Source organism: Aptenodytes patagonicus, chromosome 6 (genome assembly GCF_965638725.1).
Source record: "Aptenodytes patagonicus chromosome 6, bAptPat1.pri.cur, whole genome shotgun sequence".
NCBI lineage: Eukaryota > Metazoa > Chordata > Aves > Sphenisciformes > Spheniscidae > Aptenodytes > Aptenodytes patagonicus.
In genome coordinates this window covers 12,609,245-12,674,176 of record NC_134954.1, presented here as the reverse complement: position 1 = coordinate 12,674,176, position 64,932 = coordinate 12,609,245, and the positions used below count along the sequence as shown (strand labels likewise).

Below are 64,932 nucleotides of genomic sequence, written 5' to 3'. Positions count from 1 at the left end.
AGGCCCCAGCAAAGGGAAATGGGAGGTCCGGGAACTGCCCCAAGTTGATCCGTGCCGCTCCACACTTCGTGTCTGGAGCAGCTTTCTCTTGGGTTCTCCCGGAGCCACCAGTACGTGGGGATGGCCAGAGCCAGAGCCATGCTCCCTCTTTGTGTCAGCTGGTCCTACAGACGTGGTCTTCTCCTGACCAAACATCTGTTCTGCTGCTGTCCCAAGGCTCTTCTCTCCCCTGGCACAATGCCCTGCAGTACACGCCGATGCCCCTGTGCATGCCCTGGCTCCTCTCCCAGCCCTCTGATCTGCACGGTTTGCATGTGCCAGCCAGATGCCGTTGCAGTGCTGCCATCGCTGCCACATCCCGGACCCCCTCTCCCTCTTTTTTACCCCCTCCGCCCAAGAAACACCCATGCCGGGCTGGCAGCTGTTTTCCACCCTCCTGCCGTGCTCACTGGGTGGATGGCATCTGCTCACCCTTGGGTGGGGGCAGGAGTAGGGCAGGGCAAGGCAGGAGCGGGAGATCAGAGTGAAGGATAAAGCTGGGCCTATTTTTATACTGCAAAGTAATTACCAGAGCTTTCCAATCCTTAATCTGCCGAGAGCACCCCGGTGCGATTGGATCCCTCCCCAAGCCTGGCAACAATTCTCCCATCACACGTCTCCTGCGTCAAAGCCCCGTAAACTCCCACACTTGGGCTCACACTGGGATACATGTGCTGCAGAGCTGCCGGCACGTCTGCTCCCCCGCCCCCAGCAGCCCCTGGCCCAGGAACGGGGATGGGGACCCTATTTGGGACCCTGGTTTGCAACTGGGAGGGGGGATCTCACTGCTGACCCAAGTGAGGTGGGATGCAGCCTTGCACCCTTGGTCACCTTGCTCAGCTGCCTTGGGCATCTCTGTCCCTGCCCCTTGGCTGGAGCCGGTGGGTAGATTTGGGTCCCAACCCTGTGAGCACACAAATCCACGTTTTCCCCTACAACTGCCTCCTGGGGGTTTTTGGCCAAGGTTAGTGGCCCACACGGCACCCTCCAGCATTCATCCAGCTCGGCTTCCCGCCGGCGTGGCCCGGGCCCGCGGGGCCCCTCTCCTGGTGGCACACAGGGCGGCTCTGGCCGGCGGTGCCAAGTCTCGGCTGGCACCTTTTTCAGCCTTTCCCCCGCCCTGTTGCCGTGCCAGGGGGTTGCTGAAGAACCTGTTCCATAGCTCCCGCCACGGAGGAGGAAATGACGGGTGCTGTTTGCAGCAGCACCTTGCATCCCGGGGCTGGGGGACTGCTTTGCCTCTGCCTGCGTGCAGCCGGCTCCAGGGTGGAGCACAGGAGCTCGTCAGCCCGGGGATGGAGGTGAGGGCTTGAGATGGCTCTTGCCTCCCTCCACCCACCCTGACCCTGGTGCCCACCAGCTCCCCGGCACCTTATGCCAAAGCTGGACTGGGGTGTTCAGCCCTGCGCCATGGTGGGGGCCTTTTTGTGCCACAATTCCCCCATTCGGGACCCCATGGAGTTCACAATACCCTTGTCAAATATTTGGGAGTATCCCTTGCTCCATCCAGCTGCCTGCATGGCAGCAGGCACAAAGTAAACTTGGCGGCGTGCCAGATGCGGTGTCCCCAGAATGCTGCTGTTCCACAGCAGAACCCAATTCCTGGGGTTGTGGAGAGTGAGCCACCTTCAGGGCATCCCCGGGTGACCCCACCAGTGTCCCTTCTCCCTGCCTGGCAGGGACCCAGCGGGCTGGGAAGCCACCCCAGCTGCTGCCCTGCCAGAGCCAATGGCCATAAAAGGCCCTGAAATGGAGGAGGCGGACGGGGGGCCGGGCTGCTTCTTGAGCCTGAGCGGGATCATCTGGTCTGCCCACACGGGCCAGGCTTGCCAGGACGTGGGAATGGGGGGCTGGAGGGAGGAGAGCGGCCCCAGCAGCCTGGAGCGGAGTCAGGGGGCTGGGGCACACTGTGCTCCCATCCGCCTTCCCCTGCTTCCTTGAGGGACATGTTTGGGCCATGCCCTGAGACACCGGGGATCTGCATCACCTCCCACGGGGGGCTCGGGGGGCGGGGGTGATAAAACTTCCTTTTCATCAGGCACCTGAGCTGTGGGTGGCAGGGGCTGGGGGGGGCCGAGGGGCACGCAGCGGGCTCCTCTGCCGGCCCCCCTCCGCCTCTCCCGAAACAATGGCCACCCTTTGTTGGGGTTTTACGCGCCTGGCCCCCTTCCCCGCGGCCCAGCTGGTGACATTTTACCACCTCCACATTCACATGGGAATTCAAAGGGCACAGATGCACCGTGAAACCACAAAGCGCTGCCTCCCCCCGCTCCCCCTCCCCAGCGCCTCAGCATCCCCAGGGAGGCAGGGCCGGGATGCATGCACAGGGAACCTCCCTCTGGGACTATTTCAAGGGTGACCTGCCAGCCCTTGGGGCTCCCTCCACCTTCCTGCCCTTCCCCTGCCATCAGCCCTCCCATCCCTTTGGGATCCTCTTGGGGTCCTTTCCCCCATCCCTGGCCCAAGGAGGCTTGGCACGTTGGACACCCACTGATGGGAAATGAAGGGAGGCAGTGTGGGCACCATTTCCAGGCTGGTGACGCTTGACCTTTTGGAGATGGAGCCATGTGGGTGGTACCCACCTCTGCCCCGCCAGTGGCCAGCTGCCAGAGCAATGCCAGGCAGGCTGGCAGTGCCAGCCCCGGCATCGCCCCAGGCTCCTGGGTGTAGCCGGTCTGTGGGATGCACGGTGGCCTCCATCCCTTCAGAGAGGTCCCAGCATGCAGGCGTCCGACTCCTGCCCCTTCCCTCCCGCTCCCAGACCTCGGGGGGGTTTCCCTCCAGGACCTGGGCGAGCAGCCCAGCTCCTCCTGACTGGTCATCGCCTCCGCAGGGCCCTTGGGAAAACAGCCTGTAAACAGACAGCCGGAGAGCGTGAGTCACAGTGACCGAGAGGGAAATAAATGCATGAAGGGAATTTTCAGTGTGCGTTGGGTCATGGGGACGAGTCCAGCCTCTCCCAGCGATAGTGAGTGCCTCACATGTAGGTGCTGTCCTGTGGAGCCAGCCGTTCCAGGAAGGGGTCGTTATCCCACTGACAGGACTGTGTCCAGGCAAGCTGCAAAATGGAGATCCAGCTCTCTTCCCCCACCAGAAGCATCCCCTGATCCTTGCCACTTTCATCCCAAGGGATGAGCAGTCACCGTCGCAGAGGTGGCTGCGTTTCAGCGCGCAGCACCCTGCCTGTACAGCCGTGCAGATAGTTTCCCCGCTGAAAGTCACCCCGCCATGGTTATTTTTGGCTGGCAGCAGGGCCAGAGGAGCTGGCTTTCTCCCAGCCGCTGCAGCGCACCCCATTTGGGATTACGTCTTGCATGGTGGGTAGCGCTTGGGTGAACAGGCTGCGTTCAGCATCCCTTCTCCCTGCTGCCAAATACCTGCCAGCTTCCTCTCCTGTGTGTAAAGCAAGAGTGCTTATCTAGTGGCTGATCCCACTGGGGACACCAGTGATGCTGGGGATTAACTTCTGCAAAGGCCTCCGGTGACACAGGTCACTGCTATGAGCATAGCCTTACCATCCCAGTTTGGGGACTAGTAGCCCAAGGCGGTGAGAGGTTTATCCAGCGTCCAAAAAATCTGCTCTTTTCCCGGGCCTCACTTGAGGCTGGAGGGACATCCAGGGCTTGGAGACATGCGAAAGGGTGTGCAGGGCCTGGGAGTGCGTTTGGCAGGGTGAGGGGTGCCCACATTAGGTGGGGGGAACGATGCTTGTTACGGGGGATGAAGGGTGCACACATGTTTGCCTGGGGGGGGGCACGCTACCTGCTTCGTCCAGGACATGCTTTCACCCAGCTGCACCCTGAGGAGCACCCAGCCAAAGCCTTTTCGTGCTTCTCCCTCAGGAGCTGCCGAGGTGGTGTCCCCCACAGTGCATCAACCCCCGTCCCCCTCCCCAGCAGGGCAGGGGCAGCTGTGTTGGGGTTAGTGCCCCCCGCCCGGGCCGGGTTGGGGTGCGGCTGAGTGGTGCTGGGGGTTTGGGGGGGGGGATGCACTGCCCCTTTTAACCCCCCCAAACCCCCTTGAGGGCCGGATGGGGCTCATTTCCTTATCCGACGCCCCTGCGGTTGGCTGCAGCGGGGCCCCGCGGCTGACGTCACTAAGATATGCTGATTTATGCGCGTTAACCCTTTTCCCGCGGGGGTCGGGGGCTCCCGGGGAGGCGGCGGCTGCGGGGCGGGGGGAGCCCGCCGCTGCCCCCGACCCGCTCCGGCCTGGGGTCCCCCCGCGAACGGCCCCCGCTTCCCGCCCTGCCCCGCGGGTTGCCGTGGGAACCGGACCGGGCTTCTGATGTCACCGGGACGGTTGCTACGCGACCGGTCCGTTCGCTCGTCCCCGCGTGAGGTCACTGTCACCGTGGCGACGGGCCGGTGCGGCGGGGGGGGGGGGGGGGATGCGGGGCCTCCCGCGGGGCCGGGGGGTGGTCGGGGCCGGGCGGGGAGGTGTGCGGCGGGAGGGCGGTCCCCGGGGCCGGAGCGGGGAGCCGCTGCCGCCCCCCCCCCCCGGCATGGACCGCGGTGCTTCCCTCATCCCGGGCGGGGGGCAGGCACCGGCGGGGGGGCTGTGTGTGTCCTCCCGGGGGAACAGCAAAAGCTTCGCATTAAAACAGTGCAAAAAGGAAAATAAAGCTTTTTTTGGCTCGGCCTGAGTTGTTATTTTTAGAAATCCTGGCGGAAAAGCTGCCTGCGTCGGCAACGTCCTCTCATTCAACGGGGAACTGCATTTCCCGTGGAAACGGGCAGCGGTGGGGCTGGGCTCCGTGAAGAGTGGGGCATGGGTGGGCCGGGGTGGGCTGGGGACGATGGGGCCTGTCAGGGCGGCATCGGCCACGCACCGGTGCTAAAGCAGCAGTCCAGTTTCCGCTCCAGTCCCAGTCCCCGTGGCTGCTGGGAGGCTGCGGGTTTTACATTTCCCGCAGCTCACATTCCTGCTGGACACGATTTATTCCTAAGCCCTGACATTTGCTTCGTGGAAAGCGATGGAGCTGCTCCTTCCCAGGCACAAATCCCTGCTCCCCTCCTGCCGCTGGCTTTGGGACTGTGGTTGGGCCAGGCAGGGTCACAGCTGGGTGGCTTTGCTCCACAGGGCTGGCAGCGGCGGACCCGTGAGCATGCCCGCTCACTGCCCCTTTTCCCTGGGGACATGCCCTGCCCCTCCGCCACACCATCCCTGAAGCTGCCTGCTCCAGCGCTGCTGGCCATCCTGCTGGCCATGAAGCCATGGGGATTAGCAGGGTCCTCCGGCCAGGGATTTAGTCTAAGCTACTTTGTGAGAGCCACGCAGGGCGGGCAGCGGCCAGCTTGGTTGTATGGAGGGAGATGGGGAAAGCTGGGATATGCGGCCTGAGCCCTCCTTAAGGATGCTGAGTGGGAAAGGGGTTGCCCGGGGTTAATAGCTCAGCATCTCTTGGTGGAACCCTGGGTTCAGCCAGACTGGGTGTCCCCCAGTGTCTTCCTTCGCTCCAGCAAGCCCCCAGCCTCCACGTCATTTCCAAAGCCTTTTAGAGACCTTTGAGCCAAATCTCCGTCCTGCATAGGCGGGACAGACAGTGGGAGGGACGGGGAAAGGTCAGACCCTGCTCACAGGGTGCTGCCAGTCGAGATGTAGGACAAGAGCCGGCAGATGGAGGCAGGCAGACGGAAGAGCGCGAGGCTGCTCCGAGACGCTGTTTGCTGTGACGGGATCTTGGCTTGCTACTGGTTAAACAGCTGCTGAGCTTATTGGGGCTGGGGGGGCTGCAGGGCTCCTGGGGGAGGAAGGGGATGGAGATGGGGACAGGGATGGGGAGCTTGGGTGACTCCCCAGCATGGGGGGCAGCTGGGGAGGGAGCAGGGAAGGGCTTGTCTGCTAAAATCGTGGAGATGAGGGGTCTGGCTGGAGCTGTGGCTGGGGGATGGAGCAGGGGATGGAGGGGGCTCGCAGCCTCATCTGGGGCACATGCCTGTCCTGCAGATGGCACGGGGAGTGCTGCCTGCATCGCTGCTCTGTTGGACCCCCTGGACCACTGCAGAGACCAACAAGGAAAACTCCCTGCGGAGCCTACGCAAACTGCAGCAGGTGAAGCTGTGAGCAGCAGAAAGCCCCCATCCTGCTGAAGCACATGGACAAAGGGGGAGCTCCTTCAGAGGGACCCCAAAACTGCTCTGGGCTCCCTGAAGTCCCCTCTAGAGGCCTCAGCCTCTACTAATGCACATTGCCTTATGGGGAGAGGCTCAGGGGAAAATCTGGCTGCAGTGAGGGGAGAGGAAGGACCCCATATCCTGTGGGAAGAGTTCAGCAGGTGAAGGAGCAGGGGGATCCTGGCCCACAGTCACCGGTCCAGGGCATAGAGCTGCGCTGGGGATGGAGGAGAGCCTGGCTGCCTGCTGAGAGGTTTGGGGTCTAATCCTGCTGGTGCTGAGCCCATGCAGGATCAGCTGGGACCCTTGCATAGCATGTGGTTTAACCGAGGTGATTTGTAGGGATGCCATTATCGCAGTCATTCCACTCCTAAGCCCTCTGTGGTGGCCTTCCAGCCTGGCCCTTCTCCTCGCCCAGGCTACCGTGGGATGGGACAGGATGGTCGAAGCCCTCATCTGCCAGACCCCAAGCAACGGATCCCGGTCCCTGCTGAGCAACCCCCACGTGCCCTGCCAGCTGCTCGAGGACAGGGCAGGATCCGTCCCGCTGCCCCCCACTCCCTTGCATCTGCCTCCCCCACCGGCTGCCTCCCTCCTTCCCATGGGAGGGGGCTCTGCTTTGTCTGGTAGGGTGGGGAGGTGGGAGGCTCTGCCCCTGCTGCCGTGAGGTGTGTGCCAGGCAGGGTGGCTCTGTGCACACTTGAGCCAGGTGAGGTTTGTAGAGAGAAGTGGCAGCAGAGGAGACCAGGGGATGGAGCAGAGAAACAAGGACCAGGTTTTAGACACTTCCCTCCTTTTTTATACCTGGAGCAGAAGCAGGAGCATCCAAAGCTGGAGGGATGCTGCGAGGAGCTGCTGGCAGGGAGCTGTTGCACAGCCCTTACCCTAAACCCCCTCCACAAGTGGGGCACTGCCAAAAAAGCCGTCGTCTCTCCAAGGCATGGGGTCACACAGCCCTGAGGCCCGGGGACAGGGTCCTGCCACGCCACCCTGGCTGGGGACACCACTCCGGGTCTGGTGCCATCGTGTGGACACACGACACTTCCACAAACCCCTCATCCCCATCCCTGCACTCCACAGCCTTCCCCGGCCGGAGGGACGAGGCTTGGCAATGCTGCTTTCCCAGGCTATCCCGAACACCAAGGGGGTTTTATGTACCCCTCCCACCGCCCCATGTCCCCCAAAACCTTGCCCACTGCCTGCCTTTCCCCCTCAGCCACCGGTGCTGTGCCTTCCCTCCCCACACCATCACCCCCACTGTTGTACCCCACCTGGTCTGGCCACCCCCAAGCTGTGACTGCATTAAGGAGTCAAGCTCCTGCTGATCTGGTGAGGAACCGCCCCCAAGTCCCCTGGGCAAGGGAAAGGGGGACAATAAATGACCACAAGTGGCCAGACATGGAAGGATGTGATGGGGCTGGGGGGATCTGCTCTGCCCCCCCCCCCCCCGCCCTGAGAGAGGCTCTCCCCTGCATGCCAACCTTCTCCCCCACATTTCGGACCCCTTCTCCACCTGTTTTACGCCTCTTCTTCCCCATTTTCCACCAAACCCCACACACCCCTCCATGGACAAGCCCAGACCTGCTCCAGGCCCCCCTTTTCCCGGGGGGTCACCGTGCCAGCGTGTTCCCAGAGTGCCCCCATCACCGGCTGCACCCATGCCCAGCCATGCGGGCGTTGCTACCCTGGTCCCTGGGGGCTGCAATGAGCAGGCACAGCGCGACCCCCCCCCCCCCCCCCCAGCCCACCACGGCGGTGCAGCGGGGATGCAGGCAAATGCCTGCCCTGCCCGGGAGCGTCACACCAGCGGGGACAGCTGGTGGCCGGTGGTGGCCCGTGGCCGTGGGACATGCCGGAGCTCCCACGAGTTTCCACCAGAGGGAGCCAAAATGCCACGAATCGTGGCCACGGCACGGTCGCGGCTGCCCATCATCGCGGCGTCGGGGCTCCGGGCCACGCCGCAACCCTAGGAGGCAAAACGGGGACTGTCACACCTCCATGTGGCTTGCAAAGCCAACCTGTCAGGAAAAGCCCTTCCAGCTGCCACACACCCCAGGGAGAAAACCCGCATGTCTGTCCCTCCGTTGGCCAGCGAGGGGGCTCGCAGCCCCTGTCCTGGGGGGGCCATACCCCGCTGCCAGCACTCTCCCCCAGCCCAGCTGCCTGTTTGGTGAATTTGAGGCCGGTTGTGTCTGGAAACAGCAACTGCAGCAGCAAAGAGAGGGTTCCCTACGCCGTGGGGTAGCCCCGAATCGCCTCTCTGACAATTGGGTTTCACCCAGTTCAAGTCATCGCCCAGCACCATGTCCAAACCCAGAGTGGGGATGAAGAAACTCTGCTCTGATCACTTTATAGTGGATGTGATTAGTCTAAATTAATGCACCAGAAAGGGAGGATTTGAAATGATGCTCCTGGTGCTCTTGGGAAGGCAGCTCATGACATCTCATCAGAAGCTCTTTCCCATTCACACCTCACTGTCCCCCGGGTTTGGGTATTGTCGGACACGTTATTGGTGGGAAAAGGGAGCGGGATGGAAATAACCTGCCAGACGGGGACAGGAGGTGGGTGGAGGAAGAATCGGAGAAGAAAAATCACAGGCAATGCTGCATGGTGCCGGAGGAAAATCTCTCCCATTTGGCCAGCATTTGCTCGTTTATTTAAAGCCTGTCATTAGCAGCAGCCACGTGTGATGGGATTCACACCAGTCCTGAGTGAAACAGGTGCCGTGTTTTGGCCATGTGTCTAATCCACCAAAGTCCTCTCCATATTCCTACTTTCCACTGAAAACTGCTGCTTTCTGCAGCAGCTGGGAGAGCCCGGGGTCCCCAGCTGGGGGGTCCCAGCCACTCTCCTGTACGTGGGAGATTTTTGGCACATCAGAAGCTGGGGCTGAGTGCAGGGGGGTGCCATGGTGTTGGCAAGAAGGAGAGAGGCCGTGGGCTGGGGAAAAGCATGGGGTAAATGGGATCTGGGCCAAATCCAGGCAGGCAGCACCAGGCTGCTGCTCAGCACTGATGCCAGAGCAGCCTGGCACAGCCGGGGAGAGGAAATCCCAGCCAGCTCCAGCATTTAATCCTGTCTTCCTGGTGGAGTGGCTGGAAATGCCCAGCTCCTGGGGGCTTTGGGGCACGGGAAGCCACCAGAGGCCAAGATGCTTCTGGGAGGCCACCAAGCCTGGCTGGGAGCTGCAGGGCCAGCAGGAGGGAAACCATTTTAGGGGCTGCGTTTGTGCCCCAGACCCTTCCTACCGGTCCCAGCGATGCTGGAAGCGGTGTGTGCATGCCCCAAGCGTTGTGGTGGGCCAGCTGGGATGGGGAAAGATGCCTGCCTGTCTGGGAAACACCTCTAGGAGGGAAAAGAGGAGAAAATAGGAATTTCCTTAGAACCACAGCAGCAGGTGGGGACACAGAGCGAAACTGAGGCACGGGAGAGTGGACTGATTGGATGGGGTGGGACAAGACAGTTGAAGCATGTGTGCCGAATATATGGATGCACAACTGTCCCCAACCCCCTCCTCTAGAGCTGCTGATGAGGGCGGCATTAGGCTGGCGGCTGGTGAGTAGAGGGTTAACCCAGCCCATCCCTTCACCTAGGTGCTGTCCAGCCTGGCCCAGCTGCGGGTGCTTCCCAGGGCTATAAAGGGACTGAGTGTGTGTGCTGGTTTTGGCTGGGGTAGAGTTAATTGTCTCCATAGTAGCTAGTATGGGGCTCTGTTCTGGATTTGTGCTGGAAACAGTGCTGATAACACAGGGATGTTTTCGTTACTGCTGAGCAGTGCTGACACAGGGTCAAGGCCTGTTCTGCCTCTCACCCCACCCCACCAGCGAGCAGGCTGGGGGGGCACAAGAAGCTGGGAGGGGACACAGCCGGGACAGCTGACCCCAACTGACCAAAGGGATATTCCACGCCATATGACGCCATGCTCAGCATATAAAGCTGAGGGAAGAAGAAGGAAGGGGGGGACGTTCGGAGTGATGGCGTTTGTCTTCCCAAGTAACTGTTACGTGTGATGGAGCCCTGCTTTCCTGGAGATGGCTGCCGATGGGAAGTAGGGAATGAATTCCTTGTTTTGCTTTGCTTGTGTGCGCGGCTTTTGCTTTACCTACTAAACTGTTTTTATCTCAACCCACGAATTTTCTCACTTTTACTCTTCTGATTCTCTACCCCATCCCACTGGGGGGAATGAGCGAGCGGCTGTGTGGGGCTTAGTTGTCGGCTGGGATTAAACCGTGACAGGGTGGGGGGGCTGGCTCCCTGGCTGGGCTGGGGAGAGGCTTCAGGAAGGGCTAATAGGGCAGAAGGGGATGCTGCTGCCTCTAGGATTGGAAAGGGGGTGGCAGCGGGACCGTGCTGGGGTCGGGGCAGAAGTGGGGGTGCGTGCAGTCACCCTGGAGCCTGTTCCCTAGTTTGGGAGCATGTTGTACTGGACAGCACTGGGAGTTTTCCTGCAGTGAGGCGGTGCCAGCCTGATGGCTTTCACCCACTGACCACCATCCTGCCGGAGAGGGGAACTGGACCAGTTGGATCTGCCGTGCTTGTGAGATGTGGGTTTGGGGTTATCCTCAGTGCTTGCAGGTGGGATGTTTAATTATTCATTCCCATTTCTTTCTGAGTGTGGAAATCAGGCTGAGAGTCTCTCATCTCTCTCCCTCCACTTAGAGAGTATTATCATCCCTAATCTTCTTCCGTCCCCTGGGTGTCCCTAAGGTCTCAACTAATGGCAGGGTGACTCTGGTGTCTTGCTGTGGTCCCCCAGCATGGGTGTCATCTGGACCTGCCATCCTGCACGTGTCCACTTAACCTGTTAGTGCCCGTGTCCCCACCTCTGGCTTCACTCCATCACTGTACATGTCACACCATAATTAAGCTGATGTGACTTGGCCCTGTGGCTTCTCATTCAGCCCATCCTGTGCCACACTGAGTGGGTGGGTTTGCCAGCATCCCGGGGTATGGTTACTATGTGTTTTATGGTGATGGTAGACACAGGCTGGATCTTCGCCCTGTGCCCCATCCTGTATGAATGCAGTGAAGGAGGGGCTGGTGAGGGTTGCAGTGGCAGGGAGGAGGAGGTGGGTGGTGGGGTTGTGGCTTTGGGCTGAGGGAGGTATGTTGCAGCACTGATGGGTTTGGTGGGGTGGGCAAGCCATGGAAAGCAGTGCTGGCCAAAGGCAATTTCATCTCAGAGGTATAATCAGCTGGCCTGAGACGTGGTGAGCTGTCACCCTTGGGGGCCATCGACAGAGGCAACTCCTGCCTGCCCACCTTGGTGACCTCCGCTCACTGCTGGAGGGGGTGAGGTGATGCCAACAGCCCTGGGAAGCACAGGTGAGCCCTCTGCAAAGCCCAGGCCATAGTATTTCTCCATTTCTGCTTCTCGCCCATCCTGGTGTGATATATCTGATCCATCCCAGAGCAGAAATCGGATTTCCTGGATGCTTCAGTCTCTCTGGCCTCTGTGATGGTCCCTTCTCCCTGAACCAAGGGGACAGTCAGGCAGGTTATACAAGGAGCTGGGAGCTCGCCCTGGAGCTCTCCTTGTATCCAGCTCCAATTTGCTGGCAGCAAAACACTGTAAGTTTCTGAAGGGGCTGGATCCGCCATCCTCCCCGGTGGAGCCCGAGCACCCCCCGCTCTCTAGTATGGCAGTACTGCTGGCAGCCATCTCACAAATTGAGGTGCTGTTTACTGCCTGTGCTCAGACATGAACCCTGCCAGCTCCCCCAATTTGCTAGATTTCTTCTTCTCAGCGGGCAAGAGTATTTCAGGCTGTTTTCTCACATTTGTGTGGTTTTTGTCCTCCCGGGGGCTCAGGCCACTTTCATTCATGCTAAAGTTGCTGCCTTGGCATCCCTGAGAGCTCGTGGTGTGCCTTGAGTTTTGATTCCCTCTAGATAAAGCACAAACGTTCTGCTGGAAAAAATGAAAGTGTGTGCATGTGCCCCAATTTTGAGTTGAATTTATCTTTTGGATGCAGAGCAAGCCTGGAAAAGTTCAGCCCTGAAGTTTATCAATGCCTGGAAAGTGAGGCTTAGAGTAAAAACCTGTCCCAGGACCTGGAGCAGAGCCTGGTACTTCTTGCATAGCGAAGATGCAGGGAGAGCATCTTGTCCCCTGCCTGGCAGTCAGGCTCTGCGGCCGTGTGAAAAGGCCTTTGAATGTGGCATGTGGGACAGGCAGGTCTGTGTGGAGGATTGGCAGCACCCTTGGCTGCCAGCCAGGTAGGGAGGTGCTGGGGCCTCACCGGGCACCCCGAGCCGAGCTCTGCTGGGAGATCCCCCCCCTTTACCATCAGCACCAGGGCCCATACTTGGTTGAAATGCTGTGTCTGGGACTGCTGTGACATTTCAGGTGACAAGGTGACCATCAAGTCAGCGTGACCCTCTCCAAAGCTTTCTCACCTCTCCCACCTACCCCATGCAACTTTTCCTGTGCCTTGCAAGAGGATGCTGCAGATATGGAGAGGGCTCCCTGCTCTTCTCCCCAAAGCAGCCACCCTCTTACCCTCTGCCCTTTTTTCTCCCAGTGAACCAGTAAAGGTGCCAGCAACTAGTGTAAGATACTCCCACTACAGACCCCCATGATGAGTTTCCCTCTTTCTAGCATACATCTCTCTTTGCTGCCACGTTTGTGTTTCGTTGGGATGTTATTGTAGCTGGTTGGGTTTTTTTTATGGCTGGAGGGTTTGATCTTGACTCAGAGAGTGAGTCACTATGTGGCAAATGGGATCCCATCACAGAGACGTTATTTCCTTGCCTGGTGTCCTTCGCAAACAAGGTTTTGCAGGGCTCGAGCAGCTGCTTTTCCTTCTAACTGAAAACCTCTTCCCAGTCCTGTTTAAAGGCTTATGAATCGGGTGCTGAGAGCAATGTGCAGGCAGGGAATGTATATCTACCATGGGCAGGGTAGGAGAGCTAATAAAAGTCATGGCAATCAATCCTGGGAGACCTAGTGGGCACCTTAAATCAACTTGCAAATGCAAAGTGGATCTGAACCAAAGCATAGGGAGAGAGGCTGTCCCCGTGCTGTGCCATGTAGCTATCTATCTCTGCTAACTTGCAAAGGAGGAGGTTTGGAAGGGAATAGAGACTATAAAGTGACTCCTTGATGCTTGGGAAGATGCCCTGGATCTGTGCTCCATTTAAACGTGCTCCAGAGAAGGTCTTGCTGTAGCTGAGGTGATCCCAAGCTCATTATGGGTTGGCCAGGATATTTTCAGCTGGTGAAACGCTCCTTTGGGTGTCCCCTGGCTTGGCTGCATTGCTGGGTGAAGGCAGGGCTGGTTTGGCCAGGCGTCAAGCCCCTCCTGCCCACCGAGCGTGTCGCAGCCTTTGCCATGGCTTTGCTTTCAGCCAGAATGAGGGATTTCCATCATGGCTTGTTTGCTGCTCCTTGGGCCCACAGAGCACTCTGCCACAGCCTTGGGACCCGCTGTGGGCTGTCTCTCACCCTCCCCAAGCTCGCATTTTCCAGGTTAAGGAAAATGTGGCAGTAGCTGTGCCCTGAGCATGGGGCTGGGTGATGTGAGACCTCCCTGCTTGCAGCTGCACCTCTCCTCCCCAGGGATGCTGGAAAGGGCTACAAAATGCCATGTCCATTGCTGTTTCTGGTGCCAGCATCTGCTCTGCCACCTCTGCCGACCCCGCACGGAGCCACAGGGCGGTGTCAGACAGGAGCTGAAGGAGGTGGTGAGGGGGAGGCAGGAAAACGGCGTGTTATTAGCAAAGCCTTGGCCAACAGACACATCTGCAGCTCAGGAAGAAATAACCTGATGCTTTTTTGATCTTGAGTGATTCATCCTGGCCTCAGTAGAAAAACATGGTCTCCAGCCTCATGCTGGATGGGGGACACAGCGTTGGGGCTGTGTGGGTTCTCATTGGGATGCCCTGGCTGCAGCGAGCCCTCATCCTGCTCCATCACTGCACGGGGGGGCAGGGCCAAGGCAGCACCCCCAGGCAACTTGGCCTGATGAGGACCTGCAAAAGCCCAGTGCTCCTGCCAGGTGAAAAAGCATTTCAAGTCTGTGCTGGCCTTGATTAGCAAAATTACGGTTGCCATGGAGCCCAAATACCTGCTCGGAGAGTGCCTGCCTTCCCCGTCCCCCCGGCAGACCTGGGGGACACATGCTGTGGAGCAGAGGCAAATTTTGCCGTTCCTTAGAAAGCTGATTGCTTTTATCCCAGTGAACATTGAAATGGTCCTTTTTTTCCCCTTCTTCCTCCTTTCAGCCCAGTTTAGGGTGGAGGAGAAATGCCCCTTCCCAGCAATTTCTAGGTGCAGCGGTTGCTGCAGGGAGAAACCCTGGGCTGTGAGCAGGGTACCCAGGGTACCAGCCCTGCATCCCACAGGGGCACAGTTAGCTGTCCCAGGGGAGCAAGGGCTCTTTGCTGGCTCCTTTGCCAGGTGCCTGCACCCTGGAAAGGGTGCTGGCAAGTTATGACCAGCTCAGAAAAAGGGACTTGGCGATCTAGAAAGAGCTGCCACTACTGGGAGAGGTTAAGAAGTCACTTGCTTGGGCTGTGCGAGAGGGGATGAGGAGGTAACAATGCTGAGATGAGATTTTGGGAGTGGGTACAGCTTTTACACAGTGGAAAAAGGCCTCTGGAGAGTTAGTGACTGGAAATGCACAGGGTGGCGATGGCCAAAAAATTACTAGAGGAGGGTGTCCCACACCAGACAAGGATATGTGGGTGGAGTCTGCTGGGTAAATGACAGCAGCGCTGCTTTGGAAAGGCCACGCCACTGACCTGCATTCACCCCCAGCTCTGTTACTGCAAAATTACCCAGATCCGGCTCTGTTTGGTGCCCTGTGGGTCTGAGTGGTCCTTCCTGGCCTTGGGGACTGAAACGAGCATCCTCCTGCTCTGTGAGATGCGCCCTCCGGACACATCACCTCCAGGTGACCAAAGAGGGGCACCTTTGAGTAGGCAGCTCCCAGCAAGGAGAGAAGCCCCTTTTACATCCCCATGGCCAAGATATTTGCTTGTTCTCCAAGGGGAGAGGGTTAATTCTTGTCCCAAAGCTTCATAACCCCATTCTGTCCATGCTGGCTATCCCTGCCCAGGAGGATTTGCTGCAGCAATACCCTGCGAACGGGCTGCTCATCCGCTTGCTTGAGTGGCAGTGAGGGATGCACACCGGGAGCTCTCGCCTGCTGCAGGATGGCACGGAGGGGACAAGCGACTGTCCATGCCTCAGTTTCCCTCTCAGATGCAGTGTCACTCTGTGGCTTGGTGGTTTTTTGTGCTCAGGACCAGAGGTCCTGTTAATTAAAACTGCAAAGCAGGGGAAGAAACGGGGGGATGGAGCACAGACAGCTCTGTAAAAAAGCTGTGTTGGTCTGCCCTGCAATTACCGTGAGTGATGCGCCCTTGAAAAGAGCCGGGAGTGGATGCAGTTGGTTATTAGGGCTGCAGGTCTCAAGCTTCAAAGCTGCTGTTTGTCTTCTCTTTCAGCCTCTTAATTCTCCTGGCAATGCTGCAGGGCCAGCCTCGCTGAACCTCTGTGTGCCAGCCTTAACCCGCCTGTGGAGGGACCCAGCTATTGTCAGGGACAACCTCCGCACTGGCCGGCTTGCTAGGAGAGATGGGTGCACGGCAGGGAGCTGGAGGAAGACCGGGGGGAGGAAGATTGGAGAGATCCCTTGGGCTGGGGTTACACAGGGAGCCTCGTGGGTGCCCCTGGCTTGCCTACTTGCTGCTGAAATTTCCAGCCCAGCCCAGAGATGCTCTGGCCATGGAGACGGCCGGGCTGTGGCTGACAGGTTGTGGCGAGGAGCGGGTTTTGGTGTGCTGCTGGCCATCCCCCCTGCTGCCTCCCCGGGCAGGGTTAATTTAATAAAGTACCTGATAAGGGGAATAGGCTGAAGGATCATGCTCCCATGTGAAGTTCAATCCCTTTAAGCAGTGGGGGAGTGGTAGTGGAAGTGGGGTTGCCACCTCCTGGTTATTTGGTTTATCAGAAAATTGAAAACCAGAATGGATCACTCTGCAGCACTGTCAGGCCTGCGGGAACTCGGGGGAGGAGGGTAGCAAGAAGCAGAGATGCCGAGGGAAAGAAGTGATGTGCAGTCCCTGAGAGCTACCAGCTCTTTCCAAAGAGATATGACAGCATGTAGGGTGGGAGCAGCTGTTGAGGCCCGTTATGGGGGATGCTCTGGCAGGCTGATGCGAATGGTGGAGAAAAAGGGGAGGCAAAGGCAGAAGGACCCCCGGTCCAGCGGTTCTGGTGTCCCAGCAAAACGGGGGCTGGGGGAGCTGGACGATGGGCAAGAGGGACAGAGAGGTCTGTTGCCACCTGGAAGCCAGGATCTGGGAACTTGGGGGGGGATGGATGGACCCATGGTTCAGCTCTGAGTGAACCAAGCTCTGTCTGGTCCTTGCTCCTTGCAGACCATCCTTACCACGTGCCTGTTTTCTTCAGCTATGAAAGGAGACTTGCGGGAAACAGATGTTGAAGTTTGGGAAGAGCTCAGCAGCATCTGCATTGCTTTGCTCCAACCCAAGCAACCTCCAAACATCCCAGTCCCAGCAGACATCCCCTCATCCCCATGGGGGTGCAGGACAAATGAGCTGTGGGGGTCCCTGCAGGGACAAGAACACAGGTGCAGAGCTCAGGGAGCTCCCCAGGGGCTGCCCTGCAGCAAAGCCTGGGCAGGGGTGAGGAACGGGACAGGGGTGGGCAGCATCGTGGCTGCATGCAGGGAACAGCTTCTGCCTCAAGGATGGGGGAGATGGCCGTGCCACACCGCACAGAGCCTGGGGAGCAGCTGGGACTGTGCTGGGAGCCGGTTGCGTGTGTGTGTGCTCAGAGGGCGGCCAGAAAACAGGGGGAGGCAGATGAAGGATGGAAGGGAGAGAGGAAGGATGGAGAACGAGAGAGAGAGGTATTTCCAGGAATGCTTCATCCCCTGATGCAATCTCTCAAGTGGGCTTTTGCTCAGGCTCCTGGCACCTCAGTGGTACAGCACAACCTGCCTCTGCACCGGCACAGATCCCTCCCCTGCCTCGGGCATCCCCCGGGGGAAAAGTATCCTGCGCTCTATCCGGAGGCAGGGACAGAAATCTGTGCCCATCAGCTACCATTTCTGGCTCTGCCACCCAGGAGCTGTGGTCTGTGATGTGCCAGCTCCCAGGCACCATCACCCACCCCAGCATCTGCCAAGCCAGCCCCGCTGACCCCCTGCCAGCATCACCCGGCTGCTGTCCCTGTGTCCTGTCCCTGCCGTCACCAGCCCTGTGACATAAACCCCTGGGTTTTAGTGTATCTCCATCCCCAGAGGGGATGAGGATTCTTTGCCTTCGTCACTCCTGTAGGAGCGAGCAGCACCTCTTCTCCCTCCCAGTTTCAGACACTGTTTCCAGCTCAGCTCGTTGTTTTTTTCCCTTGCGTAATCTCTTGTTTACACCCATTTACCCTCCAGCCCTTTGGCTTCAGTAGCTCCTCTCCTCTGCTGCGAGAGATGATGTCCTGAGGAAAGTCACGTCTCAGGGCAGCCCTGGACCCTTCCTGCCCTCTGCATATTTACTCTGCCAGCTCCCCTCCGTTTCCAGACCCTGGGAGCAGAGGCAGGGCCAGCTTAGGGCCACCAAGCCAGCCCAGAGCTTTGCTGGTCTTGTTCTATCATCCCTCGCCTGATCTGAAATTTCTTTGAGCATTAAGCTCTGCTACAGACCCGGACATGCAGCCCTTCGGGGCTGGCGCCGGCATGCAGTGCCACAGCGATGGCTCCGTTGGCATCCCTGTGGCCTTCCTCCCCACCATCATCGTCACCCGTCGGGGACAGAGCCGGGCACAGATCCATCGCTCCAGCACAGCGGGCCGCAGGCCAAGGAGGCTGTGGGCTGATTTTGCCTTTGCTGCCAGCCAATGCAGAGGGGCAGGGTGTGCAGAGGCCAGGCCAGGCACTCTCAAGGCTTTCAGGATCTTTGTGTCATATTAAAATGGAGAGGAAAAATGTCCCCAGGGCTTTGGGGGATCAGTTCTCACTGTGTGCGTCACCCCCTTGGGCTGGTCCGAGCACACTGAACCCACCTGCCACCCCCTTCCCCCCCCGGGTGCTGTCCCTTGCTGCTCTTCTTTGGCTTTATTTTACCAGCCAGTAGGGAAATGGGGTGCTGCGTCCCCCCAGCATGCAACTGGCACTCCGCAGCCCAAAGGTGCTCTGGAGCAGTGTGCCAGGCTGTGCCTGGTGGTCCTGGGGACATTTGCGCCCACCCACGTGCTGCCAACCATCTCTGGTTGCAACCAGGCTCTATTTGCTTCCCTCTGCAACAGCAGCAAGGCAGAGCGGTCCTGCGGGCACCAAGCCTCCCGGGAAGGAGGGCACCAGTGAGAACTTGGTGCCTCAGTTTCCCCCTTGGTCTGTGGGAGGGAAGAGGGGTGAGCGGTGCTGCTCCCATCTGCTGTGTGCTCTGGCATCAGGAGGGGGATTTGGGGGTGCAGGACCCCAGGGGCAGTGTCCTGGTGCTGGAGGCCACCGGATCCAGGCAGCTCTTCACGGTCTGGCTGCAGGTGCCAGGCTCAGTGGCGCAGTGAGCTGGGCTGGGGCTCAGCCCGGGTGGGAGCGGGGGGCACAGGGCCGGAGGCAGGTCTCTCCCGGCAGGTCTCTCCGGCCTCCTTCTCCAAGATTGCTGTCCCACCTGCTCGAACCCAGCCCTGCTGGAGGCTCTTCCAGCTCCATCCCGCCTGGCTCAGCCAAACACCTCTGTGCACAGTGAGGATGGTGCTGGGACAGGCTAAATCGAGGAGGGTCCCCGGGATGCCAGAGCCCTTCAAGGTGTCATCCCCGGGAGGGGACCGGGTCCCCTTGGGCCCTGCCACCCTCGGAGGGGATGAAGGGACCGATGCGTGTACCTGTGTCCACGGGTGCCTGCCCGTCCCGCGGGGTGGCAGTGCCCTCTGCCGTCCCACGGGGCGGCAGAGCGATGCTCAGCCGCCTCCCCTCCTTACTCCGACCCCCTCCCCGCCAGGCACAGCCCCCCCCCCGGTGTCACCCTCTTACCCCGACCCCCACCTCCCGCCGCCTCCTCCCCACCTCCGGGGGGCCGGGGCGGGCTGGAGAGCCCGGTCGTGGCGGAGCCGGGGAACCCCCGCCCCGCTCCGCAGCCGTCAGCCCTTCTTCTCCGCAGGCAGGAGCGGGAGGCAGCGGCGGAGCCCAGCGCGATGCCGCCGGCGGCGGAGCCCAGCGCGGGGCCGGGGCGGGCCGGGGCGGTGAGGAGGGGCCGCCGGCGGGATGCGGGCTCGGGGGCGGGAGCGGGCGCCCGTGGGCTCCGCCGGCTCCAGGCTGGGCTCGGACCGGTAAAGCACGCGTTGGAGGAGAGAGGAGCCGCGGGTGGAGCGGCGACACGCAGTCCTGCCACGCGTCCGTGGGGCGCAGGAACGCGTGAGTGTGTGTGTGTGTGTGTGTGTGCGCGCGCCCGTCTGTGCGTGCGTGCATGTGCGTGCATGCATGTGTGTGTGCATGCATATATGTGTGCATATATGTGCATGCATGCATGTGTGTGTGCATGCATATATGTGTGCATATATGTGCGTGCATGCATGTGTGCGTGCATGTGTATGTGCATGCGTGTGCATGTCTGCGTGCATGCATGTGTATGTGCATGTGTGCATGCATGCGCGTGTGTGTGCATGGGTCTGCGCGCGGCTACAGAGCAGGAGTGTTGCCCTGCGACCGGGGGGTTATCAGCAGGATGGGGTGCCAGCGCAGAGGACAGGCAGGAGTGCAGACAGAGAGACAGAGAGACCCCGGGCGCAGGGAGGGAGCAGACCCCGGCACGGAGTGAGGGGTGACGCTGCGAGCGCAGCAACTTCCTCGCGCTGAAGTGTGACGGGAGCCGGCTGGAGCCACCTGCTCCATGGGGGAGTGATCTGGGTGACCCAGGGGTTGCATATCTGGAAGCGGGGAGACCCCAGGAAGCTGCTGAGTCTGTCTGTATCTCCCCCACATGAACCTGGACAACTGGGCGCTGCACGGGCTCCCGCGCTTGTCAGTGTTAGGACGGCAGCAGGGCTGATCGATGCCTTACTCACCACAGAGGCCACGCAAATGGCAAATCTCTGCGTTGCGAAGGCTGCTGGTGGGGCTGGAGACTGCCATGCCGCCCTCCCCCAGGACTCTCTTAGAGTCAATGGAGTTTATTACTTTAACGTATTTCCTCTCGCTCTCTTTCTAAAGAGCATCTTTTCGGCAGTGCTGCTTTGCAAACGAGGAACCAGTCCGTGGCAGGGGCAGGGTCTCAGCACCGGGCTTTGCTTGTCCAGCGGTGGGAGAGGAAGGCCCGGGCACCCCCCTGGCTTGCCCACCAGCCTCTCCACAGACGGAGGACGAGAGGGAGAAGGCGGCTTCTCTGAGCTGAGCTCTGAGGGGAGAGCAGCGGCAGGATTTCATTAGCCTGCCTCTTAAGGCAGTGAAGTCTCCATCCCCTCCCACGCTCCCTCCCCAGTCCGACCCCATCCAGCGCAGGGGTGGTGGGACCTCAGCCTTCATCTGGAGCTTCCCAACAAGCTGTAAGTCCTTCTTGGGTTGGAAAATCAATTTTCCCTCTGGCTGTTCTATGGTCACGCCGTCAGCCCCTCTGCATGGCCAGTAGAGTTGGAGCCAGGATCGATTTTTGGGGTTGGCTTTGGGGCTGTATCCTGCTCTGCTTTGGGAGCAGGGAGAGGGGGCAGCCCTGCTGACATCCCCCCAATGACAGGGCAAAGGGGCCAAGGTGGGCTGGGGAGCTGTGAGGGTTGTTTGTGGATGGGAAATGGGGCAAGGAGCGCTTGGGAACCCTGGAGGGAGGTTGGGGGTAGATTTTTGGGTGGTTTCCCAAAGGAAAGGCTGTGGCTGGGGCAGGATGGGTGTGAGGGTGCAGAGCCATGGTGATCAGCAGCATTCTGGCACCCTGACACCAATGGGGAGAGGGGCAGAGGGAGCAGGGGCAGCAGAGGGGTTGGGAAAGCATCCCGCAAACCTCCCTGTCTCTCTGCAGACATGAATCCCTACGTCAACTGCTCTAGCCCTGAGTTCTCCCTGCCCCAGCGAGACTTTCCTGTGGAGCCCATCAGCCCTGATCTCTGCAACAGGACTCACCCAGAGACCTTGTTCGACCCCAAGGATGCCAACCTGACAGAGGAGCAGCTGCGGGATAAGTACTTGGGACCTCGACGGTCCAGCTTCTTTGTCCCTGTCTGTGTCATCTACCTGCTGATCTTCGTGGTGGGGGCTGTAGGCAACATGCTCACCTGCATCGTCATCCTCCGGCACCGGTTCATGAGGACGCCCACCAACTACTACCTGTTCAGCCTGGCTGTCTCTGACCTGCTGGTGCTGCTGCTGGGGATGCCGCTGGAGCTGTACGACATGTGGAGCAACTACCCCTTCCTGCTAGGTGCCAGCGGCTGCTATTTCAAGACGCTGCTCTTCGAGGCCGTCTGCTTCGCCTCCATCCTCAACGTTACGGCCCTGAGCGTGGAGCGCTACATCGCTGTGGTGCATCCACTCAAGGCCAAGTACGTGGTGACCAGGAATCATGCCAAGAGGGTCATCGTCACCATCTGGGTCTTGTCAGTCGTCTGTTCCATCCCCAACACCAGCCTCCATGGGCTGCAGCCTCTCTATGTGCCTGGCCGAGGGCGGGTGCCTGATTCGGAGATCTGCACCCTGGTGAAGCCGCGCTTGACCTACAACCTCATCATCCAGATCACCACCATCGTCTTCTTCTTCCTGCCCATGGGGACCATCAGTGTCCTCTACCTGCTCATCGGCCTGCAGCTCAAGAAAGAAAAGATGCTGGAGGCCTTGGGAGCCAAGTCCAGCGGCGGCCGCAACTGCCACAAAGCCCAGGGGCAGAAGAAAGTCAAGAGGAGGCAGGTCACGAAGATGCTGTGTGAGTCCGATGCTGGGGAGTCCCATGCTGGGGATGGGCAGGGCCAGGGAGTATCTCCCAAGGCTGTGTTGGAACGGTGCTGGGGGGAAACAGAGGCATGGCCAGTCCAGAGCTGCTGGGTCATCCTACAGGAAGGCTGCAGGGCTGGCTCATGGGGTGTCAGGGCAACGGCAGATCTGGTGACTCCAGTCCAGCGGTGGGGATTGCTCGTGCCAGCTCCCTCCTGGCCGCGAGACCTCCCCTCCTCCAGAAAAGTGCTGGGTGAGAAAGTGAAGGGAGGTGGGATGGGGGAACCTGCCCCCCAGCCCAGACCTCATGTGCTGGTGGTGGTGGGATTTCCCAGAGAGGGACCAGTTCCTACCCAGCCCTGCAGCCTCTGCGACCGGCCTGGGGCAATGATGCATTGACCCAAGGCTGGACTTGAGCATCCCTCTGTCCCACCGCTCTGTGCCCTTGCTCAGCTCCCCATCCCCGCAGCTTCTGGCCCCCTTCCCAGCAGCAGGAGCTGGCTGCCCTTGGGTAGCCGTCACTCCCCGGCACGTTGACCTCCGCGTGCTCCCAGACCCATGACGGCACAGCGATGGCGAGTTGCCCAGCACAGTCCATCGGCAGGGCCAGGGCTGCTTCTCTGCCACGTCCCAGACAAGTGGTAACTGCTCTCCAGCTTCCCCCGGCACCGAGGCTGGGAGGGGGGACAAAGGGGGACTTGTCCCCACATGCCATAGGGATGCAGCATGGCACAGGTATGGCATCATGTGGGTATGCATCAGCAGAGCTGGGTTATAAAAAGAAATCGATGGAGCACAAGGAGAGGGCGCAAATAGCTCTTGCTCCTTGGACTTGGCCGTGCCCCATGGGTTACCCGGTTAGTGGGGAGCGCTTTTGCTTTGCTGGCAGAGGTGGTGGGGTGCCCGGGGGCTGGATGCCTGCAGAAGCATCCCCCAGCCATGCTGTGGGGTTGCAGCGGGGCCGGCTGCCTGCCGATGGGGAGCTGAGACACGTGGCATAGCAGCGCCTGGAGCAGCCCTGGCAGGAGGTGGAGGGAGATCCTGCCCAGATGTCCAGCACCTCCACGACAGGTCAACAAGGCATTGGGAGGCCCTTCCCCTCTCGCCCTTCCTCTCTCCCGTGCTTTTTTGGGTGTTCTTTGCTATGGCCAAAGCCGAAACAGGGCAGTGCTTGGCCAGGGACTGGAGGTCCCCAGAGGGGTGAGCCCCATCCCCCCAGTAACACCAGCTCCTCGGCTCCCCACAGTTGTGCTGGTGGTGGTGTTCGGGATCTGCTGGGCCCCCTTCCACACCGACCGCCTTGTCTGGAGCTTCATCTCCACCTGGACCAGCCACATGCTCCACATGTTCCAGTACGTCCACATCATCTCGGGTGTCTTCTTCTACCTGAGCTCGGCCGCCAACCCCATCCTCTACAACCTGATGTCCACCCGCTTCCGGGAGATGTTCAAGGAGGTGATGTGCCGCCCCAGCCACCGCCCACCACGGTCACGGAAATACTCACCCAGCGTCACCCGCGCCACCACCCGCAGCACCGAGTGCGAGCCCATGCCCAGCGCCAACGGGCTGCCCCTCTCCGACGCTGAGGAGTACGAGCTGGAGGAGGTGGAGGGGGGCCAGGCCACCACGCATGCAATGTCCCTCTGCTGATGAGCAGGAGGACGCGGGGGGACCAGGACCAGCTTTCCCCACCACCAGCATCCATCTGACTGTGGCACCCATCCCACAGTGGGGAGCAGGGCAGGAGCAATGGAGGGGTCCCCACCTCTCTGTGCCATCCCGCTGGGATGCGAAGGCTGGTTTTCTCGACAGCACTGCTCTGGGGACACAGCGGCAGTGGCCATGCTGTGCCCTGCATGTGTTGCACCCACTGTGCTCAGCGCCGGGGCTGGCCAAGGCCAGGGCACCCCTCACAGTGCGGGGACGGCTGGCTTCTATGTCAGGGATATGCCAGCAATCCCCAAAAACATCTCATCCCTCCCGGCCCAGCGGGGTAAGCCCGCGGGTGCAGGTGTCAGGGGGATCAGGCACCCCAGGCTGTTTCAGGACACCATGCTGAATGGGTGCCCCGAGAGGTGCCTGCACCCGGGCTGAGACCCACTGGGGCGGGAGAGGTTTGCACGGGATGGAGTGGGGAAAAAAAGGCCTGTGGGTGCCTTCTCCCTTGAGACCTCCCCAGGGCCCTCTGGCACATCATCACCTGCCCCTGATTTTCTTGCACATCCCTTTGGTGGTGCCAGCCAGTGTCTGGCTGCAGGGTACCAGTAAGGCTCCTTGCTCCCAGCCTTCCTCCCACCCCAGCCCCCCGAGGGCCAGGGAAGGAGCATGGCTGCTCCCTCCAGAGCCGGAGCCTGCCGGAGCCTGCAGGGGGAAATACAGGACAATGGGAGCCCCAGGCTGCCTGCAGCGCTGAGGCGCAGCTCTGCACCTTCCCCGTGCCCCACAAACATGCCCCACTCTCGCCCCTCCAACGCGCATCTGGCAGGTGCCACCCTCCTCTTCCTCAGCCCGCCATGGACCCCTGCACCCCCGCAGAATGGGGGGAGCCCTCCTCCATGCCTGCCCTGCATGGGCCGAGCCTCATTGAGAATGAAAAAAGGCCGTTGGCCTGATTTGTGCCCTGGTTGTGTCCCCCCCCAGGACCCAGCTCTGCTCCCAGCACAGGACTGAACCCGGGCCATCCTCCTGGGGGGTGACGGGCAGGCCACGTGCCAGGGTGATGGGCACCAGGGGTGCCCCACCAGCTCTGCCTGCAGGCTCTGCTGCCACAGCGGGTCTGTGCAGCCGGGTGAGCTCAGGGCACGTCACGGCAGGGAAGGCGTGAGCGGGATGCACGCACCCTTCCCGGTCTCCAGGATGCTCGGGCCGAGCTGGGGCTGGGGCCATTGCAGAGGGGGAGCTGCCTCTGGAGCGGTGGCGATCAATCTGTCCCCAGACACGCGGCTTGGGAAATGTCATGAAAATGCCAGGGAGCGCGGGCTGGCTGGTTGCGCTCCCCCAGGCTGGAAGGACCCATCGATTTACTGTCTGAGATCGATGCCGCTGACTTCCTGGCGTACGCCAGGTCCTCCCGCAGGATGAAATATCAAGGCTCCGAAATGCCACCTGATGGGCTGTCCGAGCAGCTTGAGCTCTTGCCTCGCACAACTTCCCCAGCCCCAGCTCCCCACCGGCCACCCGGGGAGGCTCCCCTGGCTTGGCGTCCCGTGGCCGTGCCTCTGGGCAGTGTGGATGTGCCAGGGGGGCTCGCCTGGGGACCCGAGCAGAAATACCAGAGGAGTAAGCCCCAGGCAGAGCGCTGGCAGAGGCATCACTGCCTGCTGCTGCTCTGCTTCCAGCCCCTCCTAAGCATATCACACGGGGCCATGGCCAGGCCAGTGACCAAGAACAGTCAGGATTTAGGGCTTGCAAACTCCCTCCTGGTCCTATCGACCCTGTCCCTGGCTCGCGGACAGTGTGGCCGGCTCCCCCCCCACTCCCCATCCCCACAGCAGGGTCTGCTGTGGGCAAAGCCCTTCCTCGGCCCTTGTGGGGTCCTGCTGTGTGCTGCTGAGTGAGGGTGGGCGTGGGGCTGCAGTAACTTTGCGCTTCAGGGTCCTGCCGGCTGCTCGCAGCCTCTCTCCAGAGGATGTCAGCGTGGCCAAGGGCATCGAGATCCATCTATTTCCTTCCCTTGCTGGCTCCCATTGCTGATGGTCCTGGCAGGGGACAGCACCCTGGCAGCCATGCAGGGTCCCTCGTCACTGCTGCGCAGGTGGACATGACTGATGCCTTCTTGATGGCCGTTATTGCTCCATCTCACTTCACCCGGCTGCTTCCCCAGCCGCAAATCTCCAGGGAATGGCTTTTTAATAGGTGGTCAATAGCATTTTATTATGCAGTGACAGCCGCCTGCGTGGAGCTTTGGGGTCCCTCGTGCTGTGAGTTGGGAGGATGCATCCCCCTGCTCGTGAGCAGCCAGGCTGTGCAAGGATACAGCTGCGGTCGCTGCAGCTCGAGCTCCTTGTTCAGTGCCAGAGGACAGTGTGTGTCACCCTGGGGTTTTTTGGGGAGTCCTGGGGCTCAGCACAGCTGGAGTGGAGTTCAGAGCAGCCAGAAAGATGAGGGCACTGGCTTTGTCTTCATCCAGCCTTGTGTCCCCAGCTGCCCTGCTGTCCCCTGATCTGGGACTCCCCGTCCTTCTCGGCTACCGCAAATTCCCCTCTGAGATGCAGGAGGGGAATGTGCTGCTGAGGCCCCAGCATGTTGGGCGGCGATGCTGGGGGCTGCCCTACCGCTTGCCCCCAACGCACAGCTGGGCCAGGGATCACCCTGAAAAGCATCCCGAAGGCTTGCCAAAGCCGCAGCTGCAGCACAGCCGGTGGCATCTCCTGGGTGGAGATGTGTGGGCAAACCTTGCTCCCCTGGCCAGGGTTTTGTGACGGCGTGTGGAGACCCCAAGTCTCTGGGTACCGCATGCCAGCTGGGCTCACGAGAGATGCTGCAATCAAAGGCTCCCGGGCAAGTCCTTTAATCCCATAATTAGTTTTAGTAAAAGCTACAGTCAGGGCATGAAACCTAATAAAAAAGGAACTGATCTCTCGGGGCAGAACAGTTTTGTGGAGAGGGTTTTACACCTCTCCATCACCGGGAAGGCAGTGGCTGCCAGCTCCTGCCTGCCTCAGGCTCGTTGCAGCCCCCAGGAACAGGCTGCAGAGCCTGTTTGCTCAAAGGACAATGCTCCCCATTGCCCTGCACGCTTGGGGTCAGCCTGGTCCATTGCCACCTTTGCGGTATAAATTAGAGGGATTAATCCTGCCGGGGAGGTGGTATAGAAGCAAAGAGCCCTGCAGGGGGGGAGGCAGCAGAAGCCAGGGACAGGGCAAGTTGCTCCCACTGCTCCCACCCGTGTAACTGGCCGGGGGGATCGACTGGCGCTTCAGGATGGCTGTGGGGGAAGGAGGATCCCAAAACACTGCCTGGGAGTTCTCACCAAATAAATGATCCTTTCAGGACGCAAGGGGACAGAGCAGAGGAACACTGGGGGCCGGGAGCTGGCGGGAGTGCGTGGATGCTGTTGCTCTGGGTCTTCACTCAGAGCTGGGGGAAGCATCTCTCTGTCCCTGCAATACAGAGCACGTGGCCAGGTCAGGCTCCACGCCACCATCTCCTCTTCAAGTGCTTTGTTTCCAAAGAGCCATTCCCCAAAAGTTGTCCATCTGTCCTCCCAGATTTACAGCAGCATCTGTCCAATGTCCAGTTCCTGCCGAACCACCCGCTCCCTACCGAATCCTCCTGCCCCCCCGTGCCCACTCAGCACCCCCACGGTGAGCACCCATCCCTCCTCCATCACCTCCGGCCCCGTTCCCAGGAGACTCCCTCTCTCCCAGCAGCTTGTGGAGCTGTTTTCCCCCCGTGCTGCCGCGCGCCCTGAGTGACACAGTATCTCTGGAGCTTCCAATAAAAAGATTTATCACCGTAGCTTTGGGGATTAAAAAGCAATCCATCTACGAGGCTGCCCCAGCCTTGTAAGGCTTTTTTTTTGTGCTGTGGCTGTTTGCAACAGGCATGGGGTGGGTTTTTTTTTCCCTTAGGGAGTCAAACTCAAGTTTTACAGTGATTGCCTTGTATATTTGGAGCCATGATAGATGGCTCCAGAGAGTGCCAGCGGATTTTTTGCCGTCCCTCTTCAATAAGCCAAGGGAAGGGTTGTTTTTCGGTTCCTTCACACAGCCACGATATGGGGAAAACTCATACAGCAAATTTAGCAAAGCCCTTGCATGCCTGGGAGTGAGTGGTCCTTGTCTGGGGCCGGGCAGTGGGGTGGATTTGGGCTGCCTGGCCATGGATGCAGCACGGCAGCCTTTCCCACCAAGATCCCAGCCTTTGTGAGGGGAGCAGGGAAGCAGGAAAATGTAAATGCCAGGAAACTTCAGGGATGTGCTGGGTTTGAGCTCTGCACTGATTTAGGCTGCTTTTTGAACCATATTTCAATTATTCCTCTTACTCCAGGATAGTGGTGGCGGTGAAAAGCTAACACCTAGTGCCTACAGACTGGTGATGGGCAGCATAGAGGCAGGAAGGAGGACAAACAGACAGGCGAGGGAAATATAATACATGTAGGGTTTGATTCTGCTCCTCAGGGACACCTGTGGGCTCATTTTTTAGCCCCATGCTGAAGGCAGCCCATCTTCCCGCCCGGCTCCTTCGTGGCTTCCCAAAGAGCCAGGACTCACCTAGGAACCAGCTTTCCAGGCAGATGTGTGCTGCAGGGAGGCTTGGAAGAGGTGGCGTGGGAAGCACAGCCCACCGCGAGGGCCCTGGATGGAGGAGCTCAGCCGTGGCTCCGGATGCTCAGGCTGACTCACAGCCATGTTGTGGTGCGACTGTCATCTGCTCTGGGGATGGTTTTCTCCATGTCACAGCAAACTCAACAGCCCTGGAGGGGCCGGGCCACATGCAGGGAAAGGATGGGCTCCCCGGTCCCCACCTCGCCCCCCTTAGGGCACACAGGGAGGGGACACACTAAGGCTAGATGGGCACAGGGCATCACCCAAGAAATGAAGGTCTGTATGTTATTTAAGGACACCCCCCCTTGCCTGAAATCCCACCGTCCTCAACGGCAGGGTGATGGGAAGGACAGAGGTACGATGCACAGTGCCCTTCCCCACAGCCTAGCAGCAACATGCAGGGACAATTTCAGGGGCAAAGTGGCCCATTAAAGCCACCGGACACCTTCACAAGCATCACCTGGGGCAGGGTTAAAACCCCACCGCAACGCGTTAGAAGAGACAGACTGGTTAGCCCACGCCTTCTCCTGTCGCGACGTGTTGTTACTAAAGATGACGGAATTGATGTCAGAGGAGCCTGCGTGATGCTTAATTTGGTTCATGGGGACACTTTGGTTAAGAAATGAAAGTGATGCGCAATTAGCACGGCAGTAAGTGGATTAAAGCTGGCTGGATGGCAGAGCTCCCGGGGCAAGTGGGGACTGCTAACAACTGGATGCGATTGTTGGCGGGGCTGGGGGGATCAGGCTCAGCCCAAGGCCCCCACATTGTCCCTGAGCATCGTCCCCGAGCAGGTCCCCAGGGCTGGGGCCGTGCAAGTGGTGGACCCCGAGACTGACCTGGAGGACAACAATCTGCAAAGGGCTTCCCCATAGCCCACAAAAGCCGTGCTTGGGGTCCCCAGCACCCCAGCACACATGTCCCAGGTGTCTGCCCTGGTCCCTTGCATAAATGGGGATGAAGGGACACTGGCTTTCCGGTCCTCATTGGCGTGAAACAAATTCCAGCATGAAGAGGAAGGCTGGGATGCCCTGACTGGAAAAAGCTAACTTTTACCTAGTTTTATATGTATTTAGGACCAGTGAAACATGAGCACAAGTTCCCAAGGGTGGTGGTGGAATCCCTTGAGGGGAAATGCACCCCCACAGATCGGGTGCTTTTCTAAAAGGTCAGCTCCTCTTCAAATGCGGTTTTGAGAGTATTTACTTCTGCTGAGGAGCCGGTCTGCGTTACAGTCAGGAACGGAAGGACAGCCCTCACTCCCCCACTCCACTGTGCCTGGACGGCATCTTCCCCTCCTTCTCGGCACCCAAAGCACACAGCGGTACCTGGGCTACTACCTCCAAAATGAATTTGCAATGAAAACAAGTAAAAACCCAAGACGTGGATGTGCGCTCAGGGCTAGACCCCAGCTGTCCCTGCTGTAACATTATTATAGCAGCAGACTTTCATTACAGGGTTTTATCGCTCTTTGTGCTTATCATGGCAGCCAGGGTGAGTTTGCCTTCTCAGTTCGGGACTATTTAATATGACACATTGGAGAAAGCTGTCCGAGAGGCATCTGGACGCCAAACACATCTCTCTTGTTATCTTTCCTGAGCAGGTAGAGCAACTGTCTCACATTAATGACCATCTCACGTTAACGATGCTGAGACCAAGTGCGAGACATCCCCTCCCGCCCCCAGAGCTCACATCATGCACGGGATGGTCCCAGCTGGCCCTGGGGCTAAAAGCCAGGCCAAAAGCTCTATTTCACACAGGAATAAACCTGGGGCTGCCAGAAGGGAAGGACACAGGTCCCCAGTGGGTTTTTGGCAGACAGGGTGGAGTGGCTTTCCCAAGCAAGCCCCTCTCCATGCCCTGGCAGGCAGGTGCCTGCAGGCACAGGAGCTGCCAACAGGCAGCAGAAAACAAAGACACAGAAATAAATCTGGTTTTCCTCAGCTCCTGTGCCTGACCTCTGCAGGGATGTCTGATAAAAACCCTTTGCTGCCTGACACTTGCCCACACAGGCTCAGAAAGAAGCTCAGCAGCACTGCCCTCCTTCATCCCCCAGCCAGGTCCCGGCTGGGGGATGCTCCTGAGAGAGGGAAATCCCTGGGGGGCTGCAGGTTTATAGCAAGTGGTGGACAAGGTCCTGCTTTCCTCAGGGCAGACTTTTGGCTTGTTGGTCCAAGTTGCTTTCAGGCAACTTCCACCCCAAAAAGCATCCCTACAGGTTGCCTGTCTCTCTTGGCAGGGCCAGACCCCACAACCCATCAGTCTCCACATGTCCTCTCCAATGGCAGTGGCCTCAGCACACACGTGGATGTCCCCTCCCCAGCCAGACCCCACTGTGGCAGGCACCCACTTTTCAGTGTCCTGCTTGCAGGGAGAAATGTAAGCCCTGACCCCATTTCTCCCTTCCTGGCATCTCCCACTGCCCCCACTACTGCAGCCCTCAGATTACCACTAGCCCAAAGCACTCTTCCCCACACACACCAACCCCTCCAGCACTTGGCTTGGTTTAATTCCTTTTAATTTCTCATCCCATGCTCAGAACAGCTGGGACCAATTCGCTGCTGCTGTCACCAGAAAGAAATCAAGTTAATGACAAGAAAGTCATTATAATTTAGGAGACTCATCAAGCCTCACTGCTGTATTAATGAGGAACAGGGGAGGGTATTACTGCTGCCTGCCCTACTCTTCTCTCCCACACCTACAGCTCCTAGTCATCCCAGAAGCCTGTTAGCAATCCTAAACTCAAGCTGCCTTTTTCCAGGTACTGCCTTGTATTTGCATCATGGTCTGGGCCTCTCTGTTTAAGAGCTCTTTGCTCTTCCCGGTGTCTTCAAGTGATTTCTGTTCTGGTTAAAAGACGATCCACATCTCTCTCTCACTCTTCAGTTGTCCAAACTAATCCTGGCCCCAGCTCCAAACCTCTCTGCCGGGGCTGATTTAAACAACCGCCTTGCACAGATGGAAAAGCAAATGGTTCGAGATGGGTTTCATTCCTATTTTTCTGCAGCAATCCCAGCTCACAGGTGGTGAGTCCATCTGGCAGGAGCCTGCAACACAACAGCAGCAAGTGCCACGCAAAAGCATCATCTGCGTGAGCCGGGAGCCCCGGCAAGATGAGGGCTGGGTGAGGACTTCTTCAGCCCCCTGCCATGGAAGAAGGGAGATAGATGAGAGTGATTTCTACTGATTGTGTGGTGGGTGGCTGAATTAAATATACAGCAGCAAAAAGCTAAAAGAAAGAAAACACAGTAAATGGTGATAATGGGACTGAAAAGCACCCGTTTGCACCCAGTCAGGGTGGCTGAGTGTGGCAATTGAACTGTTTAAAGGTTTTTCCTCCCGGAAGGAGGATTGTGGCTCTCTGCTGATCGTCCCTGTGCAGATGTAACTGGGAGATGTAACGGAGTTTAGCCCTATTCCAGAAGCCATGGGTTGCAGTAGGAAATCACCGATCCTTGGAGCTGAGATTGGTCTGACAGGTCATATCTGCGAGCACCTCCTCCCTTGCTGGGAGCACCAGCCTTGGAGCGGTCTCTGTGTCTGCTTGCTGTTCCTCCCAGCTCCTGGCCTGCTCCCTTGCCCCAAAAGTTTAACATCCTCCCGGCGCAACAGCTCCAGAGTTGAACAGGGCCTTTGGCCAACGCCTGTGCAATCTTATTCTGCATGTGTGGGTTGGGAGAGGCTGGGGTCAGCGGTCAGACACCCTGTGTGTGGCTCATGGTTTTCCCCCAAAATCTTCTAGAAACAGGTTTGGGGATCTCCAGCCCCATTCAGGGGGTCCCAACACCCGGCTTTTTTGTGCCAGTGACAATTTTAGTCACAAAGCCTGACTGTGCTCGAGCCAGGATTTGGGAGAACAATTTAAAACAATAGGGAAGACCAAGCCAAGCAATCTGGTATCCTTTCAATTTAGCACTCCGGAGGGAGCCGGAGCATCTCCAAGCGCAAGCTGCAGGGAGACGTGGTCCCACCACAGCCCCGCTCTGCCAAGGGGCTTGCTTCAGCCTCATCCCCTCCTTGCTGGTGAGGACGGGTCCTCTCCTGTGCCGCAGCACCAGTGGGTGTGAATTCACAGGTCACCCCAGGGTAACTGGTTTTGGCAGCTGGGATGCTCGTGGGTGTGATGTGGCCAACGGGCACTTGCTGGCATATTCAGGACCTTCTGGTCTAATTTTCCCTCATCCAAGAGGCTGCTCTGTGCCCAGTGCCAGCCCTGCAAAAACAGGCTCATCCCCCAAGAGGAGGATATAATTTTTTTTCCAGAAAACAGCTGGGCACTTTGCCGAGAGCCACCATGTTGCTGCTGTCCCCTCTGACCCCCCCGGTTTGCTGCCTTTGCTCCAGCCTCAGCAGTGGCAGGAGGAGGATCTCCTTTCCACAGGTGAGAGCAAGGGCAGAAGCAGAGGTAGAAAAACAGATCCTGATTTCGTGCAAATACCCCCTTGGGTCCAAGGCACCAGGGGGAAAAGAGAGAGAACTGAGTACGAGTGAGCAAAGTGGGACTCTCCCTGCTTGGTGCATTTTTGCACCCTCCAGTCCTTTAGTGCTAAATGTACCTTTTAATACCTAGAGGGTGAAGGTTTAGGCTATGCAGCACTGCAGAAATCCTGCACTAATGACAGTGCAAGCACAGCTTCGTGCTCTTTTAGACCCATTAAGGTTTGCCTTTAGCTAGTTTTCCAGCAAAGCTGGTGTCCAGGGCAGGGACCTGGATGCACTCGTCTCCCCTGCCTTTGCCAGGGGTGGGAGCAGCTCTCAGCCCCCCGCGCTTGGCCCATCTGCAGGATCATTTCATTAGCCCCAACGCGGTTTTTGGCCAAGGCTTTGCCAGAAGGTGGATGGTGAGACCAGGCTCCGTGTTAACCCCTGTGCTGCTGCTGCCCCGGTGTGTGGGAGGGCTCGGGCCAGTCCTGTACAGAAACCGCCTGTCTCCTCTCTGTGCACAGGCAACCTTCACCCACAACATGATGGAGCTGCTTGAAAACTGAAGGCCAAGGAAAACCCATTTAAATATAGAAACCTGGCACTGCTGTGGCTGGAGACGTTTGGCCTTTCCCTGAAATTTCCCCTTTCCCTTCTGGACCTTTCTCCCAGAGCGATCTCCTTTCGCAGATGGGTTTGCCCCCTCCCAGGCTGTGGCTCATCCGTCGGGGGTGTTCTGTCGCCTTCAAGGTCTGGGTGATGCTAGCCCCTTGGCCAGAAGCGCCTTGTGTGGAAGAGCTCAGTTTCCCCAGGAGTGATGCCCTGAGCCAGGGTGAGGACGTGGGCACAGGGCGAGCCCCAGCGAGGCAGCAGGACCGGTTCGGGTGCTCCTCAGCTGAAAGGTGCAGGGTGATGCCACCCACCTTGCAGAAGCCCCAACTGATTTCAGCAAGTTTAGGCACGAGGCTACGAGGCTCACAGCTCGGAGGGTGCTGGGTTTGGCACCCATAGTGGTGATGATTCATTCTGCTCCCGAAAAAGGGCACAGAGCGAGCACCGCTCCACGGCACAGACTGCCCACCGCTGCACGGGCACATCCTGAAGCCTCAGAGCAAAGGGGTGCGGAGACCCAGCAACAGCATTGCGCTTTCCTTACCGTCCCAGCCTCCTCAGGAAACACGTTTCACTCCTAATATCCCAACAAACCCTTAGCAAGGCTTTTATACATGCATACGTACCACCGTAGGTGTGTATTTAGGCTAACCTTGGTCTCAGAAAGGTTTTTCTAGAGGAAATGTGGCAGCTCACCCAGTCAGGGCTGCCTTACCTGGCAAGGTGGGAGACTGGGAGCACCAGGCACTCCTCCTCCCCTGACTCAGTGTCCCCCTTTAGCCATTCCCAAAGAGCTGGAGGTACCTTCTTCCTTGTCCCTGGAGGCTGTAGGAAAGCATCTTCCCTTCTCTTTCTTTCCAGCCTTATTTTTTTTTCAAGACTCTTTACACTTAAAGAGTCTGGATTTCAAGCCGTGAATCAAATCTTAGGGAGAAATGTAACTTCGTGAAGCTAAATCAGGCAATAAACAGTGCTCGGAAGTTACTTATCCTGCTCAGAATAACTGTAAAAAACCCCTCTTTTTCCAAGGAACAGGGTACCCAGGGAGTCCATTCTCCTGGGCAAGGCAGAAAGTGCCAACTACTTGTAAATTATATTAATGGACCTTTTATTGGGCAGATGCTACATTATTGGACTATGGCATGGGGCAGAGAAAGTAATGAAGGCAAATAGTGCAGAGCCACCCGAGAAACAAATCAAATAAGAGTTTGACAGCATGATCTGCACTTGCATTTGCTCAGAGAAAATGGCAAGTGCTTTTGGTCTTCATGCTGGAGGCCAGCAAGAGCTGTGCTGTCTCCCCTTATCCTTGGGCAGGGGGTTGCTGACATGGATTTGAGAACTTAGATGGAAATTGTGCCTCTGGTGGCTTTTTAGGCCATGTCTACTCTGTCCCTTGAAGTGGCTACAGGTGAGCTGCTGGGTTAACCCAGTGTGCTGTGGCTGGAGAGGCGATGCCTTGCTCAATGGGAGGTGGGAAAAACTCAGCAGAGGATGGCCTTCAGAAGGGTGCCCTCTCCCCATGCTGCTGCGGGTCCTTCCTTCCTCCACCTTCTGTAAATGGGCCTTATCCAGCCTGCCTGGCCATGGGACATGGGACTCCTGCCACATGCTGGGCTTTGAAGTCCCTGCAGGTGGGGTGCTGTGCAGCCCCCATAGCAATCTCCACTGGGTGAGACCCCTCGGGGAGCACACGGTACCCACCAGCACGCCACGCTCTGAGGGTCAACACCGCCTTTCCCAGCAAGCAAATTGCCCTCTCTGGCTTGGAGCAGCGCTCGCTCGGCCACGTTTTGATGCAGTTAATCCCAGGCAGTGTGCAGGCTCTGCCCTGTGCTCCACATCATCTGCATAATACATATGCTAAAGCAGCCAGCTAATTATTGGAAATACAGAGCCTGGCAGGAGGTGGGCAGACCCTGCTCATGCTTGCACCATGGCTTGTTATAAAAGGGTTGCTCTGCTCAGATTTATCTTCCCAATCCCATAGCTGACAACATCCCAGAGCTGGGCCGGGGGCAGCACTGGTGCTCGGAGCCCAAACGCCCATCCCCACCACCCATCCATCGCATGGCCAGGGGGGCTTGCCTGAGGTAGGGGCTGCCTGCCCCCTCCATGGTCCTTCTACCCCTTCCCTGGCCCCAAGCTCCCCGGGAGAAGCTCTCGCTCCTGTAGGTCATCATGGCACTAATTCAGGTCCTAAGGTTTTTCACTGCGAGCTCCCATCCCATGTAACTATTGTGTGCCTCGGGAGCAGCTCGTGCCCCTTCCTCGTCATGATATAAGCGATTATTAATGCATTAGTGTTGGGCTGCTGAACCATAATGTCTTTATAGTCAATAGCGTTAAGCATTTAATTACCCAGCGGGATGAATCGATGGGCTTCTTTCTCTGCTCTACAATTAAAACCGAGCAGGAGAGATGCAGTGTAATTTTCAGTCTGCTTTAAGCTTCCTCTGACGTTTCATGCGTGGGGAGCTGAGCTGATGGCTTGTAAGGGCTGGGAAGGAGAGGACTTTTCCCCAGGAAATCATGTTCTCACCTCCCTCCCAGGACGCAGACGTCATGACCACACACTCGCCCGGCTTAATGAGACACCACTGGGTCTTTCACGACCGGGTTTCGGGTCTGACAACACCGACAGTGGGAAAATTACTGCTCCGAGTCTTATTTTTAACTACAGTCGTAGGAAATTTGAAAGCATTTGTTTTAACTCACACCCTGCTAGTGGGAATTTCCACGGCAAGAGCTGGTAAGTGAAACAGCCCAATGTGCTGCTGGGACAAGGCACAAACAGCCTGAGAGCGGTCCGGGCTGGGGAAGTACTTTCAGCCCTTATTTTTAACCTCCTTTTGATGGAACTTGCTGCAGAAGGGAGGCTGGGGCAGATGGAGGGTGAAAGCTGGGTGGGCTCAGCATCCCTGACACCGCGCTGGTGAATCCCGAGCTCTGACGTTCCCTGGGCTCTTGGGTGGTCTGTACAGCTTGACGCTGGCCCGGGTCGCTTGAGCTCTACAGGTACAGTCAAGTGCAAAGTGACCCTTTCCAAAAAGCTTGGCTCATGGCTAGACCTCCCAGTGCAACCACGAAAGCCCTTGGGGTGGCTGGTCTCTCGTGCTGGCAAGTTGGGCAGGAGCTTTGCAAACCTCGTGGATGGGGCTTAGTGGGCAACTTTCGCTGGGAAAACACAGCATGGCAGCTCCCAGGGGAAACATCAGACCATTTCCCACTAAGATAAAGAGGCCACCCGGCACGCTTTCCACTGGCACCAATTCCTGTTTCTGAGGGCAGTTTTGACTTGGATCTGATGGCGGGGACCTGCTGGCTCCCCTGGCAGAGGCTGGGACACGTTATATTGGGGACACGTGTGTGTGTGTGTGTGTGCCTGGGGGCTGCAAGGGGGACCCCCAGAGCAGCGGCACACCGTGGGTCTGCTCTCCCCAGCTGCATTTAGCTCTGTCCTCGTTTTAGAGGTAAGGACATGGTGGGGAAGCCCCAGGTTCACCGTGCCACTCTGCTCACTGCCTTCGCTGAGCGGTGGGAGCATGCAGCTCCCAAGGCAGGGCTGAGCTCACCCCCTTGCTCGGATACAAACATAAAAATGGGAGGAGTGGAGGGACACTCCTGCTTTTCCAGTTTGGACTCAACAAAGATTCATTTTTTTGTTTGAGAAGGAAAAAAAAATTAAAAAAAATCCCCTGGTTTGGGTTTGTTCCAGGCAGAGCGTCTGCCTTCTGCTGGCCTCGCGCCCAGGACCTGCTGTGAAATGGAAATAGCCCAACACAAGCCTGTGAGCAGAGGGAGCTTCCAGCAGGTAAAATGTGAGCGAGCTGAGGCAAAGCCCCGGGTCACTGCACTTGTGGGCCTGTGCCAGGGGGCAGATGTGCTGAGCCACAAGCAGTTTGCAGATGTTTTACTTGAATCTCTTGGCAGTCATCTCTGGGGACCTGGCGCTTGTCTGGATCCCGTTCCCTATTGCTCCGGCTCTGGGAGATGAATAGGATGCACAGAAATGCCTTGTGCAAAGAGGAGCTTCCCTCTCTGGGCTGTCTCCACAAAAGTCCTGCAAAGCCTTCCCAAGCGCTGTGGGGCAGCGCAGGGAGATGTGCAATTGCATGGGGTGGTGACCGGTGCGCTGGCTGCTGGTCTGGGATCGCTGAACTGGGATCACCTGTAACTTCTCCCCAGGTTGACTTCCCCATGGGTTATAAAGGTATTTGCATGTATTGCTTCGAAACACCTCCCTGTTCCTATCTCACTGACTTTCTCCATCTGATGGAGAGAAGAGGGCGCTCCCAAGCTCCCTCTTGTCACCCGAATCGCTCCACAGCTCCCTAGCCTGGTTTCTCTTCTTTATCTCGCACTTAACGCAAGTCCTCTTTGTTTCAGTCCCACTTATCTCCCTCGCATGATTTTTTCCAGGGCTGCACTTGTTCCTCCTGCTGAGCAGAGGCGGAGGAGAGTCCCGCCTGGCCCGGAGGCTGGGGGCTTGCTGGGGGCTCACAGGCAGGCTGCAAGGTCCTGCTGCCTGCTCCAGGCAAGGGGTGTTAGAGAGAGGAATGGGGCTGGCAGAAGGGACATCTCAGGGGAATCAGCTTCTTCTGGAAATAGAAAAGCCTTTTTTCTCTGCAGGGTACCAGGAATGATCACTTTGAGGGATCCTCAGAGGTCATGGGGAGACTAAATGCTGCACGTACAAAACTCCCCGTGTAAGTCACCAGAACATTTCCTTGTCACAAACCCCAGCAAATGGCACAGCCTCATCCAGGAGGGATGTGCTGGGTTATCACCCACCATCAGCCGGAGGGGCAGAGGGTGTGTCTGGCTCCAGGGGCCCATGCCAATCCCTGCGGCATCCCACTTCCAGAAAGGATGCTCTCCAGAGAATAAATCCTGTACTCTGCCAGGCACCATTGACTTTCACCCCTGCAGCCCATCGGGTTGCGAGGTGCTCGTTTCAATGTGCAGGATGTGGGCTGGCATGTGGCTGTTCAAAAGAAATGCCATTTGTCATGGCAAACCTTGTGACCACTTCACACTCATCATCCTCGAGGGCTCTCCTATTGGCACGGCCAGGTGGGTAATGAAGAAAAGACTTAATTAGGGTACAACACAGACCTGTCTCATTTGATGCCTTGCATTAATCAGGGCATGGGGAGCATTTTCTCCACTCACTGGGTATTTAGGTAAGGTGTGTGGCTGGGAAGAGAGAGGACAAGTCCTGTGTGGCTGGCCCTGCTGGGTTACCATCTACCAGCTGCTCTGCGGTACCCACTGGGGAGGCTCCGGCTGGCAGCAGGCGATGGGCAGGGGAGCAGCATGACGGAGTGAGGTGGGCACCGGTGGCAGGGGAAGGGGCTTTGCTGACGGGACGTTGGGATGCTCAAGAGGTTTTAAGCAGCGCCTAGACCTGGGATGGGTAAATTTGCTTTTTTTCACTGTCACTTCTGCCGTGCCATGCCCACACCAGGCCACTGCTCAGACCACATACCAGCTGAGCCGTGATGCCAGGGAAGCAAGGCTGGGGCTGGGGAACTCAGGGCCACATTTGCAGGCTTTCCTAGCTTGTTTCCCCCCTCTCTGGGCACCCGTGGGGTGTTTGGTTTGAGGTCCCTGATGGTTTTCTGGCAGCAGATGCCTGCACAAGCCACAGGCAAAACTTTTCCTCTCCCAACTGCGCTTGGCTGCTGCTTCTTTTATCTGGTGGGTATCAAACGTGGGGCTCATCTCAGGCCCTCCTCCGTGTCCTGAGATCTCCTGGGAGAGATGCAGCAGGCAGGGTGGGATGTCCTGCTCAGCTGCACCTACGGAGGCGTGTTTTGGGGAGCCAGGGTAACACCGCGGGCTCCCACTAGGGACAGGAGTTGCAGCCTTTTGTCACCATCTAGTGGAAACACCCAGCTGTGACCAGGCACATGCTGAACAGGACATTTGGGGACACTCACTCCCCCAGCTATGGAGGTGTCCCCCCGGCTGGGCACCCATCTTGCCTGGCTTTTGAGGAGCCACATTTGCCCCGGCAGCTCAGCTCCCTCCCAGCCCTGGGCACCGGCAGCTGGGCAAGGTGACCCCAGTGCTGCCAGGCTGGGGACAAGCACAGGGGACGAATCTCTGCTGTGCCAGAAACTGCAAATCCTCGGCAAATCCCTCCTGGGGTCTCCATTAAACCAGCTAAATTCCCTTTAACTGTGGAATTAGATCAACGCTCCCAAGGTGCAGACATGCTACAACAAGAGACAGCCATAAAAGCACCTAAAATACATTTACTCCACAAATAGAGCTGTTAAACCTAGTCTTTTGGCAAAATTACTCCCCACTGATGCCGCTCTGCAGATCTCCCTTGGCCCTGAAACTTCTGGTGGTGCCTGCAGAGGAGCAGGGCAGTGCTGTACCACTGGGACAGCCTTGCAACATGGTGTGTCCCCAGAAAAAGGCTGGCCTCACTGCCGCTCCGGCATTCTCCTGCCCAGTGCTAGGGCTGCCCGGAGGTCCTGACCACAGATGGGATACAGGGAACAGCACAGCCTAAATGCCAGTGCCTGCAGGCCCCTGGCTACTTTCCTCCCCGTGGCATCCCTGGCCCTTTATGGCCACAGCAGCAGCTGGCAGGGTCGGGCTGTATCCAGACCTGCTCAATGGTGCATGGATTAACACAGTGCATGGATTAACGCAGCGCCGCAGGCAGCGTCGGTTCTCGCTCCTCCACACTGGGGTCCAGCTGCAGCCTCAGAAGTGCCAGCGCCAAGGACGCTGCTGGGAGGAGAGATGGCGCACAGGCCATACCGAGACGGCCCCTGCCGGGGCTGGGAACCGAGACTGGCCAGCTGCCAGCCCAACCCTTTGCTGATCCCACCGCTGGCACTATGTTATTAGACACACGCAGTGCCCTGGCTGCCAAAACTGCCCCTGGCTGAAGCAACAGTTGTCCCTTTCCCATGGCAAACCAGCCCTCCCGCAGCATGGAGAGGAACCAAGGCCAGCCCCGGCACTGGCAGCAGAGCTGTAAGAGCAATGATAATACGGGATTTTGTTGCACCATGTGCAGGCACAGTAAGGAGGGAGCCATCAGCTCTTGCTTCAGACAGTTAAAAATTCCTGCCAGGCCTCCACCTCCTCCATCTCCATCACGTGGCGTCCCCATGGACCACCCTGGGTCTGTGTCGACGCTTCCCCTGGGCACTCAGGGACGGCTCCTGTAGCAAATGGTGGGACGTGAGCCAGATGTTGCTATTTCACATGCATATAGCTGCCCTATACAAGGGTTTTCCCCAGCTGGGATCCCCATCTGCTTGTGTATGTGACCAGGGCCGGGATGTGGGCAGCGTCCCCTCCTGTACCAGCTCCCTCCCTCCCTGTACTGGCTAATGGTGGCAATCTCTCCACAGGCTCGCTTACTCCTGGAGGGGACGACTGGTCCCATCACCTTGCCTTGAGCGGGTGCCCTCAGCTATGGCTCTGTCTGCCTGGAAACTGCCTCTCCTCACCCAGCAGAGGAGAAAGAGGCACTAGGACAGCCTAGTAGCTGGGTATATTGCCTCACCCCGTGTGTCCCTTGCTTTCAGGTGGCACCGAGCAACCCAGGGGTGTCTCCTCAAGGCCATCAGGGCCCTGCAGGACCGCATTCATTGAGAGTCTGTGTTTTTTCTTCAGGGCTCCCTAGGACCTTGTGTTCCCCAAGACAGGGGCTTCTCTCAAGCAGGCCTCGGAAGGGCAAACTGCTATAGCCACACGTGCACGAGTCAGGAGCCCCCAGGAGCTGGCTGGACACCCAGTTTGAAGTGGGAGAGGATGTAAGGCAGCAGCAAAGCCCCAGCAATAGAGGCCACTCAGGTCTTTGGGGAACACCATGTCAGGCAGGGGCAAGGCAGCACTCAGCCCTGCCAGCAGACTGGCAAGTTAAACGGGTGCTGCACGCTGCCCTGCGGTCATTTCTACCCCGACTTCATAGCCACTGGGGTAAAACTCCACAGGGAGAAAGCTGGCGTCTTCTTTCAGTGAATGAATTCAAAAGCATTCATCAGGCAGAGTTTTATTTTTTTCTCCAGCGTTGGGCCTTTTCTCCCCGCCGGGAGCCAGCGGAGGGCGGCAGCTGCAGGGTGCTCCTGTGCCAACTGCAACCCCAGCAGCCGCACACCGACCAGCTCCTGGGGATGCTTCAAGCTGTCCAGGGGAGCTTAGCGCCTCCCCGAGGGTCGGGGAGGGGATGCCGGGGGCAGCGGAGGGGGGGTGGCAGCGGCAGCGCTGGGGAGGCGCCAGCCCCGTCCCTTTACCAAGGCCAAAGGAAAAGGCAAAGGCGTGCTGAGGCTCAGTTCCACCCCCGGAGCCGAGCTGCCGCAGGGCCGGCCTAGGAAGCCGGCCCCGGCCCGCGCAGAGCGGCTGGCAGACCCAGGCCCAGGCCCGGCCCCGGCCCCCCCGGACCCCCGCTCCCGGCCCCGGCTCGGCTCGGCTCCACCACGTGGCCCGCCGATCGCCACGTGCTCTCCCACCGCCCCGGCCCCGCCCACCCTCCGCTAAGCCCCGCCGCCCAATCAGGGCGCAGGCGCCGAGCTGCCGCCCTCTCATTGGCTAAAGCCGATTCCTCCCGGGCGGGCAGCGCGTCCCCCCGCTCTCGCCCCCCGCCTCACAGACTCGCTCTCGCCGGCGGCTGTAACGCGCTTTCCCGTTGGCTGATCGCAAAGCGCCGGCGATTGGCGGAGGGGCTCGAGGGGCGGGGGCGGCGATTGGCTGGGCGGCGCGGCGCGCGCGGCGATTGGCTGAAGCGGGGGCGGAGGGGGCGTGGCGTGGCGGAGGGCTAGGCAAGCGAGCGGAAAGGGCCTGCGCTCGCTCTTTCGTTTCAGTCCCCGGTCCGGGTCGCCAGCGCCTCGCCGCCGCTCCCGCCGACCGCCCGGGGCCCGCTCCGCTCCTCGCCGCCGCCCCGCCGGACGTGCCCACCCCTCTCCTGAGACAGCTCGGCCGCCGCCCCTGCGCCGCCAGGCACCGCCGCCATCATGGTGAAGATCGCCAAGGTGAGGGCGCCGGGCGGGGCCGCGCTCAGCCGTCAGGCGGGAAGCGAGCGGCCGCCGCCGTGGCGGGGCGGACGGATGGCGATGGGGGGGGGGCGGGGGGGAGCCGGGCCGCCTTCCCGCCGCCGTCTCCTCAGGCCGCGAGACGGTTTCCAGGCCTCCCCTCCCTCACCGTGAAGATGGCGGCGAGGGGAGGGGCCGCGCGCTCGGTGGGAGCGGTTTCAAGCCTCCCCCCCCCCCCCCCCCGTCCTGTCCCGTCCCGTTCTCGCGCGCGGGGGCCCGGCCGCGGGAGGGGGAGCGGGGGGGCGGGGAGGGGGGCTGCGGGGGGTGTGTGTGTGGAGGGGGGGGGCATCTCGGCGCGCGCCGCGTGCGAGCGCGCGCAGCCGGGGGGGCGGGGCTGCGCCGCCGCGCGGCCACGTGGTGCGCCGGGGAGAGCGAGCACGTGGGAGCGCGGGGCGCCCACCGCCCGCCCCGGGAGGGCCCCGCCGAGAGGCGGGGGAGGCCGAGCACCCCCCGCCCCGGGCCTCGCAGCCCCGGGTCCGCCCCCCCTCCCTGCGGCAGGGCTGCGCCGGCCCGTTCGGCGCCGCGGGGGCAGGTAGGGCGGCCACGTGGTTGGGACGATTGTCCGCCGGTGCGAGTGCTCGCAGGTGGCTGGGGTGCCTCGGAGCGTAAATGCGCTGCTCGCTCCCGGGCAGCGAAATGAACGCCGCCTAACAGCTCTCTCTCTCTTTCAGACTCCCAAGAATCAGATCAAACAGAAAAAAATGGCTCCTCCCCCCAAAAAGGTCGAGGAAAGCGAGGAAGAAGAGTCCTCTGAGCTAGAGGAAAGCAGCGGAGAAGAGGTGATCAAGCTAGAAATGAAGTCGAAAGGATGCACGTGTCAGAAAAGCGTCATGAGGGTTGGGGGGTACATAGTATGTGATAGAGCATCAGCATCAGTAAACAGCTAGCGTCTGTCAGTGTGGCTAAAGAATAGACTGGATTTCATAAGAGGAGAGCAACGTGGGGAAAACTAGCTTAGCTGCTAAGTCTGCACTTCCAGGCTTGGGAAGGACTGCTGGAAGCTGTTCCTAGTACTGATGAGCAAGTGGATGATTAATTATTCTAGTAGAGCATCAGCAATAAGTGACTTATCGCACACAAATAATATGCAAGGCTAAAAATTTCAAGCTACTGAATGCTCCTAGAGAGGTCACTGGTCTTGCTTCAGGACCAGGCAATATGGAGATGCTTTAATGTTCCATAAGTAGCTAAAAGCATGAAAAAGCTGGTTTTGAGCTTCATTAATTCAACAGAATAGGCAATTAAGGTCATTCAACAGAAACTAAGTCTGTCAGAAGGTATGCTTTAGATTGCAGTTGCTATATATTTGTCTGACATTGAAGTAATAGTAGCTTAAAGGGCCAGCATAAGTCTTACACAAATGTGTATTTCAGATGATCCCTCAGAAGAAACAACAAAAAGCAGCAGTTACACCGGCCAAGAAGGCTGCTACCCCTGCAAAGAAGGCCGCTACTCCTGCAAAAAAGGCAATTACGCCTGCCAAGAAGACCGTGGCTACTCCAGCTAAAAAGGCTGTTGCTCCATCACCTAAAAAGGCTGCTGTCCTAACCAAAGGAGCAAAAAATGGAAAGAATGCCAAGAAGGAAGAGAGCGAGGAGGAAGATGAAGATGATGAGGAAGATGAGGAGGAGGAGGAAGAGGAGGAAGAAGATTCTGGTAAGTTACTTCGTCCTTGTATAAGTTGGCTAAAGCTCGTCCAGTCAAGTTGCTCAATTTGAGTACCTTTGGAATTGAAAGTTTAGTATGATTTAATACTTTTGAGAGGGGGATTCATTGATTAAAAGGTGGTGAGGAAGGAAAGGTGGGGAATCGGCAAAGTTTGGAGGAGAACTTGGGCTGCTGCTGCATTACGTGCAGCATGTGCAGCATCTTCTAGTTTCCTGATTGTTCTTCCCTGAACTTTGCCGAAATCTTGGGCAGGGTGGGGGGAAGTACTTTACTAGTAAAGTTTGAAGGCTGAGTGGTACAGGTAAACCCTTGCTGTACTGTTGTTGCAGATGAGGAAGAGGAACCGGCAATGCCTGTGAAGCCTGCAGCCAAAAAGCCTGCAGCAGTACCAGCCAAAAAGCCTGCAGTTGTGCCAGCAAAGCAAGAATCTGAAGACGAGGAGGAAGATGATGATGATGATGATGATGAAGATGATGGTATGTGGGATTTAGGAAAACTTTGTCTGACTCTTAAAAAAAAAAAAAGTTAAACTAATAAGCACTTACAGGGAACTAGAGTAACTTAATGGATTAGTGGGAGTGATGCAGAGTGTGTGTGTGTGTCTCCATTTAGTGCCCAGCTGATTTTAGCTGGTTACTGGTGTCCATCAGATGTGGCTGAGTGGGTGTTTATTTCCCTATTGCTAGTAAGACTTCTTTTTTATAAAGACTATAAATAGACTAAACTCCTTTCCTGAGAACATACAAACTTGAGGAGGTGTGAAAAACACTATTTTACTTCACAAGATTTTCTTTTCTTAGTGTCAAAAGGGGCTTAATCTTGAATGTGTCTGAAATCTTGTGCTCAACTTGTTTCAGAGTCTGAGGATGAAGCCATGGACACAACCCCTCTTCAGGTGAAGAAACCTACTCCAGCAAAGGCCGCACCAGTGAAAGCCAAGGCAGACTCTGAAGATGAGGATGATGAGGAAGAGGATGATGAGGAAGAGGAGGATGAAGAGGAGGAGGATGAAGAGGATGCTGAGGAGGAAAGTGAGGATGAAAGTGAGTTTAAATGTTTTTAAGACCATAACTCTCTAATAACAGGAAAGATGCCTGAGCAAAATCTCTGTCTATCGTGGTCTTTTGGGCTGAGGAACAGTTGCTGTAGTGACAAGAGAAGGTCTTACGTGTGACTAGTGTAAAGATTAATGCTCCTGTAATGATCCAGTATAGGAAAAGTTGTTTTGTACTTTTATTTCAGTGTTGCTGTTTGTTCTCTATCACAGAACCTGTCAAGGAGGCACCTGGAAAGAGGAAGAAAGAAATGGCCAATAAAAGTGCACCGGAGGCCAAGAAAAAGAAAACAGACGGTAGGTGGCGTGGGATCATCAAACAATGCTTGATGGACTGTTACTGGACTGCTGGGTGAGGCACATAACTGTGAAGGGGCAGGATGCCGAGTGGGGTGTTTTCCAGCACAAATGATGATTATAAGGGACTTAATACTGAAGCATGATGTCGCTTTTGAGCAGAAACTGATGTGCTAAAGCTGTCTGGAGTCTGGCTTCCAGTTCTTTTAATTGCCTTAAAAAAACCCCAAAAAACCAACCAACTTGATTATCTTTTCATTTAAAGGGCCCACTTCAGCTTTCTCCCTCTTTGTGGGAAATTTGGTCCCCACCAAGGAGTATGAAGAACTGAAGACTGGCATCAAAGAATTCTTTGGGAAGAAGAACATCGACGTTTTGGATGTCAGAATTGGTGCTTCCAAGTGAGTTCCATCAGTAGAATTTTGCTGCTTATTTCTTTTAATTGGCAGTAATTTGTTTGGAGAGGTGTAACTCTGCTGATGCTGGTTCCCCCTAAGATGCTGGGATGGTTGCTTCATAGCGTATGGAAGCTGGAAGAGGCACGGTACTGATAAGGGTATAATACTTGCCTGGCTTGCAGCTTTTTCAGACAGCATCTCCCTAAAGGGAGAGCTGCCTCTTCAGTACAGAGCCGTTGTTCTCTACTGTTGTTTTGGTTATGTGGGCCAGTTAGCATTTATTTTATTGACACTGTAACTTGACCAGTGGGGACCTCTCTGGTTCTGGGTTTCTGTTTGTGCTCTCTGCTACTAGAGAGAGATCAGCTTAAATAGGAAGGTTACTCTTCTTTCAGGCGATTCGGCTACGTAGACTTTTCATCTGCTGAAGATCTGGATAAAGCTCTCCAACTGAATGGGAAGAAGTTAATGGGTTTGGAAATCAAACTGGAAAAAGCAAAGAGCAAGGAAACAATGAAAGAAAATAAGAAAGGTACAGCCTACAGCTCTGAATACCTGCGCACATCAAAGAAGAGTTGCCATAGTTGGGCCTTGGAGCAGGCTTGCAGTATTACTGATGGCTGCTATTCTGCTCTTTTTAAGGCAGATCTTCCTGGTTTGGGCTCTATATCATAAACAGTTTCTCAAATGCTAACATACGGATAGGCAAGTTCAGACTTGCCTATATCTGGAAATGTGATCCCAAGAAATAGTGCATACTGGGGGGGCTGAGGAGGAAATGTGGCTCTTCCTGAAGCTTTAGGACCTGTTTTCTGAACTTGATGCCCTTAAGAGAAGTACAATGGCAGCCTAATTAACTGTCATAATAGTTGCTTTTTCAGCTTCTGAAAATGGGAATGCTTATTGTGGTTTATTTTCTGCTGGATCAACTCACACCGGTTCTCACTGAACTGGCAGTGTAGATGAGGGATTTTTAGCTGGTAATGTGAAAGTAACTTTTTTCTCTTTGCAGAGAGAGATGCTAGAACACTGTTTGTGAAGAATCTGCCCTACCGCTTAACTGAAGATGAAATGAGAGATGTGTTTGAAAACGCACAAGAAATCCGAATAGTAATGAACAAGGAGGGGAACAGCAAAGGGTATGTAGCTGAGAGGACTGTTGGATGTTTGCTGTTCCTCAGACTCTTGGCATATTTTGATAAGCTTGTGTCCTTAAGCTACCTCAAGGGACCTGCTGCATTAGGTGTACTGAAAATGCTAATTTTGGAAGCATTTTTCTTCCACATCCTTTCCCCCCCCTCACGAACTTAGTTGTTCCTGGAAGGAGGCATTTGCTTATGTTCTTTTCTGTGCTGTAGGATGGCCTATGTTGAATTTAAAACGGAAGCTGAGGCAAACAAAGCTCTGGAGGAGAAGCAGGGCACAGAGATTGATGGTCGTGCCATGGTCATTGACTTCACTGGTGAGAAGAGCCATCAAGAACATCAGAAAGGTACTTTTCCAGACCAATAATGTGCATGCAAATGACATTTAGGATTTAATTCCACTTGTTTCAGAAGTTTGCTAGGGACAGAGCAACTTGAAGCACTGCAGGAAAACTGTAATATACCAGGAAGGGACCTTTTGCCTGACTTGTGCTCTGCATCTTAAGCACTTCATGCCTCTACTGCATGTTTCAGACAAGGGGGGATAACTAGTCCAGGTGACCAAAACAGTGTTGTACTTAGCCTTGTGCCTCACCTTGGGGTGAGGATGGAGCAACAACCACTCTCGCCCTGGAGAGGATGTTGTGCCTAGAGGAAGAGAGAGCTCTCCTTCTCCAAACTTGCACTTACAGCACTGAGTTTCCTCCGTAGGAGGTGGAGAGAGGGAATCAAAGACCCTAATTGTCAACAACCTCTCATACGCTGCTTCAGAAGAGACTCTCCAAGAACTGTTTAAGAAAGCTTCTTCCATCAAGATGCCACAGACCAACCAGGGCAGGCCTAAAGGGTATGTTGTGCCTTTCTCCTGACTCTGAGTTGGCATCACGAATGACTTAACCTCTGCAGATCCCTTGTGCTCCCAGGCTGACTGAAATCTTCCTCTCCAAATAGGTATGCGTTTGTAGAATTTCCCACAGCTGAGGATGCCAAAGAGGCATTGAACTCCTGTAACAACACAGAGATCGAAGGCAGAGCAATCAGACTGGAATTCAGTTCGCCAGCATGGCAGAAAGGGAACATGAATGCAAGAGGAGGATTTAATCGTAAGTGCTCCGTGTTTGATCATTTGATCTTGAGACAGCTGTGGCAGGAGGGTACCATTCATGCAAACTTAAGGCTGCTTTTTTAAAAAAAAAAGTATGCCTGTGGAGTGAAAGACTTGCATTGTGAGCGAGTGTGCTGGATATGATGACTGATTATCTGAAATGCTGATGAAACTATTGCCGAAGTCCTCTAGATAGTCAAGTGCTGATCCAGCAGTGTCTGTACAGTTAGTATCCCTATTGATAAGATGCAAGCATCTATTTTAAAAAAAAAAAAAAGGCGAGGGGGGGAGAATTCTTTTGACAATACCAGGTTGGCTGATGGAGATACTTTGACATCAGGTTCAAACTGCAGTCCTGAAAAAGTTTTGAAGGACTTTAAGTGCCTGAGCTGTTACTTCAAAACAAACCCCTTGGCCCTGTGAGCTGTTCTAGGAGCCACTAGTGCAAGCTGGATGTGATGTTAAGAAACTGATGGTTGCCTTGCTCAGACATGATGATTTCTGAATGTATTCTCTTTCTGTAGAACAAAGCAAAACGTTGTTTGTCAGAGGCCTTTCTGAGGACACCACAGAGGAGACGCTAAGAGAATCATTTGAAGGCTCTATAAGTGCTAGAATAGTCACAGACAGAGACACTGGATCATCTAAAGGGTATGTTAAACGTCACCTGGGGTTAGTTCACTTGCTACAAAAAGCCTCCCTTTAAATGATTTATGCAGTGCACGGTTTCTAATGCTCATGCAGGCGATTCTTTGAAGCTACTAAGTTGCATGGAAGCAGAGGACAAGCTTACAGCTTTGGGTCTGTTCGTAGGCTCACTTCTCAATGAGCTCCTTCCTGCCAACAAATCCGTGGCAGCCTATGGATTCGCACGAGAAGAATATTAACTGTTCAGTACTGGCAGACTCACAATGGGGCTCCCCATCGGTTGTGATGAGCCACTGCTGTTCTACAAGTAACACGGTCCTGATCCCTGCGTGGCTGCGGAAGTGCAGGCATTTGTTTCCGAAGGGATTGCTATCGAGTACCTGTAGGTGGTGCTACAGCTTGTGGAGTTTGACTGTCTTGCTCTTAACCCGTTTCCTAGGTTTGGGTTTGTGGACTTCAGCTCCCCAGAAGATGCCAAAGCAGCTAAAGAAGCCATGGAGGATGGAGAGATAGATGGAAACAAAGTGATCCTTGATTTTGCTAAGCCAAAGGGTGAATTTCAACGTGGCGGCGGATTTGGCGGTGGATTTGGTGGTCGCGGCGGCAGAGGAGGAGGCCGAGGAGGAAGAGGTGGATTTGGTGGCAGGGGTGGTGGCAGAGGATTTGGAGGTAAGACAGAACAAGTGCTGCTGTTCTAAGGGGGCGTGCTTAAAAATTGATCCCAAGCCATTCTTGGGATTATGGTGTAGTGCTGCCACAGTGTGCTTGATGTGAATCGGGATGGGTTTGGAGGGGCAGTGGTACCTGTGCATGGATACCTGTAACTTTTGCTTCTTGACCTAATTTTCTTTCTAGGTAGAGGAGGTGGCTTCCGAGGAGGCAGAGGAGGAGGTGGAGATCACAAGCCACAAGGGAAGAAGATAAAGTTTGAATAAACTTTCCCTTTTCTTTCCCTTCTCCTGCTCTCTGAGACTATCTGAAAGGACTCCGGGGGTTTTTATTCTCCTTTTATCTTGGCGGAGCCTTCGGAGGACATTCCAAGATGCAAAGCAGTACTGTGAGCCACTTGGAAGATACAATTTTCATTTCAAGGAAGAGAGAGCAAGCCATTTTGACTGCTTGCTTATTCAAACGAACTTTTTAAAAAATGAGCGATAGATGTGGGAGTTTAGCCCTTGTCTGTGAGTTGTCTTGAATTTATAATGTTTTACCCATGTACAAAAATATTTTTTTTTTCCTATAAACTTCTGTAGCATTTTTGCTGTAAAAATGCAGAATGTTTTATCATTTGTGCTTCAGCACCCTGTCTTGGACAGATTAAAGGACCTAAACTGGTTCGTGTTACTTCTGTGCCGCTAAATGAAGCAGGGCTGTGAGAAATAGTCTGTCTTGAGCCTTCTCTCTCTTAAGGTTGTTAATGTCGGAGGCAGCAGGTAGTGTCCTGCCGCTGCCCTAGCCTGCGTCAGCTCCCAGCAACGTACATGTGCTATGCTTAGGGTGCTTGCCGGAAGGAACAGGGGAGAGGAATACGATGGCTGAGGTAAGCCCTGTGTGGAAGGTGTGTGTTATGTTGCATGCTAGCCAATTGCTTTTTTTTTACTTTGTTTTTTTTTTTAAACAAATGAGTAAACTGGATCTTGTACCAAGGCCCTGCACCTCAGTCACACTCTTGCAGGCATTGCCTCCTCTCTTCTTGACTCGTCCCTAAGTGTGAAGCAAATATATTGAAACATGGGGTCGGGGGCAGTGACTGTGCTTGCCACCTTGACCAAACAACGTGCCTTCTGATGTTCCTTAGGCTTGGTGAGGGTGGTTGCCTCCACCAGAGTGGGGATGGAGGTGCTAGGTCCCTCGGCAGTAGTTGCTGGCCTCTTTTTCTAGCCAGGCGCTTGGCTGGTGTCCTGCAGCAGCAGCTGTGAGGGGACAACGCTGCTCTTGAGTGACTGCAGCACGTGGGTGCAGAAAGCACCGGGGGCACACAAACCGTGGGGGCAGCTGCTGTTTTGGTTTAACTCGGGCGGTATTGGCTGCAGGGCCTGATAGCTGTCAGTTCAAGCCTTCCCTGGGCACAGGTACCTGCAGGCTCAAGTGCCAACTGCCTGCACAGGTCCTCTGGTGGCTCGTCCTGCTGCGGGCTTTTGCTTCCCAGCTGGTGGGCAGTGACCTTAAGCCTCAGCTCTGGCTGTGGTTGTGGAGAGCTCCGCCTTCCTTGCATATTGTAGTAACGCTGGGAATGTTTTTTATTGCCATGCTAAGTCCTTGCAGCCCCCCCAATGCTGATGTGGTCATCTCTTTCTGCGTATGGATTCCCAGCAGAGCCACCGGAGGAAAAAAAAAAAGGGTTTCTCTACAGATAAAGTGTTTTATATTAAACCAGTGGGGAAACGGTTGCTTTTGGCTTGAGGGTTCTGCTGCTGGAGACCTGGGGAGGGGTTTGCGTGTCTTGTTCCCCCCATCCCTCGAGCAAGGGCTCCTCCTCTCCAGCCGTTTGGGCATCAGCCATTTTAGAGCCGGCACCCGAGCCCGGCGGCAAATGGTCGGAGGGCGGCGGCGGGTCCGGCCGCCAGGGGGCAGCACAGGCCGGCGCTGGGGCGGCGCTGCCGGGGCCGCGGGCAGAGCGGGCCGCCCCGCCGCCAGCCCCGCGGGGCGAGGAGCCAAGGCGGGCCCCGCGGGCTCCTCGCCCGCCGTGGGGGGGGTTGATGGCCCGCGAAGAGCAAGCCGGGCTCGGAGACCTCCCCCACTTAGGTGTGAAGGAGGCTGAACAAAGGGATTTGGGGGCCGCATCCCTGCTGTAACTCGCCTCCTTGTCCTGCAGTCGACCCCATCCCTGCCCCGTGGGGCCCAGCCCCGCTTTCACACCGGAATATGGGCCCTACTCCCACTGCGGGACTCTGGATCCCTGGCTGGAGCGTTTGCTTGTACCCTGGGGAGGAGTCCCCCAGTGGGAGGAGGCAGCCCTGGGTCATACTGGAGAGGGAAAGGGCAAGAGTATCCACAAGTGTGTCCACTCAACATTTCCCTTTTGTCCCCACCTGTGAAAGTTTTGGTGCCACAGGGAAGCTGGCCCTGGTGGCCTGTGGCCCAGCCTGCCAAGTCCAGCATAGCCTGGTCCCCATTGCTGGCCTCTCTGCTCCGTGTCAGCACATCAAGTGGCCAAGCCAGGTGCCAGCCCTGGAAACCGAGCCCCTGGTGCCCAAACACCGAGGTGAGACCCGTGGGCTCCTGCATGGGTTTCCTCCTCTTCACCCCAGCCAGGTTCAAACCTGATGCGGGCTTGTCCCTGTGGATGTGGCTCGCTCTGCGGATGTGGCTCACTCTGCTCTGCAGTCGCTGCTGACCTGTGGCACGTGTATCCCATTGTGCTATGGCCAAGGGATGTGTCACCCTGTGGTGGTGCTTTGGTTGGGGAAAAAAAGGCAGTGAGCGTGGTCCTGCCGTGGAGAGGGTGATAGGGCCAGCGAGGTGGCGAGCTCCTTCAGTGTGAGGAGGACAGGGTGTTCAACAAAACAGGTTGAGTTTCCAAACCTGCTGAAGCGGCTTTTCCCACAGAAGTTGAAATGAGAAGCTCCTTGCTGCAGGGCACCAGGAGAACATCTGAAGTTTAGCTGGGTTTGAAATGCAGCTAGAGGAGCGCATGGAAAAGAGAAAATATCTGCCAGCCCTTGTTAAACGCCATGCCAGGCTCCACAAGGAAGCTGTACCAAGCCGGCGCAGGGCAGCCACAGCCCCCAAATGCCTGCTCCAAGCAGTGGTTTTGCCACTGTAGTCCATTACCAGGTTTTGTTCCCAACTAGCTGGCCTGTCTTGGCCAGCAGAAACCCACTAGCAATGACACGAGGTGAGGGCTTGGGTTTTTTTTTTTTCTTCTCCTTCTTTTAACCTTTATTTAGAAACTAGAATATTCACCAAATCCTACAAGGTTTCTCTGTACAGGTCCCACCAGGCGAAGAGCAACACTGCGATTTCTGCACGCAGCCCTGGCTCGCTGTACGCATTGCTAGAGAGCGAGAGCTGTCCCCTGCATATAGGATAAATATACAGCCTAATGTACTGTACCTGACATAAATTACGGAGGTGTCAATTTGGAAACTTTCTGAACTCGCTCCCGTTGGAAGGAGGGAGGGGACGGGAAAGCTGCCCAGCAGGCAGTGAAAATGCCCTCGGGGCTCTGCCCTGCACTGCCTGCACTTGTCCCAGGGACAGTGCCACTGGGTGCATTGAAAATCAAATTTCACAGTATCACCGCCAGCCCCGGTACCAATGGCTGAGCCCGGGGCAGCAACGGGCTCTTTCTCTCCCTCCTCTTCAAATTTGCAGCTTGTCTGAGCAGATAAGGGGCATTTGCCGAGAAGTGGCGTGGCTTGGTGGAAGGGTGCCTTTTTTGGCTGGTTTATGCCCTTTTTTTGTTTGTTTTCTAACCTGGAGAACATACAGACTTGGAGTAAATGAAACAGGCCCGTTTCCAAAACACATTAAGAAAAGGAAAGGAAAAAAAAAAAAAGGCACTGCACAGGGGGACCTTTGAGGTAGTCGAAATTTTTTCCTTTCAATGTCTGGCAGCAGAGAGAGAGAGAGAGAGAGAGAGAGTGCACATGTGCCTGTTTTGCTGTGCATGGTCAGGGCCATGGATGTGGCTGTGCGTGTCCACCTGCATGCAGGGACACCTGGGCGTGCAAGCCCTGCACACAGGGACACCTGCGTGTGCAGAGCCTGTGCCTGGGAGCTGGCACGCCAGTGCCCATGCACGCGTGTGGCTTTGCACATGCCTGTGGCTTTGTTCACACCTGCAGTTGGTGGCCGGAGAGCATCTGTGGCCCCGTGCGTGGCCACGTGTGTCTGTGTCGGGGGGTTTCCATCACGGCAGCTGGCTCGGGGCTCCCCTCAACAGCTCCAGTGGCCCTTTCAGCCCAAAGAAAAAGGGCCATGTCTCATGATACCACTCCCTGTCGTGCTCCTTGGCCTCATCCTGTAGAATAAACACTGCAACAACCCTGAGAGGAGCAGACGTGGTGCGAAACACCAGCCCTCCTTCACCTTGTCCCCTTGGACCCTGCTCCGTCTGCTGGGGTGGGACCAATGCTCTCCAACCTGCCCTGGAGCGTCGCGCTTGCTGCAAAACCGGGGCCGGGCCTGAAGTGGGCACACATGGGGTCTTTGGGGACTGTTGTCCCCCTCCAAGGCAACCCCACCAGGGCAGCCCTGCTGCAAGGAGAGGGTGTCCCTGCAGCAAGCCCCACGGGCTCCTGCACCCAAGCCGGGGTCCCAGGTCTGATAAGCCCCTGGGCTGCTCCAGCCAGGGCCGACTGGGTTTCTCTGCCGCTTCCTTGGCTGTGGGCAAGGGCAGCCCGCCTTGTTCCTTCCCTTTCCTTTCCTGCCAGGAGGAACAAATCCCTGAGGAATTTCGCCTAGGTGCATTCCTCCAAGTGCACACATAGCGAGGCCAGGAAAGGGGCTGAGGAACCAAGCACAAGCCCAGGCTGGCGCTGGGAGCCACCATCGTCTGGGACACTCTACCGGGGACAAAGCCCCTAATCACCCGACTGTCTGGCTGAAACCCTAATGGGGGCTCGGGGCTGGCGAGGTCCAGCCTCGGAGGAGAGCCCCTTTCCCCAGCTGCGTAGTGGGGACACAGAGAGGACTTTGGCAGGGGTGAACACAACAGGGTCAATGTCACTAAAACCTTGCATGGAGGAGAAAATTGAGATAACAAATAAAAATCCCCTTGTCTTTTGAGTTGGGGGGGGGGCTCATGCACTTGTAAACTGCTCAACTCCCTTGGAGTGGCTTCCCTGGATAGCCAGACCCTGAACATCTCCAAAAAATGCCTGTGCCACCTCCCTCCCTGCCTCTCCCCACCCCGCCTTTCACCATGCTCTGTTGGAGGTGGTACCTAAAGCAGAGCACAAACCCCTCTGCCTTCTCTCTTTCTCTCTTAATTTTGTGCTAGATCTGTCGTGGTTTTTTTTTTTCCCCTCTCTTCTTTTTCAGCAGCCCCCAACCCAGCTGGAGATAAGTGAACCACATTGCAGTACAGGAACAAACACTACCGCAAACCCTGCCCGCGAGCGCAGCGTCTCTGCCCTCCTCGCCCTGGAGGGAGATGCCCCCGAAGGACTTGTGTGTCACCAGCAGAGGCCCACCCCATCCCGGAGCAGGGATTGGTTGTCCCGGCCCATCCAGTCCCAGCTCTCCAGAGAGACTGAGCTAAAGGACGTTGAGTTTTCTCGAGCACGTCAAGTTACTATGGACCAAGTCCCACATTTGGAGCAACTCTGGAGGCAGCAGTTTATGAACCACCAACATACTCCGGAAAAAACACGGCTCCTTGTTCATCTTGCTATTCTTGTTCTTCACAATGCCAAAAGTTTTGAAGCCCTCGTGCCCAATAGGTGATACTTTAAGGACCTCCAAGCACATCCCTAGGAAGACATCGTCGATGGGGTAGAGCTCCAGCGTCTCCGAGGTCTTGTGCAGCCTCTTGGCCAGGGGCCCATCCATGATGAAGCCTCCACCCCCTGCATAGGGTGGGTAGTTGCTTTTGTTGTAGAGGGCGCTGGGGATGTAGTACTTGTTCTCCTTCTTCCGGATCGGCTTGGCCTTGTAGAGGACATCCCCCACAAAGAGGTCCTCTCCCTCCTTCTTGTCCTCCAGGAACTCCAGGATGTTGCTGGGACTCACAAACACATCATCGTCACCTTTGAAGATGAAGCGGACATTGTCGCAGTAGATGTTCAGCCACTTCAGGAAATGGACCTCTTTGAGGGTGAGGTTGAAGAAGCTGTCCAGGAAATCCCACTGCAAGATGTCCCCATAGATGTGGTTTTCGTAATCCAGCAGTTTCTGGTAGTTGGCTCTCTCCTCCTCCTTGGAGGCTGTGCCCAGCAAGAACAGCGTCCTGATCCTCTTGCCATCCACCTCCTTCTCCTGGCCCCAGGTCCTCCGGATAGCCTCGCGGCGGTCATGCTGCGTGATGATAGACTTGACCACAATGAGCAGGTAGACGTCCCCGCTGCATTTCTCGGGGTGGTTGATCAGCATGGGGAAGTAACGGCAGTGCCGATAGAGCAGGAACTGCTGGAAGTTGGGCTCCAGCCCTTTGAACCAGTCCACGTTGCTGAAATTCTGGTTGGCCGAGCAGTTGGTAGTGGTGACATCCCAGGATTTCGCGTGCTTTGCTGTCACGCTCTCCTCCTCCTTCAGAAGAGCTTTCTCCTTCTTGCTCTTCCAGAAAGTGCTGGTGATGGAGAAGGCATTGTCTCTCTTCTGCGTTTTCAGGGGCTCCGGAGGGGACAGCTCTTTCTGCTGCTGGCCCTGCATGAACTGGCTGGGCGCCATTCCCCGTTGCAGCACCGTCACCATGATCACCAGCAAGAAGGAGAGGCACACCGTTTTGTAGATGGTCTTCTTCCTAAGGGGATGAGACAGGGGGGTTAAAGGAGAGGAAACTGCAGGCTGCGAGAGGCTTGTCTGCAAAAGCACCTCCTGGAGATGTCATAGATGCTCATAATCTGTGTCCCATCACCTTTTGACGGGCAGCAGCCTTGTGGGAAGAGCTGTGGGACACCTCTGCGCATGCTCTTCCCACCTGCATCCTACTTGTGGGGCGGCTCTGGGGCCACACTTAACCACAGGAACAGGCACAAGGCACGTGGCAGGTGGCTGCGGCATCATCTGGTAACCCCGGGTCTACACAAAGAGCTGGGAAGGGTTCACGGGAAAGAAGAAAATGGGTTAAGAAAGAGAGAGATGAAATCAGGATGAGAGCTTCACCAAAGCAGCTGTTTTGGAGGAAAGTCCCAAGGGAAACCCCTGCTTCAGCCATCTGAAAATTGCAGTTTAGGACAAGAGCAGAAGGGAATTATCTTTGAAGCATTAGCTCCAAAACACAGATGTACTGCCCGTGGCCCTAGACTGGCATCACAGGTTACACAACACTGAGAAACCGGAGCCGGGAAGACCACGGGAGTCAACACAAAATGGGCATCACCGTTTCATTTCAAAATGGCAGTTCGGGACAAAAAAATTGCCATTTGAGACAAATTTCAAGGTTCAGTGGGGAAAAGACATCCCTAACTCTGCATCCGCCTCAGGAACCAGCATTTCTGGGGGCACTGCTGGGTGTTTTGGCTAGCTCTCAGGATCTGTTGCTTTGCTTTGCAGCGATAAGGACAGCAGATGCACCGCTGGGGATTTCCACCGCTGCAGATCTCAAGTTTGGGAGCAGATTTTCCCAGCCTGCAGCAAATCAGATATCTGCATGTCCAGGGTGTGCGGGGGACTGAGGGTGGTAGATCCAACCCAGCCCCTTACGGGGCCATCCCACCCCCCCGCTGCAGGCCCATTGCCCAGGGAAGCCACTGGCTCATGGGACAAACCCTGGAGCTCGCCGGGGGCTTGAGAGGGACCCTCCTGCGGTCCTTGGGACAGCGGGAAGGCTGCACCCAGAGATTACTGATGCACCAAATACCCGCCCCAACCTGCTTTACCACACAGTTAAAGGTGGGTTTCTTGTCCTGCTGCCGTGGAGGAGAGGAACTGCCCGCTCTGCCCATCTGCACCATGTTGCCCCCGAGCGCCTGGCTCCCCTCCGCAGCTGACACATCTGCACCAATTTCCTCCCGCCTCAGTCCTGCTTGCTCCAGCTGCCTTGGGCCATCTCCCCGTGCAAATGAGCACCGGGCACGGGGGCGGCAGCTGGGCTCCACATGCCCACCGGGCTCCCGATGGCTTCCCGAGGGCAGCCCCATCTCCGGCTGCTCTCACACAGAGGGGACATGCGAGGTGCTTGGTGGTCCCCAGAGCCCCTTTCTCCCTTGGCTGGGGAGCCTAAAGAGACAGATGTGACACCGGTCTCTTGGCTCCCCTGTGCCTATCCTCTTGGTGACAGAAGCACGTCCCAGCCCAGGTGCCACCCATCGGGGACAGCCCCTCAGCCTCCCGCTCTCCGTTAGAGCCAGAAAGATCCAAGATCATCTCTGCCAGGCAGAAAGATCCAAGATCATCTCTGCCAGGCAGATGGCACCTTCACTTTGGGGTAGTCCAGCGAAGGAGCCTGGGGCTGAAATTTGAAACATTTAACCCGAGTAATTTCCAGATAGCTGAAAAGAAAAAAGCCTTGAAACTCTTCCTGGCCCTGGGGGCCGTTGGGAAGCTGCTGGGGTTTTGGGGCACAGGCTGCACCAAAGCACCTGCTTGGTAGGACACCCCAATGCCCCTCGGGCTCCCCAGGGCAGGGGACAGCATTGTGCTTGGGGACTCCGGCCACCCTGAAATGCAGGAGCCCTAAATGGGAACCAGGGGAACCAAGAGTTTTCGGGAGCTCCTGCCTCTGGCTTCACCCTCAAGTACAAAGAACTTTTCAGCCCCGCGCTTACATGGGAAAACTGTGATCACTAGTGTGGATTGTGAGAGCGAGCGTGAAAATAAGTAATTACGGGTAAATGGATAGATATTCCTGTCTGGTTTTATATGTGGCCACTCATCTGTGACTGATGAGGGAGCAGTTCTGATTAGATCTCTATTCCCTTAACCCTCTCCAGCCCTGGCCACACAGCTCTGAGGTTGTTCTTACCCCTCGGTCTGATACAACACCTGCACAGCCAAGCAACATTTACAACCTCTCATCAATACCTGGCACTGCAGCAGAAATAAACCCGGTCACCCCTGTATAGTAACCCCAATTGCACCGATCCCATCCTGACACCCCAGCCTGGCTCCCACCCCATCCCACCTCACCCCATCCCATCCCTGCACTCCCCACCACCCCAAGGACAACACGTGATAACATACCCAGCCTGAAGAATGTCCAGGGGTTCCTCGGAAGCCATGGGCAGGAAGTTACTGATATAATTTTAAAAGATTTGCATGAGTAGGGCTGTCACTAACTGGCACGGATGGGTTCCACCCTTGGCAGGCTCTGCCTGCCATAGACAGGAGCCGCATGGAGCCGCTCACCCCCCGTTACCCTCCTTGGGTCACTGCTTTTTATTTCAGCCCAGGCAGAAGGAACTGTCCTGGGGGTGAGGGGAGAGCTCCATCTTTTAGTAAGAGGTGGAGGGTTGGGTAGCCTGGGTACATCTAGGTATATCGGTGAGGTGTTGCACAACAGCACAGAAACTTATTCCTCCTTCCTTCAGCGGACACTGTTTCCCAGTTCTCACTGGTGCAATGTGCAATTTTTGCTTTGTTACAAAAAACTATTGGGGATTTTTCCTGTAGGTCTGACTCTGCAAACCATGGGGACACCATCAGGTCCAGCAGCAGCTGGGACCCCCATGGCCACCTTCGGCCCTGCAGAAACCCCGTCCCTCCACTGGCAGGAAAGCGATGGGGACTGGGGGGACCCTGAGCCACAACCACAGGCGATTCCCACATCAAACCAAGGATTTTGGGAGGCAAAAGAGTGACAATTGTGTGCGCGTCTTTTCTGATCTTGAGTCTTTCTGCTCTGTGGTCTCCTCAGCTGGGAAGTACTTCAGGGGGGAGAAACCAGGTCCTGCTCTCTGGAGACCCCAAGAACCACCGCTTTGCAGGAGACGAGGGCGAGGGAGGTGCTTTGGGTTCACTGCCATCACAGAGAAATCACCGTGCTGAGCCCCAGTGCCCTGCTCTGTGGCACAACGCCTAGCCTGTCCCCAGCAGCGTCCCCAAGAGCCTGGGACACCTGGCAGTGCGGGGCCCGGGGACAGCAGCAACCCGGGGACAGCAGCAACCCATGCCCCATCCCGGCTGGGCTCCCAACGGGGACTGGGTGTCCCCACCACCGGTGTCGGTGCCATCGAGAGAGCTTTGAAAGGGTCCCAACCCGCTCCCCCTCCTCCCTTTTCTCCACCAGGAAAATCTGAAAAGCCTCCCTGTGAGACGGCCACGCCACCGCTGGCTGTGCCCCGGGCGGTTAAATATAAACCCCCAAATTAGAGGTGGGCAGTTTCCCTTTCAGGTGGTGATGCTGTGGGGCAGGCGAAGCCCCAGGAGACTGGGGCTCTCCGTCCCCGGAGAGGCACACAGCCACTTTTGATCCGCATGAAAACGTCTTTGATCGGCCATGGCTATCTATTTATTTGGATTTTTCTGGCCTCTCAATTAGACCCAGTCACTGAGCCGGCAGAGGCACCGCCAGTATAGAGCCTTTTCTGTTGGCGGTGCCAAGGGCTTTGGAGAGGGGATCTTATCTAGGAGCAGATGCTGGGCAGAAAGCACCAAATGTCTCCAAAAGCAGCCCACACCGGCTGGGTGCAAGCGTCAAGCGGGGCCCCAGCTCACGATGGTTGTCCCCAATCCCGGGGTGTACGCAGACACGTCCCCTTCTTATAAAAGACGTCTGGTTTAAATACAAGGCGGTAAAAACACAGGGCTGGGAAAGCGGCAAGAGGTGAAACCCTGGATGTTTCTCCCGCCGTGGGCATCTGCCCCCAGGCTGGCGCTGCCGTGGGACAGGGACCCCACGGGGCAGGTCTGGCTGCCCCCACGGCCCCGCTCCCCCCGGCCTCGCCACACAAACCAGCCCTTTGCAGGGAAGGGCAGGGAAAGGCATCTCCAGCGAGGGGGGGGCGCTGACCGCCAGCCCCCGCCCGGTGCCGCCGCCGCGGTTCCCGCCGTGCCGCCGCGCCGGAGCTCCGGTGCCCCGGGATGGGGCGAGGTTTGCGCTGGGAGCGGACACCCAGAGAGCCTTCCCCAGGGTACCCAGGCCCGGGGGTGATCGGGGAAGACCCCGCCTGGGAGCTCTCTGTAGAGCCGGGGCGAGGGGGAGCGTCGCTGCCGGGACGGGGACAGACAGACAGGGGACAGATGCCGTCCTTTGTCCCTTCCCCATCCGCAGCCTCACCCGCCCAAGTTGCCCTTTCCCAGACAGCCGCTCCCGGCGCATCCCTCGGGAGGGACCCGGCGGGGAGGGGACCGGGGCACCCCTCGGAAGGGACCCGTTGGAAAGGGGACCGCGCAGCCCCCCCAGGCTCCGGGCAGGGCGCAGCGCCGGGACGGCGGTGCCGGGCGGCGGGAGCGGAGGGCAGGGAACACCGGGTCTCAGACGGTGCTGGAGCGGGGCAGGAGCGGGGCTCGGGCTCCCCGCTCCCCGGCAGTCACTCACCACTGGAACATGCTGGGAGTGGGACGGGGCGGCCGCTCCGCTGCTGGCCGGGGCTGCCCGCGGTCCGGGCGCTTCTCTCTGCCCTCTTCCTCCTCCTCTTCTTTTTTTTTTCTCCCCCCCTACTTTTTCCCTTTTCCCTCCCCTCGCTCTCCGAGGTGGAGCCAAGAGGGATGGCAGAGCAGGTAAGTTAACTCTTGCCCTGCCCCTCCGCCCCCCCCAGCCGCACCAGCAGGCAGAGAGCTCCCCGCTGCTGGCAGGGGAAGGGGACGCGGGGTGTCCCACCCCCTCTGGGGACCCTCCCCGCGGCACGCTGCTGATGGGACACCCACCCATCAGCAGACTGGGGATCCCACCCCAGCACCCCTCAGGGCCTTCTGCACCCCGGGCACAGTGCCCTCTCTGGGGCGCGTTGGCCCTGCCCCATAGCTGTTAACTGCAAAGGATCCCAGTTTTATGGGAAGGGGATCCCAGCGCTCACCAGGAGAGGTGCTTTTGGCAGCTGGGATTTGATCTCTGGAAAAGGAATGTGGGTCTTTTCTGCCCCCCAATATGGGCAGGTCACTTTGGGATGAACCCCAAAAAGGAGCTGGGGCCCAACCCCAGTTTCTCACAGGGACATTGAGATCCCAGCTTTGCCTCTGTGTTCAGGGGCACAGCATGGTTTGGGATCCCTGGAGCAGTGGAGCCACACCTCTCCTGGGACCCACACCTTATGCAGGACCCCACCTCTCCTGGGACCCACACCTTGCCTGGGACCCACATTTCTCCCAGGACCCACATCTCACTCAGGCTCCACACCTCATCAGGGACCAACTCTCTGCCCAGGACTCCCACCTCACCAGGCACACACGCTCTGTCCGGGACCCACACATCTCCTGGAACCCACACCTCGCCGGGGGGGTGCAGGAAGTCAAGGGGAAGGGTTACTGCAGCAGGAAGGTGCCTGCTCGGCATGCCAGCACCTGTCTCATAGGTCAAATTTCCACCAGCACCACGGCAGGCGAGGTGTCCTTCCAAACTCTTCCTTCAGCCCTGGTTTGAAGCAGTGTTTCTTCAGAACCCCTGCTGCAGCCATATCAGCATGGGACATCCCATTGCTCATTGAGAAGGAGATTTAAGACCTTCCTTTCCTCTTAAATGTAGCATTTCAGTTGAGGGTCTTTTTCAGCCATGAAAATCAGCGCCTATAATTTCTGATGTCTCCCTTTTTGTCATCCCCCCATCCCCACCAGCCGCTTGTATCAACCACGAAGCCAGGCTGGGAAGCCTGCAGGAAATCCTTTGGGATATTTCCTTTCCTGCCCAGCAGAGATATCCCAGTCCCTTTCCCCACAGCTCCTCTGCATTTTGCATGAGTGTTGAGTGTCAGGGTCTCCCACAGCTCTCACAACCCCCTGGACACACTGTGCTTGTCATAGGAAAGGCTCTTCTGTTCCGAGGCTGGGCATGCGGTGGGACCCATGCAACCTCTGCTACTCAAACAGCATTTGGCCCTGCTCCAAGAAACCCCCAAGTCCAGCTCAGTCTGGGGAGGAAAATTGCATTGCTTTCTCCAGACCCGATTCTCTCTCCTTATCCCTTTCCCACCACAGCAGCTCAGCAGATGCCCCGCAGCTCTGCGTCCTGAGGGCTGTGAAACCTCCCGAGAAAACATTGCCCAAACAGGCTGCGCCAGCTCTGCAGCACCCCACAACCTTATCAACGCCAAAGGTCCCTACGCACCTTCTCCAATTTCTTTTTAGTCTGTTCCCACTGCCCACAGGAAAGTCTGTATCTGCTGAACTCATGGCCCAAGAAAGTCATGGCTGTAAGATGCGCAGAGAAAGGGTGTCAGGGGTACCTTAAAGATCCACACTGAGCATCAGCTTGACCGGAGTGGGATGTAAGAATGACTCGTCTCATCCCTGTAGCACAGGGGTGGTGGGTGCACGCCAGCCCATGGCTGGGAATTCACCCCACTCTGCACAGAGGGGCTCATGGTGGAGGAGGACCCCACTGGAGACGCCCCCTTCACAAACAGGCACAAAGGGACGCAAACAGCAAAGACCCGAAAACGCAGCCACCATCTCCTCCTTGCAGTGTGCCCTGGGACCATGATGGGGACGGGGACAGCAGCATCCCTGCCATGGGCGGCTGGAATAAAACCCAAAACACAGCCCTGGAGCGGCTGCTGCAGCCACAGGGGATGCCCAGCTGCTGTGGGTGTGCAACATGCTGCCGGGGCTCTCTGGATCCCCCATCATCAGCATGTCCAGCCGGCAAGCCCAGGGCTGGCTGCGGTGCAGCGTGCCCGAGTGCTGTGCTGCTCTGGCATGGAAGTGGCGCTGCTGCAGGGCGAGGAGGGCTCCCGGCAGCCTGTGGCAGGGAGCTCTGCCAGCCGTGCTCCCAGGCTCCTGCCTCTCTGACGGCTGCTTCCGTGCAGGAAAGTGGCAGGGCCACGAGCATGGGGACTTCCCGGATGCTCCCGTGCTGCTGCACAGGGTTTCAGCTCAAATAACCCCCTCTGTGCAGGCAGATCCCACTTACACCTCCCCCTGTGCAGGAGAGAGGCACGTCCCGCTGCGTGAGAGCATTGCAGTCCTGGGGCGGGATGGCTGTGCAAAGCTTTACTTCTGATGTTCATTAAAGACTCAAACCATGTCAGGTCTGGGGCTACTAGTGACAGAGAGAAGCACTGTCCTAGGCACCCCTGGCATTGCCAGCTCCTGTTTCAAGGCTGAATCTTAAGATGAAGCATCATTTTTTACATTTGTTTCATCATTACATAGAAAAGTTTAGGACAAACCCAAGTTTTCGCGCTCTCCAGATTCACCCTGGGAAAGCAGAAGGGTGGCAGGAAGGCTAAAACCAAACTGAAAGGGTTGTTTTTTTTTTTTAAAAAGTCCTCCTCCACAAACTTCCTTGCCTCTTTCCAGCACCCAGTGAGAACAGGTTTTACCGAGCAGCCACAACCCTCTGCTGAAAGCAAAACCTGAAAAAGCGAAACCTGAAAAAGCGAAACCTGAGTTCTGCTTTTTTTGCCCAAAACCAGAGCTGAGGGCAGCACCACTTCACCATGAGCAGACCCAGCCACCAGCAGATCGCTGCCGTTCCTGCCTGCCCCTGCCTTCAGCAAGGTGGCTGGATCCATTGCCTTGCCCCACCTTCACTGCAGCACCCTTATTTCTTAGGTCTAAGCCATTAGACAGAAATTCGGAGGCACCAAGCCCCTGTTTAGCACCGTTGGCAGAGCTGCGGGTGTCCGGAGAAGGGCTCTTGGGTGGTGAGTGCTGCTCGGGCATGGGAAGTGCAATGCCAGTGACATTTCGAGGTGCGCCAAGCCGCTGGGGTCCCGTGAAAGCTGGCAGGGGACCTGCGAGAAATAACACTCGGGCGTATTATGGTTGCACTGTATGGAGAGGCAGAAGGGGAAGGTAATGCACAGACCTTCCCGGGTGACACCCCAATCACGGTTGGGGTGACATCGGCTTCCTCCAGACAGCAGCCACCTCCGCGGCCACCGGCTCCCAGGACCATCTGGAGACAGCCAGTACCAGTGCCACGCTCACCCCCCACCTGAGCATCCCTCCCGGTGTCACTGCTGGAGATGGGGCCAAGCGACCCGTGGGGACATGAGGCTTTGGAGCTGGCATCTAACAGGCTACGGGGCATCGTCTGGGGCAAAGGGAAAGGGCGAGGACTGGGACGATGCCAAAGTGGCTCATTTAGATGTTCTCAAAGCAAACCACAATGCTTTTTTTGTTTCAAGAAGCCTCTTTTTATTTCAAAGTGGACCTGAATTAAAATGTTTTATAAAAAAAAAATAAGTACAGAGAAAGAAGTGAGCTTTTTTTATGAAGTTTATGTAATCCCAGAAGACTGGCTTGTGGCAAGTTGACCCTGCCAATGTTTTCCCACTGATGGTTTGGGTTTTGTTTCACTGGGAAAAGCTGCCCTGGTTTCTTTGCTACGGGTTTGTGTTGTTTTTTGATTTCTTTCCATTCCAGCAAATTATACATACACAGAAAAAAGTCTCATCTCTTCTCCCAGTGACTCTCACACCTCCTGGCCACTCGTGCCAGCGCCAAGCCAAGGTCCCATTGCCCCACGACCCCCAGGGACACCCAAACCAGCCCTCTCCTCCCCAAAC

The 64,932-nt window shown here is 57.1% G+C and overlaps 3 protein-coding genes and 3 non-coding genes across 6 annotated transcripts; 5 read left to right on the top strand and 1 right to left on the bottom strand.

Annotated features, from left to right (window-relative positions):
* The first annotated feature begins 20,478 nt into the window (after positions 1-20,478).
* Positions 20,479-23,757, top strand: NMUR1 (neuromedin U receptor 1). Its single transcript, XM_076340642.1, has 3 exons — positions 20,479-20,663; positions 21,131-22,027; positions 23,282-23,757. Exons 2-3 carry the CDS (start codon positions 21,133-21,135, stop codon positions 23,683-23,685), a joined length of 1,299 nt encoding a protein of 432 aa, XP_076196757.1. The 5' UTR covers positions 20,479-20,663; positions 21,131-21,132; the 3' UTR covers positions 23,686-23,757.
* Positions 23,758-42,161: 18,404 nt separating this feature from the next.
* NCL (nucleolin) lies at positions 42,162-50,062 on the top strand. The gene is made up of 15 exons (XM_076341185.1): positions 42,162-42,343; positions 43,075-43,182; positions 43,777-44,059; positions 44,401-44,547; positions 44,929-45,114; positions 45,339-45,422; positions 45,688-45,823; positions 46,216-46,352; positions 46,833-46,959; positions 47,179-47,312; positions 47,677-47,812; positions 47,917-48,068; positions 48,595-48,721; positions 49,158-49,387; positions 49,574-50,062. Exons 1-15 carry the CDS (start codon positions 42,326-42,328, stop codon positions 49,651-49,653), a joined length of 2,085 nt encoding a protein of 694 aa, XP_076197300.1. The 5' UTR covers positions 42,162-42,325; the 3' UTR covers positions 49,654-50,062.
* On the top strand, positions 45,527-45,596 carry LOC143162641 (small nucleolar RNA SNORD82). Its single transcript, XR_012995733.1, has one exon. It is a non-coding gene; the product is annotated as a small nucleolar RNA SNORD82 (small nucleolar RNA).
* LOC143162642 (small nucleolar RNA SNORD20) lies at positions 48,206-48,282 on the top strand. Its single transcript, XR_012995734.1, has one exon. It is a non-coding gene; the product is annotated as a small nucleolar RNA SNORD20 (small nucleolar RNA).
* Positions 48,887-49,027, top strand: LOC143162639 (small nucleolar RNA SNORA75). The gene has a single exon (XR_012995731.1). It is a non-coding gene; the product is annotated as a small nucleolar RNA SNORA75 (small nucleolar RNA).
* A 2,516-nt stretch (positions 50,063-52,578) lies between the features above and the next one.
* Positions 52,579-60,870, bottom strand: B3GNT7 (UDP-GlcNAc:betaGal beta-1,3-N-acetylglucosaminyltransferase 7). The gene is made up of 2 exons (XM_076341183.1): positions 60,804-60,870; positions 52,579-56,126 (listed from the first exon to the last, which is right to left on the bottom strand). Exons 1-2 carry the CDS (start codon positions 60,812-60,814, stop codon positions 54,923-54,925), a joined length of 1,215 nt encoding a protein of 404 aa, XP_076197298.1. The 5' UTR covers positions 60,815-60,870; the 3' UTR covers positions 52,579-54,922.
* Positions 60,871-64,932: the final 4,062 nt, after the last annotated feature.

What these genes read in the sequence shown, in the direction of transcription:
- NMUR1 (XM_076340642.1), top strand. Translation starts at nt 21,133, where the DNA reads ATGAATCCCTACGTCAACTGCTCTAGCCCTGAGTTCTCCCTGCCCCAG. An exon ending in GCAGGTCACGAAGATGCTGT is followed by an intron (nt 22,028 to 23,281) that starts GTGAGTCCGATG and finishes GGCTCCCCACAG; the next exon opens with TTGTGCTGGTGGTGGTGTTC.
- NCL (XM_076341185.1), top strand. An exon ending in TGCAAGAGGAGGATTTAATC is followed by an intron (nt 48,069 to 48,594) that starts GTAAGTGCTCCG and finishes CTCTTTCTGTAG; the next exon opens with AACAAAGCAAAACGTTGTTT. An exon ending in GACACTGGATCATCTAAAGG is followed by an intron (nt 48,722 to 49,157) that starts GTATGTTAAACG and finishes CCCGTTTCCTAG; the next exon opens with GTTTGGGTTTGTGGACTTCA.